A 70,867-nucleotide genomic window follows, 5' to 3' on the forward strand; every position below is an offset into this window, starting at 1 on the left:
GTGCGATGACGACATTCCACTGCAGCATAAGGTGGACAATTTCCTCTTAGCCTACAGAAATGCGACACATGCAGTCACCAACCAGACCCCGGCCATGATGTTCTTTAACCGAAGGTTGAGATCTCGTCTGGATTTGCTCAGACCAAATGTACGAAGAGATGTTGAGAATACGCAATTCCAGCACATCAATGAGAAGCCGACAAGGAACTTCAATGTAGGGCAACCAGTCTTGGCCCGTGACTACCGAACAGAGAAATTGCAGCCAGGAACGATATGCACACGGCAGGGGCCACTAATGTACACTCTGGATGTTGGGGAGAACATTGTGAGATGCCATGTCGACCAGATCCTGGAGTCACAGGAACAAGTCAACCCCATGTCTCGCGCACCTGGTGATGAACCCGACATAAAGGTAGCATCTACCCCAGAAACAGTAGCATCGGAAGCTGATGAACCAACTGACGACAAGGGGCCTCCACACCAAGAACAAGACACTCAGGAAAGGCGCTATCCATAAAGGATCAGGAAGCCGCCCCAAAGACTGAATTTATAAATGGACTATTTTCAGTTAATGTGCATGTTAAAAGTGTTAATTGTTAAATGAATGTTATGGTACTGTCAATCTAAAAGGGGAGGAATTGTAGTGTATGTACCTTTAAGGGGAGAACTACTTTTTACAGCTCTTGTATACTGTAGTACCGGCAGTGACCACACCTGTATATAAACCCTGAGTAGGGATCTGTACGTTTAGCTTTAGAGTAACCCTCATCCATTAAATACCTTTTGATTGTTCCTGCAGTCTACTGTCTAGTTATTGAAGGACACACAACATCAAAAATACACGGATCTAACAGTATTGTAGACAAATTTGGCAAGAACTTATGGTGGTAGTTTACCAGATCGAGGAACGACCTCAGTTGTGACACATTTTCTGGTGCTGGAGCCTTGACTACTGCCTCAATCTTTTCTGGGGACTTATGTAACCCCTCTTTATCGATAACGTGGCCACAATACGAGATCTGTTTTTTAAAAAACTCGCATTTGGGGCGGTTAGCTCGGAGCCCATATTCCTTCAATCTAGTGAGCACCTGCTCCAGGTTGGCGAGGTGATCACTGTCATTTTCGCCCGTGACCAGGATGTCGTCCAAATAACACTGGGTCCCTGGGATCCCTTGCAGGACTTGTTCCATTGCCCTTTGCCAAATAGCCGGAGCTGATGCTGCCCCGAATACCAGCCGGTTGTATTGGTAGAGACCTTTGTGGGTGTTGATTGTGAGGTATTTTTTTGATGCTTCTTCTACCTCCATTTGCAGATACGCCTGGGCCAGACCAATCTTAGTGAAGCGTTTCCCTCCAGATAGCGAGGCGAAAATATCTTCAATCCGCGGAAGTGGATATTGTATGGTGTGAAGGACTGGGTTCACTGTTACCTTAAAGTCCCCACAGATGCGAACCTTCCTTGGTTCCCCAGGCGTGCTGCTCAATGACTTTTTCATCACAGGGATGATGGGTGTAGCCCACTCGCTCCAGTCTACCTTGGACAGTACTCCTGAATGTTCCAAACTCTCCAGCTCTGCTTCGACGGCTGGGCGGATCGCATAAGGTACCGGTCTGGCCTTAAAAAATTTTGGGCTTGCGTTTTCTTCAATTTTATTTGTTGCTGTCATGCCTTTTAGTGTTCCGAGTCCTTGCTGGAACACTTCTTGCACGTCGGTTAGTTTCTTTGACAGTCACCCAGGTGTGACGTCATCATCATTTTTGGCAGCCACAGTCAGTGCTTGTATGGAATGCCAATCCAGCTGTATTTTCCGGATCCATTCACATCCCAGTGATGGTGGTCCTCCATCTTGCAATACATACAGGTCTAGTTTTGGTGTTCCCTTACCGTTATATATAACGGTCACCCTTATTTTTCCTTTGGGTTAGACTTTTTGCCCCGTGTACATCTTCAAAATAATTTTTGTGTCTCTCAAGGGTATATGTGAGAATAGCCGCTCGTAGTCCCATCAGTTTATGACTGTTAGGGCTGATCCTGTGTCCAATTCCATTTTACCTGGACTCCTGCTATTTGAGAGTGACCCAAATGGTTCGGTGACCCTCCGTTTTGATCACATTATGTAGTTTCAGACAACTCAGCTCCCTGTTTTCAGAGTCGGTATCACTCTTTTGTTTGTCTGAACTATTCTCCGTCACCTTATGTACCTTCTTGTCCTTTTCTTTTGGAGATTTCTTATTGCTGGTTTTCTTTCCCGACCTGCAGACTCGTGCTATGTGTCTTACTTTTCCACACTGTCTGCACACTTTGTCTTTGAACCAGCAATCATTGTGGTCGTGTGTTGTTCTGCCGCAGTGATAGCACTTCTCTGTTCTGTATGACATTTCTTTTGTGCCATATTCTTGCGGTCTCTGTTGTATCTCTGCAGCGCCCCGTGCTGCTGCTTCATATGATACCGCAATGCTGAACGCCTTGTCCAGCGTAAGGTCCTTTTCAGATAAAAGCCATTTCTGGGTTCCTTCACTTTGAAGCCCACACACAAACTTGTCCCTTAAGGTATCTGCCAGTCCCGTTCCAAACTGTCAGTGTTTCGATAGTTTGCGCAGTTCTGTTAAATATTCAGCATTGCTTTCATCCTTATGCTGGTTCCGTTTGTGAAACTTGAATCTTTCTGCTATCAGCAGTGATGCGGCATTTAAATGTTCCTGTAGTATCGTCACCATGTCTCCAAAACTCTTTTCCACTGGCTTCGCTGGGGTTACTAGGTTTCGTAATAAGCCATACGTCTTTGCACCCATTAAATTTAACAATACCGGTGCTTTCTTGTCACCTGACACCTCATTTGCCTTGCAGTATACCTCTATTCGTTCGACGTATGTAGTCCAATCTTTGACTTCATTGTCAAATGCGGTGATACTGCCACTCTTCGGCATTTTGGGTGTGGTTTAAAATTGCTTAAAATGGCATCTCCCGTGCTTTCCTTCCTCCCCTGCTGCTGCCAAAGCCACTCTCGGTGGTCCTCGTGGCAATGGTGGCACCCTGTAGGTTTCGCGCGCTTCTCCTGCGCTGCTGCCAATGCCGCTCTCGGCGGTCCTCATGGCAGTGGCGGCACCTCGTGGGTTTCTGCGCCTCTCTCTCCCTCTCCTCGACGCTGCTCAGCCCCTGAACACTGGCTGCGCCCTGTGCACTCTGCCCTCTCTCTCTCTCCCCCGTCGACGCTGCTTGGCCCTTTGCTGTGCCGCTCGGTCAGGCTCTAGCCCGTCGCTGTCCGGGAAGGGCCTGCGCATTTCCTGTTGCCAGCCTGTTTCGCTGGACCACCGCGACTGGAAAGCCAAGCCTGGCTCTCAACAGCCTCCCCTGCAATTCTCGAGTCTCTGCTGGATGACTGGGCGGTTGCCGGTGGTCGACGCCCGTGTCTCTGGCCTTGACCTCCAATCTACTGGTCTCCAGGAATGAATCCCTGGGAGGTGATGCAGAGTTGCAGGTAGGATTGAATTTGTCTCGTCGCCAATGTTGTGTCCGAGAGTAATAAGACACCAGACTGCAGGGGAATGTTACAACAGGAGTTTACTCAACGTGGCTCACTCTGGAACTGAACTGTACAGGTTACTACTCAGTGCTATATACAGGTGTGGTTACTGCCGGTACTGAAGTATACATGAGCTGTAAAAAGTAGTGCCTCCCTTAAAGGTATATATATTTAAGTTGTATGGCTGGAGGAGGTTAAAGCAATCTCGGAGGGTTGCGGGGCTGGAGGAGACTACAGAGATCTCGGAGTGTTGTAGGGCTGGAGGAGGTTACAGTGTTCTTGGACGGTTGTGGGGCTGGACGAGGTTACAGAGATCTCGCAGGGTTGTAGGGCTGGAGAAGGTTACAGAAATTTTGGATGGTTGTAGGGCTGGAGGTGATTACAGAGCTCTCGGAGGGTTGTAGGGCTGGAGGAGGTTACAGAGATCTCAGAGCGTTGTAGTGCTGGAGGAGATTACAGAGATCTTGGAGGGTTGTAGGGCTGGAGGAGGTTACAGAGATTTTGGACGGTTGTTGGGCTGGAGGAGGTTACAGAGATCTCGGAGCATTGTAGGGCTGCAAGAGATTACAGGGATCTTGGACGGTTGTAGAGCGGGAGGAGGTTACAGAGATCTCAGAGGGTTGTAGAGCTGGAGAAGTTTACAGAAATCTCGGATGGTTGTAGGGCTGGAGGAGATTACAGAGCTCTCGGGGGGCTGTAGGGCTGGAGGAGGTTACAGAGCTCTCGAAGGGTTGTAGGGCTGGAGGGGGTTACAGAGATCTCGGAGAGTTGTAGGGCTGGAGGATGTTACAGAGATGTCGGAGGTTTGTGAGGCTGGAGGAGGTTACTGAGATCTCAGAGTGTTTTAGGGCTGGAGGATGTTAAAGAGATCTCGGAGGCTTGTTGGGCTGGAGGAGCTTATACTGATCTCAGAGGGTTGTATGGCTGGAGGAGGTTAAAGAGATCTCGGAGGGTTGTGGGGCTGGAGGAGACTACAGAGATCTCGGAGTGTTGTAGGGCTGGAGGAGGTTAAAGTGTTCTTGGACAGTTATAGGGCTGGACGAGGTTACAGAGCTCTTGAAGGGTTGTAGGGCTGGAGAAGTTTACAGAAATCTTGGATGGTTGTGGGGCTGGAGGAGATTACAGAGCTCTCGGAGGGTTGTAGGGCTGGAGGAGGTTAAAGAGCTCTCGAAGGATTGTAGGGCTGGAGGAGGTTACAGAGATCTCGGAGAGTTGTAGGGCTGGAGGAAGTTACAGAGATGTTGGAGGGTTGTGGGGCTGGAGGAGTTTACTGAGATCTCGGAGTGTTTTAGGGCAGGAGGATGTTACAGAGATCTCGGAGGTTTGTAGTGCTGGAGGAGGTTACAGAGATCTTGGAGGGTTGTAGGGCTGGAGGAGGTTATAGAGATCTCAGTGGGTTGTAGGGCTGGAGGATTTTACCAAGATCTCAGAGGGTTATACAGCTGGAGCAGGTATCAGAGTTCTCGAAGGGTTGTAGGGCTGGAGGAGGTTACAGAGATCTCGGAGAATGTAGGGCTGGAGGAGATTATAGAGATCTCGGAGTTTGTTGGGCTGGAGTGTGTTACAGAGATCTCGGAAAGTGTAGGGCTGGAGGAGGTTACAGAGATCTCGGAGGGTTGTAGAGCTGGAGCACGTTACAGAAATCTCGGATGGTTGTAGGGCTGGAGGAGGTTACAGAGCTCTCGGAGGGTTGTAGGGCTGGAGGAGGTTACAGAGAACTCGGTGGGTTGTAGGGCTGGAGGTGGTTACTGAGATCTCGGATAGTTGTAGGTCTGGAGGAGGTTACAGAGATCTCGGAGGGTTGTAGGGCTGTAGGACGTTACAGAGATCTCAGAAGTTGTAGGGATGGAGCTGGTTAAAGAGATCTCGGAGGGTTGTAGGGCTGGAGGAGGTTACAGAGATCTCGTGGACATTAGGGCTGGAGGAAGTTACAGAGATCTCGGAGGGTTATGGGGCTGGAGGAGGTTACAGATATCTCGGGGTGCTGTAGGGCTGGAAGTTTTTAAAGAGATCTCGGAGGCTTGTAGGGCTGGAGGAGGTTACACTGATCTCAAAGGTTTGTATGGCTGGAGGAGGTTAAAGAGATCTCAGAGAGTTGTGGGGCTGGAGGAGATTACAGAGATCTCGGAGTGTTGTAGGGCTGGAGGAGGTTACAGAGATCTTGGACGGTTGTAGGGCTGGAGTAGGTTACAGAGATCTCGGAGGGTTGTAGGGCTGGAGGTGGTTACAGAGCTTTCGGAGGGTTGTAGGGCTGGAGGAGGTTACAGAGTTCTCAGAGCATTGTAGGGCTGGAGGAGATTTCAGAGGTCTTGGAGGCTTGTAGGGCTGGAGGAGGTTGCAGAGATCTTGAACGGTTGTAGGGCTGTAGGAGTTTACAGAGCTCTCGGAAGGTTGTAGGGCTGGAGGACTATCCAGAGATCTCAGACGGTTTTAGGGCTGGAGGAGGTATCAGAGATCTCGGAGGGTTGTAGGGCTGGAGGAGGCTACAGAGCTCTCGGAGGGTTGTAGGGCTGGAGGAGGTTACAGAGATCTCGGATTGTTTTAAGGCTGGCGGATTTGACAGAAATCTCGGATGGTTGTAGGGCTGGAGGTGTTTACAGAGCTCTTGGAGGGTTGTAGGGCTGGAGGAGGTTCCAGAGATCTCGGAAGTTTGTAGGGCTGGAGGAGGTTACAGAGATCTCGGAGGGCTGTAGGGCTGGAGGAGGTTACAGTGATCTCGGAGTGATGTAGGACTGTAGGAGGTTAAAGTGATCTCAGAGAGAGTAGGGCTGGAGGAGTTTACCGTGTTCTCGGAGATTGTTGGGCTGGAGGGTGTTACAGAGATCTCGGAGTGTGTAGGGCTGGAGGAGGCTGCAGAGATCTCGAAGGGTTGTAGGGCTGGAGGAGGTTACAGAGATCTCAGCGGTTTGTAGGGCTGGAGGAAGATACTGAGTTCTTGGTGGGTTGTAGGGCTGGAAAGCTTACAGAGGTCTCAGATGGTTGTCGCACTGGAGAATGTTACAGAAATCTCGAATGGTTGTAGGGCTGGAGGAAGTTACAGAGATCTCGGAGGGTTGTAGGGCTGGTTGAGATTACAGACATCTAAGAGGTTTTTAGGGCTGGTGGTGGTTACAGAGATCTTGGAGGGCTGTAGAGCTGGAGGAGATTACAGACATCTCGGAGGGTTTTACGGCTGCAGGTGGTTACAGAGATCTCATAGGGCTGTAGGGCTGGAGGATGTTACAGAGATCTCGGAGGGTTGTAGGGCTGGCGTTGTTTACAGAGATCTTGGATGGCTGTAGGGCTGGAGGAGCTTACAGAGATCTCAGAGGGTTGTAGGGCTGGAGGAGGTTACAGAGAACTCGGAGGGTTTTAGGGATGGAGGATTTTAAACAGATCTCGGATGGTTGTAGGGCTGGAGGAGGTTACAGAGATCTCGGAGGGTTGTAGGGCTGGAGGTGGTTTCAGAGAACTTGGAGGTTTGTAGGGCTGGAGGAGGTTACAGAGATGTCAGAGAGTGTAGGGCTGGAGGAGGATACAGAGATCTCGGAGAGTGTAGGGCTGGAGGAGATTACAGAGATCTCGGATATTGTTGGGTTGGAGGAGGTTACAGAAATCTCGGAGGGTTTTAGGGCTGGAGGATTTTACAGAGATCTCGGAGGGCTGTAGGGCTGGAGGATGTTACAGAGATCTCGGAGGGTGTAGGGCTGGCGGAGTTTACAGATATCTCGGAGGGCTGTAGGGCTGGAGGAGGTTACAGAGCTCTCAGAGGGTTGTAGGGCTGGAGGAGGTTACAGATATCTCAGAGTATTTTAGAGCTGGAGGATTTTACAGGCATCTTGTAAGGTTGTAGGGCTGGAGGAGGTTACAGAGATCTTGGAGGTATGTAGGGCTGGAGGAGGTTACAGAGATCTCGGAGAGTGTAGGGCTGGAGGAGGCTACAGATATCTCGGAGGGTTGTATGTCTGGAGGAGGTTCAGAGTTCTTCGAGGGTTGTAGGGCTGGAGGAGGTTACAGAGATCTCGGAGATTTTTGGGCTGGAGGAGGCTTCAGATATCTTGGAGTTATGTAGGGCTGCAGGAGGTTACAGAGATCTCGGAGAGTGTAGTGCTGGAGGAGGTTACAGAGATCTCAGAGGGTTGCAGGTCTGGAGGAGGTTTCAGAGTGCTTGGAGGTTTGTAGGGCTGGACGAGTTTACAGAGATCTCGGAGAGTGTAGGGCTGGAGGAGATTACAGAAATCTCGGAGATTGTTGGGCTGGAGGAGGTTACAGAAATCTCGGAGGGTTTTAGGGCTGGAGGATTTTACAGAGATCTCGGAGGGCTGTAGGGCTGGAGGATGTTACAGAGATCTCGGAGGGTTGTAGGGCTGGTGGAGTTTACAGAGATCTCGGAGGGCTGTAGGGCTGGAGGAGGTTACAGAGCTCTCAGAGGGTTGTAGGGCTGGAGGAGGTTACAGGGATCTTGGAGGTATGTAGGGCTGGAGGAGGTTACAGAGATCTCAGAAAGTGTAGGGCTGGAGAAGATTACAGAGATCTCGGAGGGCTGTAGGGCTGGAGGAGGTTACAGTGATCTCGGAGTGATGTAGGGCTGTAGGAGGTTAAAGTGATCTCAGAGAGAGCAGGGCTGGAGGAGTTTACCGTGATCTCGGAGATTGTTGGGCTGGAGGGTGTTACAGAGATCTCGGAGTGTGTAGGGCTGGAGGAGTGTGCAGAGATCTCGAAGGGTTGTAGGGCTGCAGGAGGTTACAGAGATCTCAGCGGTTTGTAGGGCTGGAGGAAGATACTGAGTTCTTGGTGGGTTGTAGGGCTGGAAAGGTTAAAGAGATCTCGGATGGTTGTCGTACTGGAGAATGTTACAGAAATCTAGAATGGTTGTAGGGCTGGAGGAGGTTACAGAGATCTCGGAGGGTTGTAGGGCTGGTTGAGATTACAGACATCTCAGAGGTTTTTAGGGCTGGTGGTGGTTGCAGAGATCTTGGAGGGCTGTAGAGCTGGAGGAGATTACAGACATCTCGGAGGGTTTTACGGCTGCAGGTGGTTACAGAGATCTCATAGGGCTGTAGGGCTGGAGGATGTTACAGAGATCTCGGAGGGTTGTAGGGCTGGCGGTGTTTACAGAGATCTTGGATGGCTGTAGGGCTGGAGGAGCTTACAGAGCTCTCAGAGGGTTGTAGGGCTGGAGGAGGTTACAGAGAACTCAGAGGGTTTTAGGGATGGAGGATTTTAAAAAGATCTCGGATAGTTATAGGGCTGGAGGAGGTTACAGAAATCTCGGAGGGTTGTAGTGCTGGAGGTGGTTTCAGGGAACTTGGAGGTTTGTAGCGCTGGAGGAGGTTACAGAGATCTCAGAGAGTGTAGGGCTGGAGGAGGTTACAGAGATCTCGGAGTGTGTAGGGTTGGAGGAGATTACAGAGATCTCAGAGATTGTTGGGTTGGAGGAGGTTACAGAAATCTCAGAGGGTTTTAGGGCTGGAGGATTTTACAGAGATCTCGGAGGGCTGTAGGGCTGGAGGATGTTACAGAGATCTCGGAGGGTGTAGGGCTGGCGGAGTTTACAGATATCTCGGAGGGCTGTAGGGCTGGAGGAGGTTACAGAGCTCTCAGAGGGTTGTAGGGCTGGAGGAGGTTACAGATATCTCAGAGTATTTTAGAGCTGGAGGATTTTACAGACATCTTGTAAGGATGTAGGGCTGGAGGAGGTTACAGAGATCTCGGAGGTAGGTAGGGCTGGAGGAGGTTACAGAGATCTCGGAGGGTTGTAGGGCTGGTTGAGATTACAGACATCTCAGAGGTTTTTAGGGCTGGTGGTGGTTGCAGAGATCTTGGAGGGCTGTAGAGCTGGAGGAGATTACAGACATCTCGGAGGGTTTTACGGCTGCAGGTGGTTACAGAGATCTCATAGGGCTGTAGGGCTGGAGGATGTTACAGAGATCTCGGAGGGTTGTAGGGCTGGCGGTGTTTACAGAGATCTTGGATGGCTGTAGGGCTGGAGGAGCTTACAGAGCTCTCAGAGGGTTGTAGGGCTGGAGGAGGTTACAGAGAACTCGGAGGGTTTTAGGGATGGAGGATTTTAAAAAGATCTCGGATAGTTATAGGGCTGGAGGAGGTTACAGAAATCTCGGAGGGTTGTAGTGCTGGAGGTGGTTTCAGGGAACTTGGAGGTTTGTAGCGCTGGAGGAGGTTACAGAGATCTCAGAGAGTGTAGGGCTGGAGGAGGTTACAGAGATCTCGGAGTGTGTAGGGTTGGAGGAGATTACAGAGATCTCAGAGATTGTTGGGTTGGAGGAGGTTACAGAAATCTCAGAGGGTTTTAGGGCTGGAGGATTTTACAGAGATCTCGGAGGGCTGTAGGGCTGGAGGATGTTACAGAGATCTCGGAGGGTGTAGGGCTGGCGGAGTTTACAGATATCTCGGAGGGCTGTAGGGCTGGAGGAGGTTACAGAGCTCTCAGAGGGTTGTAGGGCTGGAGGAGGTTACAGATATCTCAGAGTATTTTAGAGCTGGAGGATTTTACAGACATCTTGTAAGGATGTAGGGCTGGAGGAGGTTACAGAGATCTCGGAGGTAGGTAGGGCTGGAGGAGGTTACAGAGATCTCAGAGAGTGTAGGGCTGGAGGAGGCTACAGATATCTCGGAGGGTTGTATGTCTGGAGGAGGTTCAGAGTTCTTCGAGGGTTGTAGGGCTGGAGGAGGTTACAGAGATCTCGGAGACTGGATGGCTGGAGGAGGTTACAGAGATCTCAGAGGGTTGTAGGTCTGGAGGAGGTTTCAGAGATCTTGGAGGGTTGTAGGGCTGGAGGAGGTTACAGAGATCTCGGAGAGTGTAGGGCTGGAGGAGATTACAGAAATCCCGGAGATTGTTGGGCTGGAGGAGGTTACAGAAATCTCGGAGGGTTTTAGGGCTGGAGGATTTTACAGGGATCTCGGAGGGCTGTAGGGCTGGAGGATGTTACAGAGATCTCGGAGGGTTGTAGGGCTGGTGGAGTTTACAGAGATCTCGGAGGGCTGTAGGGCTGGAGGGGGTTACAGAGCTCTCAGAGGGTTGTAGGGCTGGAGGAGGTTACAGATATCTCGGGGTATTTTATGGCTGGAGGATTTTACAGAGATCTCGGAAGGTTGTAGGGCTGGAGGAGGTTACAGAGATCTTGGAGGTATGTAGGGCTGGAGCAGGTTACAGAGATCTTAGTGTGTTGTAGGGCTGGAGGAGGTGTCAGACATCTTGGAGGGTTGCAGGGCTGGAGGAGGTTACATAGATCTTGGAGAGTGTAGGTCTGGAGGTGATTACAGAGATCTCGGAGATTGTTGGGCTGGAGGAGGTTATAGAAATCTCGGAGGGTTTTAGTACTGGGGGCTGTAACAGAGATCTCGGAGGTTTATAGTGCTGGTTGGGATTACAGATATCTCAGAGGTTTTTAGGGCTGGTGGTGGTTACAGAGATCTTGGAGGGCTGTCGAGCTGGAGGAGATTACAGATATCTCAGAGGGTTTTACGGCTGCAGGTGGTTACAGAGATCTCATAGGGCTGTAGGGCTGGAGGATGTTACAGAGATCTCGGAGGGTTGTAGGGCTGGAGGAGGTTACAGAGATCTCGGAGGATTTTAAGGCTGGAGGATTATGCAAAGATCTCGGAAGGTTGTAGGGCTGGAGGAAGTTACAGCGATCTCGGAGGGTTGTAGGGCTGGAGGATGTTACAGAGCTCTCAGAGGCTTGTAAGGCTGGAGGAGATTACAGATATCTCAGATTATTTTAGGGCTGGAGGATTTTACAGAGATCTGGGAAGGTTGTAGTGCTGGTGAGGTTGCAGATACCTTGGAGGTATGTAGGGCTGGAGGAGGTTACAGAGATCTCGGAGAGTGTAGTGCTGGAGGAGGTTACATAGATCTCGGAGGGTTGTATGTCTGGAGGTGGCTTCAGAGTTCTTGGAGGGTTGTTGGGCTGGAGGAGATTACAGAGATCTCGGAGATTTTTGGGCTGGAGGAGGTTTCCGAGATCTTGGAGGTATGTAGGGCTGGAGGTGGTTACAGAGACCTCAGAGAGTGTAGTGCTGGAGGAGGTCACAGTGTTCTTGGAGGGTTGTAGCGCTGGAGGAGTTTACAGAGAGCTCGGAGACTGTAGGGCTGGAGGAGGTTACAGAGATCTTGAAGGGTTGTAGGGCTGGAGGAGGTTACAGAGATCTCGGAGAGTGTAGGGCTGGAGGTGCTTACAGAGATCTCGGAGATTGTTGGGCTGGAGGAGGTTACAGAAATCTCGGAGGATTTTAGGGCTGGAGGATTTTACAGAGATCTCGGAGGGCTGTAGGGCTGGAGGATGTTACAGAGATCTCGGAGGGTTGTAGGGCTGGCGGAGTTTACAGAGATCTCGAAGGGCTGTAGGGCTGGAGGAGGTTACAGAGCTCTCAGAGGATTGTAGGGCTGGAGGAGGTTACAGAGCTCTCAGAGGATTGTAGGGCTGGAGGAGGTTACAGATATTTCAGAGAATTTTAGGGCTGGAGGATTTTACAGAGATCTCGGAAGGTTGTAGGGCTGGAGGAGGTTACAGAGATCTTGGAGGTATGTAGGACTGGAGGAGGTTACAGAGATCTCGGAGAGTGTAGGGCTGGATGAGGTTACAGAGATCTCGGAGGGTTGTAGGTCTGGAGGAGGTTTCAGAGTTCTTGGAGGTATGTAGGACTGGAGGAGGTTACAGATATCTCGGAGAGTGTAGGGCTGGAGGAGATAACAGAGATCTCAGAGACTGTTGGGCTGGAGGATGTTACAGAAATCTCAGAGGGTTTTAGGACTGGAGGAATTTACAGAGATCTCGGAAGGTTGCAGGGCTTGAGGAGGTTACAGAGATCTCGGAGGATTGTATGGCTGGAGCAGGTTTCAGAGATCATGGAGGATTGTAGGGCTGGAGGAGGTTACAGAGATCTCCGAGAGTGTAGGGCTGGAGGAGGTTACAGAGATCTCAGTGTGTTGTAGGGCTGGAGGAGGTGTCAGAGATCTTGGAGAGTTGAAGGGCTGGCGGAGGTTACATAGATCTTGGAGAGTGTATGTCTGGAGGTGATTACAGGGATCTCGGATATTGTTGGGCTGGAGGAGGTTATAGAATTCTCGGAGGCTATTAGTGCTGGAGGCTGTAACAGAGATCTCGGAGGTTTGTAGGGCTGGTTGGGATTACAGATATCTCAGAGGTTTTTAGGGCTGGTGGTGGTTACAGAGATCTTGGAGGGCTGTACAGCTGGAGGAGATTACAGATATCTCGGAGGGTTTTACGGCTGCAGGTGGTTACAGAGATCTCATAGGGCTGTAGGGCTGGACGATGTTACAGAGATCTCAGAGGGTTGTAGGGCTGGCGGTGTTTACAGAGACCTTGGAGGGCTGTAGGGCTGGAGGAGGTTGCAGAGCTCTCAGAGGGTTGTAGGGCTGGAGGAGGTTACAGAGATCTCGGAGGGTTTTAGGGCTGGAGGATTTTACAGAGATCTCGGAAGGTTGTAGGGCTGGAGGAGGTTCCAGAGATCTCGGAGGGTTGTAGGGCTCGAGGAGGTTCCAGAGCTCTCAGAGTGTTGTAGGGCTGGAGGAGGTTACAGATATCTCGGAGTATTATAGGGCTGGAGGATTTTACAGAGATCTCGGAAGGTTGTAGATCTGGAGAGGTTACAGAGATCTTGGAGGTATATAGGGCTGGAGGAGGTTACAGAGATCTCGGAGAGTGTAGGGCTGGAGGAGGTTACAGAGATCTCAGAGTGTTGTATGTCTGGAGGAGGTTTCAGAGTTCTTGGAGGAGGTTACAGAGATCTCAGAGAGTGTAGGGCTGGAGGAGATTACAGAGATCTCGGAGATTTTTGGGCTGGAGGAGGTTACAGAGATCTTGGAGGTATGTAGGGCTGGAGGAAGTTACAGAGATCTCGGAGAGTGTAGTGCTGGAGGAGGTTACAGAGATCTCGGAGAGTGTAGGACTGGAGGAGGTTACATAGATCTCGGAGGGTTGTATGTCTGGAGGTGGTTTCAGAGTTCTTGGAAGGTTGTAGGGCTGGAGGAGATTACACAGATCTCGGAGATTTTTGGGCTGGAGGAGGTTTCAGAGATCTTGGAGGTATGTAGGGCTGGAGGAGGTTACAGAGATCTCGGAGAGTGTAGTGCTGGAGGAGGTCACAGAGATCTCGGAGGGCTGTAGGTCTGGAGGAGGTTTCAGCGTTCTTGGAGGGTTGTAGCGCTGGAGGAGTTTACAGAGATCTCGGAGAATGTAGGGCAAGAGGAGGTTACAGAGATCTCGGAGGGTTGTAGGTCTGGAGGAGGTTTCAGAGATCTTGGAGGGTTGTAGGGCTGGAGGAGGTTACAGAGATCTCGGAGAGTGTAGGGCTGGAGGTGATTACAGAGATCTCGGAGATTGTTGGGCTGGAGGAGGTTACAGAAATCTCGGAGGATTTTAGGGCTGGAGGATTTTACAGAGATCTCAGAGGGCTGTAGGGCTGGAGGATGTTACAGAGATCTCGGAGGGTTGTAAGGCTGGCAGAGTGTACAGAGATCTCGGAGGGCTGTAGGGCTGGAGGAGGTTACAGAGCTCTCAGAGAATTGTAGGGCTGGAGGAGGTTAGTGATTTTTCAGAGAATTTTAGGACTGGAGGATTTTACAGAGATCTCGGAAGGTTGTAGGACTGGAGGAGGTTACAGAGATCTCGGAGAGTGTAGGGCTGGATGAGGTTACAGAGATCTCGGAGGGTTGTAGGTCTGGAGGAGGTTTCAGAGTTCTTGGAGAATTGTAGGGCTGGAGGAGGTTACTGAGATCTCGGAGAGTGTAGGGCTGGAGGAGATTACAGAGATCTCGGAGATTGTTGGGCTGGAGGATGTTACAGAAATCTCAGAGGGTTTTAAGGCTTGAGGAATTTACAGAGATCTCGGAAGTTTGCAGGCCTTGAGGAGGTTACAGAGATCTCCGAGGATTGTATGGCTGGAGCAGGTTTCAGAAATCATGGAGGATTGTAGGGCTGGAGGAGGTTACAGAGATCTCAGTGTGTTGTAGGGCTGGAGGAGGTGTCAGAGATCTTGGAGGGTTGTAGGGCTGGTGGAGGTTACATCGATCTTGGAGAGTGTATGTATGGAGGTGATTACATAGATCTCGGATATTGTTGGACTGGAGGAGGTTATAGAAATCTTGAAGGGTTTTAGTGCTGGAGTCTGTAAGAGAGATCTCGGTGGTTTGTAGGGCTGGTTGGGATTACAGATATCTCAGAGGTTTTTAGGGCTCGTGGTGGTTACAGAGATCTTGGAGGGCTGTCGAGCTGGAGGAGATTACAGGGATCTCGGAGGGATTTACGGCTGCAGGTGTTTACAGAGATCTCATAGGGCTGTAGGGCTGGAGGATGTTACAGAGATCTCAGAGGTTTGTGGGGCTGGCGGTGTTTACAGAGATCTTGGAGGGCTGTAGGGCTGGAGGAGGTTACAGAGCTCTAAGAGGGATGTAGGGCTGGAGGAGGTTACAGAGATCTCGGAGAGTGTAGTGCTGGAGCAGGTTACAGAGATCTCAGACGGTTGTAGGTCTGGAGTAGGTTTCAGAGTACTTGGAGGGTTGTAGGGCTGGAGGAGTTTACAGAGTTCTCGGAGACTGTAGGGCTGGAGGAGGTTACGGAGATCTCGGAGGGTTGTAGGTCTGGAGGAGGTTTCAGAGATCTTGGAGGATTGTAGGGCTGGAGGAGGTTGCAGAGCACTCGGAGACTGTAGGGCTGGAGGAGATTACAGAGATCTCGGAAATTGTTGGGCTGGAGGAGGTTATAGAAATCTCGGAGGGTTTTAGTGCTGGAGTCTGTAACAGAGATCTCGGAGGTTTGTAGGGCTGGTTGGGATTACAGATATCTCAGAGGTTTTTAGGGCTGGTGGCGGTTACAGAGATCTTGGAGGGCTGTACAGCTGGAGGAGATTACAGATATCTCGGAGGGTTTTACGGCTGCAGGTGGTTACCGAGATCTCATAGGGCTGTAGGGCTGGAGGATGTTACAGAGATCTCAGAGGGTTGTAGGGCTGGCGGTGTTTACAGAGATCTTGGATGGCTGTAGGGCTGGAGGAGCTTACAGAGCTCTCAGAGGGTTGTAGGGCTGGAGGAGGTTACAGAGATCTCGGAGGGTTTTACGGCTGCAGGTGGTTACAGAGATCTCATAGGGCTGTAGGGCTGGAGGATGTTACAGAGATCTCGGAGGGTTGTAGGGCTGGCGGTGTTTACAGAGATCTTGGATGGCTGTAGGGCTGGAGGAGCTTACAGAGCTCTCAGAGGGTTGTAGGGCTGGAGGAGGTTACAGAGAACTCGGAGGGTTTTAGGGATGGAGGATTTTAAAAAGATCTCGGATAGTTATAGGGCTGGAGGAGGTTACAGAAATCTCGGAGGGTTGTAGTGCTGGAGGTGGTTTCAGGGAACTTGGAGGTTTGTAGCGCTGGAGGAGGTTACAGAGATCTCAGAGAGTGTAGGGCTGGAGGAGCTTACAGAGATCTCGGAGTGTGTAGGGTTGGAGGAGATTACAGAGATCTCGGAGATTGTTGGGTTGGAGGAGGTTACAGAAATCTCGGAGGGTTTTAGGGCTGGAGGATTTTACAGAGATCTCGGAGGGCTGTAGGGCTGGAGGATGTTACAGAGATCTCGGAGGGTGTAGGGCTGGCGGAGTTTACAGATATCTCGGAGGGCTGTAGGGCTGGAGGAGGTTACAGAGCTCTCAGAGGGTTGTAGGGCTGGAGGAGGTTACAGATATCTCAGAGTATTTTAGAGCTGGAGGATTTTACAGACATCTTGTAAGGATGTAGGGCTGGAGGAGGTTACAGAGATCTCGGAGGTAGGTAGGGCTGGAGGAGGTTACAGAGATCTCGGAGGGTTGTAGGGCTGGTTGAGATTACAGACATCTCAGAGGTTTTTAGGGCTGGTGGTGGTTGCAGAGATCTTGGAGGGCTGTAGAGCTGGAGGAGATTACAGACATCTCGGAGGGTTTTACGGCTGCAGGTGGTTACAGAGATCTCATAGGGCTGTAGGGCTGGAGGATGTTACAGAGATCTCGGAGGGTTGTAGGGCTGGCGGTGTTTACAGAGATCTTGGATGGCTGTAGGGCTGGAGGAGCTTACAGAGCTCTCAGAGGGTTGTAGGGTTGGAGGAGGTTACAGAGAACTCGGAGGGTTTTAGGGATGGAGGATTTTAAAAAGATCTCGGATAGTTATAGGGCTGGAGGAGGTTACAGAAATCTCGGAGGGTTGTAGTGCTGGAGGTGGTTTCAGGGAACTTGGAGGTTTGTAGCGCTGGAGGAGGTTACAGAGATCTCAGAGAGTGTAGGGCTGGAGGAGGTTACAGAGATCTCGGAGTGTGTAGGGTTGGAGGAGATTACAGAGATCTCGGAGATTGTTGGGTTGGAGGAGGTTACAGAAATCTCGGAGGGTTTTAGGGCTGGAGGATTTTACAGAGATCTCGGAGGGCTGTAGGGCTGGAGGATGTTACAGAGATCTCGGAGGGTGTAGGGCTGGCGGAGTTTACAGATATCTCGGAGGGCTGTACAGCTGGAGGAGGTTACAGAGCTCTCAGAGTGTTGTAGGGCTGGAGGAGGTTACAGATATCTCAGAGTATTTTAGAGCTGGAGGATTTTACAGACATCTTGTAAGGATGTAGGGCTGGAGGAGGTTACAGAGATCTCGGAGGTAGGTAGGGCTGGAGGAGGTTACAGAGATCTCAGAGAGTGTAGGGCTGGAGGAGGCTACAGATATCTCGGAGGGTTGTATGTCTGGAGGAGGTTCAGAGTTCTTCGAGGGTTGTAGGGCTGGAGGAGGTTACAGAGATCTCGGAGATTTTTGGGCTGGAGGAGGCTTCAGAGATCTTGGAGTTATGTAGGGCTGCAGGAGGTTACAGAGATCTCGGAGACTGGACGGCTGGAGGAGGTTACAGAGATCTCAGAGGGTTGTAGGTCTGGAGGAGGTTTCAGAGATCTTGGAGGGTTGTAGGGCTGGAGGAGGTTACAGAGATCTCGGAGAGTGTAGGGCTGGAGGAGATTACAGAAATCCCGGAGATTGTTGGGCTGGAGGAGGTTACAGAAATCTCGGAGGGTTTTAGGGCTGGAGGATTTTACAGGGATCTCGGAGGGCTGTAGGGCTGGAGGATGTTACAGAGATCTCGGAGGGTTGTAGGGCTGGTGGAGTTTACAGAGATCTCGGAGGGCTGTAGGGCTGGAGGGGGTTACAGAGCTCTCAGAGGGTTGTAGGGCTGGAGGAGGTTACAGATATCTCGGGGTATTTTATGGCTGGAGGATTTTACAGAGATCTCGGAAGGTTGTAGGGCTGGAGGAGGTTACAGAGATCTTGGAGGTATGTAGGGCTGGAGCAGGTTACAAAGATCTTAGTGTGTTGTAGGGCTGGAGGAGGTGTCAGACATCTTGGAGGGTTGCAGGGCTGGAGGAGGTTACATAGATCTTGGAGAGTGTAGGTCTGGAGGTGATTACAGAGATCTCGGAGATTGTTGGGCTGGAGGAGGTTATAGAAATCTCGGAGGGTTTTAGTACTGGAGGCTGTAACAGAGATCTCGGAGGTTTATAGTGCTGGTTGGGATTACAGATATCTCAGAGGTTTTTAGGGCTGGTGGTGGTTACAGAGATCTTGGAGGGCTGTCGAGCTGGAGGAGATTACAGATATCTCAGAGGGTTTTACGGCTGCAGGTGGTTACAGAGATCTCATAGGGCTGTAGGGCTGGAGGATGTTACAGAGATCTCGGAGGGTTGTAGGGCTGGAGGAGGTTACAGAGATCTCGGAGGATTTTAAGGCTGGAGGATTATGCAAAGATCTCGGAAGGTTGTAGGGCTGGAGGAAGTTACAGCGATCTCGGAGGGTTGTAGGGCTGAAGGATGTTACAGAGCTCTCAGAGGCTTGTAAGGCTGGAGGAGATTACAGATATCTCAGATTATTTTAGGGCTGGAGGATTTTACAGAGATCTGGGAAGGTTGTAGTGCTGGTGAGGTTGCAGATACCTTGGAGGTATGTAGGGCTGGAGGAGGTTACAGAGATCTCGGAGAGTGTAGTGCTGGAGGAGGTTACATAGATCTCGGAGGGTTGTATGTCTGGAGGTGGCTTCAGAGTTCTTGGAGGGTTGTTGGGCTGGAGGAGATTACAGAGATCTCGGAGATTTTTGGGCTGGAGGAGGTTTCCGAGATCTTGGAGGTATGTAGGGCTGGAGGTGGTTACAGAGACCTCGGAGAGTGTAGTGCTGGAGGAGGTCACAGTGTTCTTGGAGGGTTGTAGCGCTGGAGGAGTTTACAGAGAGCTCGGAGACTGTAGGGCTGGAGGAGGTTACAGAGATCTTGGAGGGTTGTAGGGCTGGAGGAGGTTACAGAGATCTCGGAGAGTGTAGGGCTGGAGGTGCTTACAGAGATCTCGGAGATTGTTGGGCTGGAGGAGGTTACAGAAATCTCGGAGGATTTTAGGGCTGGAGGATTTTACAGAGATCTCGGAGGGCTGTAGGGCTGGAGGATGTTACAGAGATCTCGGAGGGTTGTAGGGCTGGCGGAGTTTACAGAGATCTCGGAGGGCTGTAGGGCTGGAGGAGGTTACAGGGCTCTCAGAGGATTGTAGGGCTGGAGGAGGTTACAGAGCTCTCAGAGGATTGTAGGGCTGGAGGAGGTTACAGATATTTCAGAGAATTTTAGGGCTGGAGGATTTTACAGAGATCTCGGAAGGTTGTAGGGCTGGAGGAGGTTACAGAGATCTTGGAGGTATGTAGGACTGGAGGAGGTTACAGAGATCTCGGAGAGTGTAGGGCTGGATGAGGTTACAGAGATCTCGGAGGGTTGTAGGTCTGGAGGAGGTTTCAGAGTTCTTGGAGAATTGGGGGGCTGGAGGAGGTTACAGATATCTCGGAGAGTGTAGGGCTGGAGGAGATAACAGAGATCTCAGAGACTGTTGGGCTGGAGGATGTTACAGAAATCTCAGAGGGTTTTAGGACTGGAGGAATTTACAGAGATCTCGGAAGGTTGCAGGGCTTGAGGAGGTTACAGAGATCTCGGAGGATTGTATGGCTGGAGCAGGTTTCAGAGATCATGGAGGATTGTAGGGCTGGAGGAGGTTACAGAGATCTCCGAGAGTGTAGGGCTGGAGGAGGTTACAGAGATCTCAGTGTGTTGTAGGGCTGGAGGAGGTGTCAGAGATCTTGGAGAGTTGAAGGGCTGGCGGAGGTTACATAGATCTTGGAGAGTGTATGTCTGGAGGTGATTACAGGGATCTCGGATATTGTTGGGCTGGAGGAGGTTATAGAATTCTCGGAGGCTATTAGTGCTGGAGGCTGTAACAGAGATCTCGGAGGTTTGTAGGGCTGGTTGGGATTACAGATATCTCAGAGGTTTTTAGGGCTGGTGGTGGTTACAGAGATCTTGGAGGGCTGTACAGCTGGAGGAGATTACAGATATCTCGGAGGGTTTTACGGCTGCAGGTGGTTACAGAGATCTCATAGGGCTGTAGGGCTGGACGATGTTACAGAGATCTCAGAGGGTTGTAGGGCTGGCGGTGTTTACAGAGACCTTGGAGGGCTGTAGGGCTGGAGGAGGTTGCAGAGCTCTCAGAGGGTTGTAGGGCTGGAGGAGGTTACAGAGATCTCGGAGGGTTTTAGGGCTGGAGGATTTTACAGAGATCTCGGAAGGTTGTAGGGCTGGAGGAGGTTCCAGAGATCTCGGAGGGTTGTAGGGCTCGAGGAGGTTCCAGAGCTCTCAGAGTGTTGTAGGGCTGGAGGAGGTTACAGATATCTCGGAGTATTATAGGGCTGGAGGATTTTACAGAGATCTCGGAAGGTTGTAGATCTGGAGAGGTTACAGAGATCTTGGAGGTATATAGGGCTGGAGGAGGTTACAGAGATCTCGGAGAGTGTAGGGCTGGAGGAGGTTACAGAGATCTCAGAGTGTTGTATGTCTGGAGGAGGTCTCAGAGTTCTTGGAGGAGGTTACAGAGATCTCAGAGAGTGTAGGGCTGGAGGAGATTACAGAGATCTCGGAGATTTTTGGGCTGGAGGAGGTTACAGAGATCTTGGAGGTATGTAGGGCTGGAGGAAGTTACAGAGATCTCGGAGAGTGTAGTGCTGGAGGAGGTTACAGAGATCTCGGAGAGTGTAGGACTGGAGGAGGTTACATAGATCTCGGAGGGTTGTATGTCTGGAGGTGGTTTCAGAGTTCTTGGAAGGTTGTAGGGCTGGAGGAGATTACACAGATCTCGGAGATTTTTGGGCTGGAGGAGGTTTCAGAGATCTTGGAGGTATGTAGGGCTGGAGGAGGTTACAGAGATCTCGGAGAGTGTAGTGCTGGAGGAGGTCACAGAGATCTCGGAGGGCTGTAGGTCTGGAGGAGGTTTCAGCGTTCTTGGAGGGTTGTAGCGCTGGAGGAGTTTACAGAGATCTCGGAGAATGTAGGGCAAGAGGAGGTTACAGAGATCTCGGAGGGTTGTAGGTCTGCAGGAGGTTTCAGAGATCTTGGAGGGTTGTAGGGCTGGAGGAGGTTACAGAGATCTCGGAGAGTGTAGGGCTGGAGGTGATTACAGAGATCTCGGAGATTGTTGGGCTGGAGGAGGTTACAGAAATTTCGGAGGATTTTAGGGCTGGAGGATTTTACAGAGATCTCAGAGGGCTGTAGGGCTGGAGGATGTTACAGAGATCTCGGAGGGTTGTAAGGCTGGCAGAGTGTACAGAGATCTCGGAGGGCTGTAGGGCTGGAGGAGGTTACAGAGCTCTCAGAGAATTGTAGGGCTGGAGGAGGTTAGTGATTTTTCAGAGAATTTTAGGACTGGAGGATTTTACAGAGATCTCGGAAGGTTGTAGGACTGGAGGAGGTTACAGAGATCTCGGAGAGTGTAGGGCTGGATGAGGTTACAGAGATCTCGGAGGGTTGTAGGTCTGGAGGAGGTTTCAGAGTTCTTGGAGAATTGTAGGGCTGGAGGAGGTTACTGAGATCTCGGAGAGTGTAGGGCTGGAGGAGATTACAGAGATCTCGGAGATTGTTGGGCTGGAGGATGTTACAGAAATCTCAGAGGGTTTTAAGGCTTGAGGAATTTACAGAGATCTCGGAAGTTTGCAGGCCTTGAGGAGGTTACAGAGATCTCCGAGGATTGTATGGCTGGAGCAGGTTTCAGAAATCATGGAGGATTGTAGGGCTGGAGGAGGTTACAGAGATCTCAGTGTGTTGTAGGGCTGGAGGAGGTGTCAGAGATCTTGGAGGGTTGTAGGGCTGGTGGAGGTTACATCGATCTTGGAGAGTGTATGTATGGAGGTGATTACATAGATCTCGGATATTGTTGGACTGGAGGAGGTTATAGAAATCTTGAAGGGTTTTAGTGCTGGAGTCTGTAAGAGAGATCTCGGTGGTTTGTAGGGCTGGTTGGGATTACAGATATCTCAGAGGTTTTTAGGGCTCGTGGTGGTTACAGAGATCTTGGAGGGCTGTCGAGCTGGAGGAGATTACAGGGATCTCGGAGGGATTTACGGCTGCAGGTGTTTACAGAGATCTCATAGGGCTGTAGGGCTGGAGGATGTTACAGAGATCTCAGAGGTTTGTGGGGCTGGCGGTGTTTACAGAGATCTTGGAGGGCTGTAGGGCTGGAGGAGGTTACAGAGCTCTAAGAGGGATGTAGGGCTGGAGGAGGTTACAGAGATCTCGGAGAGTGTAGTGCTGGAGCAGGTTACAGAGATCTCAGACGGTTGTAGGTCTGGAGTAGGTTTCAGAGTACTTGGAGGGTTGTAGGGCTGGAGGAGTTTACAGAGTTCTCGGAGACTGTAGGGCTGGAGGAGGTTACGGAGATCTCGGAGGGTTGTAGGTCTGGAGGAGGTTTCAGAGATCTTGGAGGATTGTAGGGCTGGAGGAGGTTGCAGAGCACTCGGAGACTGTAGGGCTGGAGGAGATTACAGAGATCTCGGAAATTGTTGGGCTGGAGGAGGTTATAGAAATCTCGGAGGGTTTTAGTGCTGGAGTCTGTAACAGAGATCTCGGAGGTTTGTAGGGCTGGTTGGGATTACAGATATCTCAGAGGTTTTTAGGGCTGGTGGCGGTTACAGAGATCTTGGAGGGCTGTACAGCTGGAGGAGATTACAGATATCTCGGAGGGTTTTACGGCTGCAGGTGGTTACCGAGATCTCATAGGGCTGTAGGGCTGGAGGATGTTACAGAGATCTCGGAGGTTTGTAGGGCTGGCGGTGTTTACAGAGATCTTGGAGGACTGTGGGGCTGGAGGAGGTTACAGAGCTCTCAGAGGGTTGTAGGGCTGGAGGAGGTTACAGAGATCTCGGAGAGTGTAGTGCTGGAGGAGGTTACAGAGATCTCAGAGGGTTGTAGGTCTGGAGGAGGTTTCAGAGTACTTGGAGTGTTGTAGGGCTGGAGGAGTTTACAGAGTTCTCGGAGACTGTAGGGCTGGAGGAGGTTACAGAGATCTCGGAGGGTTGTAGGTCTGGAGGAGGTTTCAGAGATCTTGGAGGATTGTAGGGCTGGAGGAGGTTACAGAGCTCTCGGAGAATGTAGGGCTGGAGGAGATTACAGAGATCACGGAAATTGTTGGGCTGGAGGATGTTACAGAAATCTTGGAGGGTTTTAGGGCTGGAGAATTTTACAGAGATCTCGGAGGGCTCTAGGGCTGGCGCAGTTTACAGAGATCTCGGAGGGCTGTAGGGCTGGAGGAGGTTACAGATATCTCGGAGTATTTTAGGGCTGGAGGATTTTACAGAGATCTCGGAAGGTTGTAGGCCTGGAGGAGGTTACAGAGATCTTGGAGGTATGTAGGGCTGGAGGAGGATACAGAGATCTCGGAGAGTGTAGGGCTGGAGGAGGTTACAGAGATCTCGGAGGGTTATAGGTCTGGAGGAGGTTTCAGAGTTCTTGGAGTGTTGTAGGGCTGGAGGAGGTTACAGAGATCTCGGAGAGTGTAGGTCTGGAGGAGATTACAGAGATCTCGGAGATTGTTGGGCATTAGAAGGTTACAGAAATCTCGGTGGGTTTTAGGGCTGGAGGAATTTACAGAGATCTTGGAAGGTTGTAGGGCTTGAGGAGGTTACAGAGATCTCGGAGAATTGTATGGCTGCAGCAGGTTTCAGAGATCTTGGAAGGTTGTAGGGCTGGAGGAGGTTACAGAGATCTCGGAGAGTGTAGGGCTGGAGCAGGTTACAGAGATCTCAGTGTGTTGTAGGTCTGGAAGAGGTGTCAGAGATCTTGGAGGGTTGCAGGGCTGGAGGAGGTTACATAGATCTTGGAGAGTGTAAGTCTGGATGTGATTACAGAGATCTCGGAGATTGTTGGGCTGGAGGAGTTTATAGAAATCTTGGAGGGTTTGAGTGCTGGAGGCTGTAACAGAGACCTCGGAGGTTTGTAGGGCTGGTTGGGATTACAGATATCTCAGAGGTTTTTAGGGCTGGTTGTGGTTACAGAGATCTTGGAGGGCTGTAGAGCTGGAGGAGATTACAGATATCTCAGAGGGTTTTACGGCTGCAGGTGGTTACAGAAATCTCATAGGGCTGTAGGGCTGGAGGATGATACAGAGATCTCGGAGGGTTGTAGGGCTGGCGGTGTTTACAGAGATCTTGGAGGGCTGTAGGGCTGGAGGAGGTTACTGCGAACCCGGAGGGTTTTAAGGCTGGAGGATTTTACAGAGATCTCGGAAGTTTGTAGGGCTGGAGGAGGTTACAGAGATCTCCGAGTGCTGCAGGGCTGGAGGAGTATACAGAGCTCTCAGAGGGTTGTAGGGCTGGAGCAGGTTACAGATATCTCGGAGTATTTTAGGGCTGGAGGATTTTACAGAGATCTCGGAAGGTTGTAGGGCTGGAGAGGTTACAGAGATCTTGAAGGTATGTAGGGCTGGAGGAGGTTACAGAGATCTCGGAGAGTGTAGGGCTGGAGGAGGTTCCATAGATCTCGGAGGGTTGTATGTCTGGAGGTGGTTTCAGAGTTCTTGGAGGGTTGTAGGTCTGGAGGAGATTACAGAGATCGCGGAGATTTTTGGGCTGGAGGAGGTTTCAGAGATCTTGGAGGTATGTAGGGCTGGAGGAGGTTACAGAGATCTCGGAGAGTCTAGTGCTGGAGGAGGTCACAGAGATCTCGGAGGGCTGTAGGTCTGGAGGAGGTCTCAGTGTTCTTGGAAGGTTGTAGCGCTGGAGGAGTTTATAGAGATCTCGGAGACTGTAGGGCTGGAGGAGGTTACAGAGATCTCGGAGAGTGTAGGGCTGGAGGAGATTACAGAGATCTCGGAGATTGTTGGGCTGGAGGATGTTACAGAAATCTCAGATGGTTTTAGGGCTGGAGGAATTTACAGAGATCTCGGAAGGTTGCAGGGCTTGAGGAGGTTACAGAGATCTCGAAGGATTGTATGGCTGGAGCAGGTTTCAGAGATCATGGACGATTGTAGGGCTGCAGGAGGTTACAGAGATCTCCGAGAGTGTAGGGCTGGAGGAGGTTACAGAGATCTCAGTGTGTTGTAGGGCTGGAGGAGGTGTCAGAGATCTTTGAGGGTTGTAGGGCTGGCGGAGGTTACATAGATCTTGGAGAGTGAATGTCTGGAGGTGATTACAGAGATCTTGGATATTGTTGGGCTGGAGGAGGTTATAGAAATCTCGGAGGGTTTTAGTGCTGGAGGCTGTAACAGAGATCTCGGAGGTTTGTAGGGCTGGTTGGGATTACAGATATCTCAGAGGTTTTTAGGGCTGGTGGTGGTTATAGAGATCTTGGAGGGCTGTAGAGCTGGAGGAGATTACAGAGCTCTGAGAGGGTTGTAGGGCTGGAGGAGGTTACAGAGATCTTGGAGAGTGTAGTGCTGGAGGAGGTTACAGAGATCTCAGAGGGTTGTAGGTCTGGAGGAGGTTTCAGAGTACTTGGAGGGTTGTAGGGCTGGAGGAGTTTACAGAGATCTCGGAGACTGTAGGGCTGGAGGAGGTTACAAAGATCTCGGAGGGTTGCAGGTCTGGAGGAGGTTTCAGAGACCTCGGAGAGTGTAGGGCTGGAGGAGATTACAGAGATCTCGGAAATTGTTGGGCTGGAGGATGTTACAGAAATCTTGGAGGGTTTTAGGGCTGGAGAATTTTACAGAGATCTCAGAGGGCTGTAGGACTGGAGGAAGTTACAGAGATCTCGGAGGGTTGTAGGGCTGGCGGAGGTTACATAGATCTTGGAGAGTGATTGTCTGGAGGTGATTACAGAGATCTCGGATATTGTTGGGCTGGAGGAGGTTATGGAAACCTCGGAGAGCTTTAGTGCAGGAGGCTGTAACAGAGATCTCGGAGGTTTGTAGGGCTGGTTGGGATTACAGATATCTCAGAGGTTTTTAGGGCTGGTGGTGGTTTCAGAGATCTTGGAGGGCTGTAGAGCTGGGGAGATTACAGATATCTCGGAGGGTTTTACGGCTGCAGGTGGTTACAGAGATCTCATAGGGCTGTAGGGCTGGAGGATGTTACAGAGATCTCGGAGGGTTGTAGGGCTGGCGGTGTTTACAGAGAACTTGGAGGGCTGTAGTGCTGGAGGAGGTTACAGAGCTCTCAGAGGGTTGTAGGGCTGGAGGAGGTTACAGAGATCTTGTAGAGTGTAGTGCTGGAGGATGTTACAGAGATCTCAGAGGGTTGTAGGTCTGGAGGAGGTTTCAGAATACTTGGAGGGTTGTAGGGCTGGAGGAGTTTACAGAGATCTCGGAGACTGTAGAGCTGGAGGAGGTTACAGAGATCTCGGAGGGTGTTAGGTCTGGAGGAGGTTTCAGAGATCTTGGAGGATTGTAGGGCTGGAGGAGGTTACAGAGATCTCGGAGAGTGTAGGGCTGCAGGAGATTACAGAGATCTCGGAGATTGTTGGGCTGGAGGAGGTTACAGAAATCTCGGAGGGTTTTAGGGCTGGAGGAATTTACAGAGACCTTGGAAGCTTGTAGGGCTTGAGGAGGTTACAGAGATCTCGGAGAATTGTGTGGCTGGAGCAGGTTTCAGAGAACTTGGAAGGTTATAAGGCTGGAGGAGGTTACAGAGATCTCGGAGAGTGTAGGGCTGGAGCAGGTTACAGAGATCTCAGTGTGTTGTAGGGCTGGAGGAGGTGTCAGAGATCTTGGAGGGTTGCAGGGCTGGAGGAGGTTACGTAGATCTTGGAGGGTGTAGGTCTGGATGTGATTACAGAGATCTCGGAGATTGTTGGGCTGGAGGAGATTATAGAAATCTTGCAGGGTTTTAGTGCTGGAGGCTGTAACACAGACCGCGGAGGTTTGTAGGGCTGGTTGGGATTACAGATATCTCAGAGGTTTTTAGGGCTGGTTGTTGTTACAGAGATCTTGGAGGGCTGTAGAGCTGGAGGAGATTACAGATATCTCAGAGGGTTTTACGGCTGCAGGTGGTTACAGAGATCTCATGGGGCTGTAGGGCTGGAGGATTTTACAGAGATCTCGGAGGGTTGTAGGGCTGGCAGTGTTTACAGAGATCTTGGAGCGCTGGACGGCTGGAGGAGGTTACAGAGATCTCGGAGGATTGTGGGGCTGGAGGAGGTTACAGAGATCTCGGAGAGTGTCGGGCTGGAGGAGATTACAGAGATCTCGGAAATTGTTGGGCTGGAGGATGTTACAGAAATCTTGGAGGGTTTTAGGGCTGGAGAATTTTACAGAGATCTCGGAGGGCTGTAGGTCTGGAGGATGTTACAGAGATCTCGGAGGGTTGTAGGGCTGGTGCTGTTTACAGAGATCTCGGAGGGCTGTAGGGCTGGAGGAGGTTACAGAGCTCTCAGAGGGTTGTAGGGCTGGAGCAGGTTTCAGAGATCTGGGAAGGTTGTAGGGCTGGAGGAGGTTATAGACATCTCGGAGAGTGTAGGGCTGGAGCAGGTTACGGAGATCTCAGTGTGTTGTAGGGCTGGAGGAGGTGTCAGAGATCTTGGAGGGTTGCAGGGCTGGAGGAGGTTACATAGACCTTGGAGAGTGTCGGTCTGGAGGTGATTACAGAGATCTCGGAGATTTTTGGGCTGGAGGAGGTTATAGAAATCTCGGAGGGTTTTAGTGCTGGAGGCTGTAACAGAGATCTCGGAGGTTTGTAGGGCTGGTTGGGATTACAGATATCTCAAAGGTTTTTAGGGCTGGTTCTGGTTACAGAGATCTTGGAGGGCTGTAGAGCTGGAGGAGATTACAGATATCTCAGAGGGTTTTACGGGTGCAGGTGGTTACAGAGATCTCATAGGGCTGTAGGGCTGGAGGATTTTACAGAGTTCTCGGAGGGTTGTAGGGCTGGCGGTGTTTACAGAGATCTTGGAGGGCTGGACGGCTGGAGGAGGTTACAGAGATCTCGGAGGGTTTTAAGGCTGGAGGATTTTACAGAGATCTCGGAGGGTTGTAGGGCTGGAGGAGGTTACAGAGCTCTCAGAGGGTTGTAGGGCTGGAGGAGTTTACAGATATCTCGGAGTATTTTAGGGCTGGAGGATTTTACAGAGATCTTGGAAGGTTGTAGGGCTGGAGAGGTTACAGAGATCTTGGAGGTATGTAGTGCTGGAGGAGGTTACAGAGATCTCGGAGAGTGTAGGGCTGGAGGAGGTTACATAGATCTCGGAGGGTTGTATGTCTGGAGGTGGCTTCAGAGTTCTTGGAGGGTTGTAGGGCTGGAGTAGATTACAGAGATCTGGGAGATTTTTGGGCTGGAGGAGGTCTCAGAGATCTTGGATGTATGTAGGGCTGGAGGAGGTTACATAGATACATAGAAGATAGGAGCAGGAGTAGGCCATTCGGCCCTTCGTGCCTGCTCCGCCATTTAATGAGATCATGGCTGATCCTTTAATTCAGTATCCCGTCCCCGCCTTCTCTCCGTAACCCTTAACCCCTTTTGCCCGTAGAAATATATCTAATTCCCTCTTAAATATATTTAATGAGCTGGCGTACACTGCCCTCTGTGGCAATGAGTTCCACAGGTTCACCACTCTCTGAGTGAAGAAATTCCCCCTCATCTCTGTCCTAAATGGTTTAGCCCTTATCCTTAAATTATGTCCTCTAGTTCTGTTCTCACCCGCCAAGGGAAACATTCCTTCTGCATCCAGTCTGTCTAGACCTGTCAGAATTTTATACACTTCTATGAGGTCCCCTCTCAATCTTCTAAACTCCAGTGTGTACATCCCTAAACTACATAGTCTCTCCTCATAGGTCATTCCCGCCATTCCTGGTATCAGCCTGGTGAATCGCCGCTGCACCCCCTCCATGGCAAGAACATCCTTCCTCAGATGAGGCGACCAAAACTGTACACAGTACTCGAGGTGTGGTCTCACCAGTGCCCTGTACAGCTGCAGCAAGGTATCCCTGTTCCTGTATTCTAACCCTTTTGCTATGAAGGCCAGCATACCGTTTGCCTTCTTGACCGCCTGTTGCACCTGCATGCTCGCCTTCAGTGACTGGTGTACAAGAACACCCAGGTCTCTCTGTACTTCCCCCTCTCCCAATCTATTGCCATTTAAATAATAATTTGCCCTCCCGTTCCTGCACCCAAGGTGGATAACTTCGCACTTGTCCACATTATAGTGCATCTGCCATTTATCCGCCCAATCGCCCAGTCTGTCCAAATCGCTCTGGAGCTTCCTGGTCTCTTCTTCTGAGCCCACCCCACCTCCTAGTTTAGTGTCGTCTGCAAATTTGGAAATGCTGCATCCGACTCCCTGATCCAGGTCATTAATGTAAATTGTGAACAGCTGGGGGCCCAGGACAGATCCCTGTGGTACCCCACTTGTTACTGCCTGCCATTCAGAAAATGAGCCGTTTATTCCAACTCTCTGTTTTCTATCTGACAGCCAGTTCCCTATCCACGCCAAAACTTTCCCCTTTATCCCATGAGCCTCAATTTTCCATGCTAATCTTTTATGTGGGACCTTATCGAAGGCCTTTTGGAAGTCCAGGTACACCACATCTACTGGCTCTCCCCCATCTATTCTACCAGTTACTCCCTCAAAAAATTCCAATAGATTAGTCAAGCACGATTTACCCTTTGTAAATCCATGTTGACTCTGTCCTATCCTGTCCCCATTTGCTAAGTGCTCCGCTATTTCATCCTTAATGATGGACTCCAGCATTTTGCCCACAACTGATGTAAGGCTTACAGGTCTGTAATTACCTGCTTTTTCCCTACCCCCCTTTTTGAATAGTGGGGTAACGTTAGCTACCCTCCAATCCATCGGCACTGTTCCCGAGTCTAATGAATTCTGAAAAATCATCCTTAGTGCATCCGCTATCTCTAGGGCCACCTCCTTCAGTACCCTAGGATGCATGTTATCAGGCCCTGGGGATTTGTCCACCTTCAATCCCTTTAGCTTCCTTAACACCATATCCTTAGAGATATTGATTTGCGTCAGTTCCTCCTTTGCCAATGTCCCTATTTTTCCCGATATCCCAGGGAGGTTTTTTGTGTCTTCCTTCGTAAAGACTGACCCAAAGTATGCATTTAGTTGATCTGCCATTTCCTTATTTCCCATTATATATTCCCCCGTATCTGACTGCAATGGACCAACTTTGGTTTTCACCAGTCTTTTCCTTTTGATATATTTATAAAAGCTTTTGGAGTTAGTTTTTATATTTTCCGCCAGCTTGTTTTCGTAAGCTATTTTGCCCCTCTTGATCATGCCCTTTGCCCTCCTTTGCTCTATCTTAAACTGTTCCCAATCTTCCGCTCTGGCGCTTTTTTTGGCTATTTTATACGCCCTATCTTTGGATTTTATGCTGTCTCTAATTTCCCCTGTTATCCACGGTTGAGTCACCTTTTTAGATTTCCTTTTATGCCAGATTGGTATAAACAATTTTTGCAATTTTGTCATTCTATCTTTAAATGTTTGCCATTGTTTATCTACCTCCAGTCCTCTCAGGAACGTTGTCCAATCAGACCTACTCAGTTCCCGTCTCATGGCATCATAATTCCCCTTGTTTAAATTCAGGACCTTAGTCTCTGAGTCAATTTCTTCGCTCTCCATTTCGAGTGAGAAATCGATCATGTTATGATCGCTCTGACCCAAGGGTCCCCGTACAACAAGATTACTGATTAGTCCCTTCTCATTGCACAGTACCCAGTCCAATATAGCCTGTTCCCGAGTTGGTTCCTCGACATATTGATCCAGATAACCATCCCTTAAACACTCAAGGAATTCCTCCTCCTCATTATTTTTACTGATTAGGCTAGTCCAATCTATATGTAAGTTAAAGTCACCTATGATGACAGCTGTGCTCTTATTGCACGCTTCTCTAATTTCCCTCGTGATGCCCTCCCTAACCTCTATTTTACTATTTGGAGGCCTATATACCACTCCTATTAATGTTTTTCGCCCCTCGCTATTTCTTAGCTCCACCCATATAGATTCTGTATTAACTGAGATCTCGGAGAGCGTAGTGCTGGAGGAGGTCACAGAGATCTCGGAGGGCTGTAGGTCTGGAGGAGGTCTCAGTGTTCTTGGAGGGTTGTAGCGCTGGAGGAGTTTACAGAGATCTCGGAGGGTTTTACGGCTGCAGGTGGTTACAGAGATCTCATAAGGCTGTAGGGCTGGAGGAGCTTACAGAGTTCTCAGAGGGTTGTAGGGCTGGAGGAGGTTACAGAGATCTCGGAGAGTGTAGTGCTGGAGGAGGTTACAGAGATCTCAGAGGATTGTAGGTCTGGAGGAGGTTTCAGAGTACTTGGAGGGTTGTAGGGCTGGAGGAGTTTACAGAGATCTTGGAGACTGTAGGGCTGGAGGAGGTTACAGAGATCTCGGAGGGTTGTAGGTCTGGAGGAGGTTTCAGAGATCTTGGAGGATTGTAGGGCTGGAGGAGGTTACAGAGATCTCGGAGAGTGTAGGGCTGGAGGAGATTACAGAGATCTCAGAAATTGTTGGGCTGGAGGATGTTACAGAAATCTCGGAGGGTTTTAGGGCTGGAGAATTTTACAGAGATTTCGGAGGGCTGTAGGGCTGGAGGATGTTACAGATATCTCGGAGTATTTTAGGGCTGGAGGATTTTACAGAGATCTCGGAAGGTTGTATGGCTGGAGGAGGGTACAGAAATCTCGGAGGGTTTTAGGGCTGGAGGAATTTACAGAGATCTCGGAAGGTTGTAGGGCTTGAGTAGGTTCCAGAGATCTCGGAGAGTGTAGGGCTGGAGCAGGTTACGGAGATCTCAGTGTGTTGTAGGGCTGGAGGAGGTGTCAGAGATCTTGGAGGGTTGCAGGACTGGAGGAGGTTACATAGATCTTGGAGAGTGTAGGTCTGGAGGTGATTACAGAGATCTCGGAGATTGTTGGGCTGGAGGAGGTTATAGAAATCTCGGAGGGTTTTAGTGCTGGAGGCTGTAATAGAGATCTCGGAGGTTTGTAGGGCTGGTTGTAATTACAGATATCTCAGAGATTTTTAGGGCTGGTTCTGGTTACAGAGATCTTGGAGGGCTGTAGAGCTGGAGGATATTACTGATATCTCAGAGGGTTTTACGGCTGCAGGTGGTTACAGAGATCTCATAGGGCTGTAGGGCTGGAGGATGTTACAGAGATCTCGGAGGGTTGGAGGGCTGGCGGTGTTTAGAGAGATCTTGGAGGGCTGTAGGGCTGGAGGAGATTACAGAGATCTCGGAGGGTTTTAAGGCTGGAGGATTTTACAGAGACCTCGGAGGGTTGTAGAGCTGGAGGATGTTACAGAGCTCTCAGAGGGTTGTAGGGCTGGAGGAGTTTACAGATATCTCGGAGTATTTTAGGGCTGGAGGATTTTACAGAGATCTCGGAAGGTTGTAGGGCTGGAGAGGTTACAGAGATCTTGGAGGTATGTAGTGCTGGAGGAGGTTACAGAGATCACGGAGAGTGTAGGGCTGGCGGAGGTTACATAGATCTCGGAGGGTTGTATGTCTGGAGGTGGTTTCAGAGTTCTTGGAGGGTTGTAGGGCTGGAGGAGATTACAGAGATCTCGGAGATTTTTGGGCTGGAGGAGGTTTCAGAGATCTTGGAGGTATGTAGGGCTGGAGGAGTTTACAGAGATCTCGGAAAGTGTAGTGCTGGAGGAGGTCACAGAGATCTCGGAGGGCTGTAGGTCTGGAGGAGGTCTCAGTGTTCTTGGTGGGTTGTAGCGCTGGAGGAGTTTACAGAGATCTCGGAGACTGAAGGGCTGGAGGAAGTTACAGAGATCTCGGAGGTTTGTAGGTCTGGAGGAGGTTTCAGAGATCTTGGAGGTATGTAGTGCTGGAGGAGGTTACAGAGATCTCGGAGAGTGTAGGGCTGGAGGAGGTTACATAGATCTCGGAGGGTTGTATGTCTGGAGGTGGCTTCAGAGTTCTTGGAGGGTTGTAGGGCTGGAGGAGATTACAGAGATCTGGGAGATTTTTGGGCTGGAGGAGGTTACAGAGATCTTGGATGTATGTAGGGCTGGAGGAGGTTACAGAGATCTCGGAGAGTGTAGTGCTGGAGGAGGTCACAGAGATCTCGGAGGGCTGTAGGTCTGGAGGAGGTCTCAGTGTTCTTGGAGGGTTGTAGCGCTGGAGGAGTTTACAGAGATCTCGGAGGATTTTACGGCTGCAGGTGGTTACAGAGATCTCATAAGGCTGTAGGGCTGGAGGAGCTTACAGAGCTCTCAGAGGGTTGTAGGGCTGGAGGAGGTTACAGAGATCTCGGAGAGTGTAGTGCTGGAGGAGGTTACAGAGATCTCAGAGGATTGTAGGTCTGGAGGAGGTTTCAGAGTACTTGGAGGGTTGTAGGGCTGGAGGAGTTTACAGAGATCTTGGAGACTGTAGGGCTGGAGGAGGTTACAGAGATCTCGGAGGGTTGTAGGTCTGGAGGAGGTTTCAGAGATCTTGGAGGATTGTAGGGCTGGAGGAGGTTACAGAGATCTCGGAGAGTGTAGGGCTGGAGGAGATTACAGAGATCTCAGAAATTGTTGGGCTGGAGGATGTTACAGAAATCTCAGAGGGTTTTAGGGCTGGAGAATTTTACAGAGATTTCGGAGGGCTGTAGGGCTGGAGGATGTTACAGATATCTCGGAGTATTTTAGGGCTGGAGGATTTTACACAGATCTCGGAAGGTTGTAGGGCTGGAGGAGGGTACAGAAATCTCGGAGGGTTTTAGGGCTGGAGGAATTTACAGAGATCTCGGAAGGTTGTAGGGCTTGAGTAGGTTACAGAGATCTCGGAGAGTGTAGGGCTGGAGCAGGTTACGGAGATCTCAGTGTGTTGTAGGGCTGGAGGAGGTGTCAGAGATCTTGGAGGGTTGCAGGACTGGAGGAGGTTACATAGATCTTGGAGAGTGTAGGTCTGGAGGAGATTACAGAGATCTCGGAGATTTTTGGGCTGGAGGAGGTTTCAGAGATCTTGGAGGTATGTAGGGCTGGAGGAGGTTACAGAGATCTCGGAGAGTGTAGTGCTGGAGGAGGTCACAGAGATCTCGGAGGGCTGTAGGTCTGGAGGAGGTCTCAGTGTTCTTGGTGGGTTGTAGCGCTGGAGGAGTTTACAGAGATCTCGGAGACTGAAGGGCTGGAGGAAGTTACAGAGATCTCGGAGGTTTGTAGGTCTGGAGGAGGTTTCAGAGATCTTGGAGGGTTGTAGGGCTGGAGGAGGTTACTGAGATCTCGGAGAGTGTAGGGCTGGAGGTGATTACAGAGATCTCGGAGATTGTTGGGCTGGAGGAGTTTACAGAAATCTCGGAGGGTTTTAGGGCTGGAGGATTTTACACAGAGCTCGGCGGGCTGTAGGGCTGGAGGATGTTACAGAGATCTCGGAGGGTTGTAGGGCTGGCGGAGTTAACAGAGATCTCGGAGGGCTGTAGGGCTGGAGGAGGTTACAGAGCTCTCAGAGGATTGTAGGGCTGGAGGAGGTTACAGATATTTCAGAGAATTTTAGGGCTGGAGGATTTTACAGAGATCTCGGAAGGTTGTAGGGCTGGAGGAGATTACAGAGATCTTGGAGGTATGTAGGACTGGAGGAGGTTACAGAGATCTTGGAGAGTGTAGGGCTGGAGGAGATTACAGAGATCTCGGAGATTGTTGGGCTGGAGGATGTTACAGAAATCGCAGAGGGTTTTAGGGCTGGAGGAATTTACAGAGATCTCAGATGGTTGCCGGGCTTGAGGAGGTTACAGAGATCTCGGAGGATTGTATGGCTGGAGCAGGTTTCAGAGATCATGGAGGATTGTAGGGCGGCAGGGGGTTACAGAGATCTCCGAGAGTGTAGGGCTGGAGGAGTTTACAGAGATCTCAGTGTGTTGTAGGGCTGGAGGAGGTGTCAGAGATCTTGGAGGGTTGTAGGGCTGGTGGAGGTTACATAGATCTTGGACAGTGTATGTCTGGAGGTGATTACAGAGATCTCGGATATTGTTGGGCTGGAGGAGGTTATTGAAATCCTGGAGGGTTTTATTGCTGGAGGCTGTAACAGAGATCTCGGAGGTTTGTAGGGCTGGATGGGATTACAGATATCTCAGAGGTTTTTAGGGCTGGTGGTGGTTACAGAGATCTTGGAGGGCTGTAGAGCTGGACGATATTACAGATATCTCAGAGGGTTTTACGGCTGCCGGTGGTTACAGAGATCTCATAGGGCTTTAGGGCTGGAGGATGCTACAGAGATCTCGGTGGGTTTTAGGGCTGGAGGATTTTACAGAGATCTCGGAAGGTTGTAGGGCTGGAGGAGGTTACAGAGATCTCAGAGGGTTGTAGGGCTGGAGGAGGTTACAGAGCTCTCAGAGGGTTGTAGGGCTGGAGGAGGTTACAGACATCTCGGAGTATTTTAGGGCTGGAGGATTTTGCAGAGATCTCGGAAGGTTGTAGTGCTGGAGAGGTTACAGAGATCTTGGAGGCATATAGGGCTGGAGGAGGTTACAGAGATCTCGGAGAGAGTAGACCTGGAGGAGGTTACAGAGATCACAGAAGGTTGTATGTCTGGAGGAGGTTTCAGAGTTCCTGGAGGGTTGTAGGGCTGGAGGAGGTTACAGAGATCTCGGAGAGTGTAGGGCTGGAGGAGATTACAGAGATCTCGGAGATTTTTGGGCTGGAGGAGGTTTCAGAGATCTTGGAGGTATGTAGGGCTGGAGGAGGTTACAGAGATCTCGGAGAGTGTCGTGCTGGAGGAGGTTACAGAGATCTCGGAGAGTGTAGGGCTGGAGGAGGTTACATAGATCTCGGAGGGTTGTATGTCTGGAGGTGGTTTCAGAGTTCTTGGAGGGTTGTAGGGCTGCAGGAGATTACAGAGATCTCGGAGATTTTTGGGTTGGAGGAGGTTTCAGAGATCTTGGAGGTATGTAGGGCTGGAGGATGTTACAGAGATCTCAGAGAGTGTAGTGCAGGAGGAGCTCACAGAGATCTCAGAGGGCTGTAGTTCTGGAGGAGGTTTCAGTTTTCTTGGAGGGTTGTAGCGCTGGAGGAGTTTACAGAGATCTCGGAGACTGTAGGGCTGGAGGAGCTTACAGAGATCTCGGAGAGTGTAGGGCTGGAGGTGATTACAGAGATCTCGGAGATTGTTGGGCTGGAGGATGTTACAGAAATCTCAGAGGATTTTAGGGCTGGAGGATTTTACAGAGATCTCGGAGGGCTGTAGGGCTGGAGGATGTTACAGAGATCTCGGAGGGTTGTAGGGCTGGCGGAGTTTACAGAGATCTCGGAGGGCTGTAGGGCTGGAGGAGGTTACAGAGCTCTCAGAGGATTGTAGGGCTGGAGGAGGTTACAGATATTTCAGAGAATTTTAGGGCTGGAGGATTTTACAGAAATCTCCGAAGGTTGTAGGGCTGGAGGAGGTTACAGAGATCTTGGAGGTATGTAGGACTGGAGGAGGTTACAGAGATCTCGGAGAGTGTAGGGCTGGATGAGGTTACAGAGATCTCGGAGGGTTGTAGGTCTGGAGGAGTTTTCAGATTTCTTGGAGAATTGTAGGGCTGGAGGAGGTTCCAGAGATCTCGGAGAGTGTAGGGCTGGAGGAGATTACAGAGATCTCGGAGATTGTTGGGTTGGAGGATGTTACAGATATCTCAGAGGGTTTTAGGGCTGGAGGAATTTACAGAGATCTCGGAAGGTTGCAGGGCTTGAGGAGGTTACAGAGATCTCGGAGGATTGTATGGCTGGAGCAGGTTTCAGAGATCATGGAGGATTGTAGGGCTGGAGGAGGTTGCAGAGATCTCCGAGAGTGTAGGGCTGGAGGAGGTTACAGAGATCTCAGTGTGTTGTAGGGCTGGAGGAGGTGTCAGAGATCTTGGAGGTTTGTAGGGCTGGTGGAGGTTACATAGATCTTGGAGAGTGTATGTCTGGAGGTGATTACAGAGATCTTGGATATTTAAGGGCTGGAGGAGGTTATAGAAATCTCGGAGGGTTTTAGTGCTGGAGGATGTAACAGAGATCTCGGAGGTTTGTAGGGCTGGTTGGGATTACAGATATCTCAGAGGTTTTTAGGGCTGGTGGTGGTTACAGAGATCTTGGAGGGCTGTAGAGCTGGACGAGATTACAGATATCTCGAGGGTTTTATGGCTGCAGGTGGTTGCAGAGATCTCATAGGGCTGTAGGGCAGGAGGATGTTACAGAGATCTCGGAGAGTTGTAGGGCTGGTGGTGTTTACAGAGATCCTGGAGGGCTGTAGGGCTGGAGGAGGTTACAGAGCTCTCAGAGTGTTGTAGGGCTGGAGGAGGTTACAGATATCTCAGAATATTTTAGGGCTGGAAGATTTTACAGAGATCTCTGAAGGTTGTAGGGCTGGAGAGTTTACAGAGATCTTGGAGGTGTATAGGGCTGTAGGATGTTACAGAGATCTCGGAGAGTGTAGGGCTGGAGGATGTTACAGAGATCTCAGAGGGTTGTATGTCTGGAGGAGGTTTCAGAGTTCTTGGAGGGTTGTAGGGCTGGAGGAGGTTACAGAGATCTCGGAGAGTGTGGGGCTGGAGGAGATTACAGAGATCTCGGAGATTTTTGGGCTGGAGGAGGTTTCAGAGATCTTGGAGGTATGTAGGGCTGGAGGAGGTTACAGAGATCTCGGAGAGTGTAGTGCTGGAGGAGGTCACAGAGATCTCGGAGGGCTGAAAGTCTGGAGGAGATTTCAGTGTTCTTGGAGGGTTGTAGGGCTGGAGGAGTTTACAGAGATCTCGGAGACTGTAGGGCTGGAGGAGGTTACAGAGATCTCGGAGGGTTGTAGGTCTCGAGGAGGTTTTAGAGATCTTGGAGGGTTGTAAGGCTGGAGGAGGTATCAGAGATCTCGAAGGGTTGTAGGGCTGGAGGAGATTACAGAGATCTCGGCGGTTTGTACTGCTGGAGGAAGTTACTGAGAACTCAGTGGTTTGTACGGCTGGAATGGTTACAGAGATCTCGGAGGGTTGTAGGGCTGGAGAAGGTTACAGAAATCTCGGATGGTTGTTGGGCTGGAGGAGGTTACAGAGCTCTCGGTGGGTTGTAGGGCTGGAGGAGGTTACAGAGATCTCGCATTGTTTTAAGGCTGGTGGATTTGACAGAAATCTCGGATGGTTGTAGGGCTGGAGGTGTTTACAGAGCTCTCGGAGGGTTGTAGGGCTGGAGGAGGTTCCAGAGATCTCGGAAGTTTGTAGGGCTGGAGGAGGTTACAGAGATCTCGGAGGGCTGTAGGGCTGGAGGAGGTTACAGTGATCTCGGAGTGATGTAGGGCTGTAGGAGGTTCCAGTGATCTCGGAGTGTTGTAGGGCTGGAGGAGGTTAAAGAGATCTCGGAGAGAGTAGGGCTGGAGGAGTTTCCCGTGATCTCGGAGATTGTTGGGTTGGAGGATGTTACAGATATCTCAGAGGGTTTTAGGGCTGGAGGAATTTACAGAGATCTCGGAAGGTTGCAGGGCTTGAGGAGGTTGCAGAGATCTTGGAGGTTTGTATGGCTGGAGCAGGTTTCAGAGATCATGGAGGATTGTAGGGCTGGAGGAGGTTACAGAGATCTCCGAGAGTGTAGGGCTGGAGGAGGTTACAGAGATCTCAGTGTGTTGTCGGGCTGGAGGAGGTGTCAGAGATCTTGGAGGGTTGTAGGGCTGGTGGAGGTTACATAGATCTTGGAGAGTGTATGTCTGGAGGTGATTACAGAGATCTCGGATATTTAAGGGCTGGTGGAGGTTATAGAAATCTCGGTGGGTTTTAGTGCTGGAGGATGTAACAGAGATCTCGGAGGTTTGTAGGGCTGGTTGGGATTACAGATACCTCAGAGGTTTTTAGGGCTGGTGGTGGTTACAGAGATCTTGGAGGGCTGTAGAGCTGGACGAGATTACAGATATCTCGAGTGTTTTATGGCTGCAGGTGGTTGCAGAGATCTCATAGGGCTGTAGGGCAGGAGGATGTTACAGAGATCTCGGAGAGTTGTAGGGCTGGTGGTGTTTACAGAGATCTGGGAGGGCTGTAGGGCTGGAGGAGGTTACAGAGCTCTCAGAGGGTTGTAGGGCTGGAGGAGGTTACAGAGATCTCGGAGGGTTTTTGGGGCTGGAGGATTTTACAGAGATCTCGGAAGGTTGTAGGGCTGGAGGAGGTTACAGAGATCTCGGAGGGTTGCAGGGCTTGAGGAGGTTACAGAGCTCTGAGAGTGTTGTAGGGCTGGAGGAGGTTACAGATATCTCAGAGTATTTTAGGGCTGGAAGATTTTACAGAGATCTCGGAAGGTTGTAGGGCTGGAGAGTTTACAGAGATCTTGGAGGTATATAGGGCTGTAGGATGTTACAGAGATCTCGGAGAGTGTAGGGCTGGAGGATGTTACAGAGATCTCAGAGGGTTGTATGTCTGGAGGAGGTTTCAGAGTTCTTGGAGGGTTGTAGGGCTGGAGGAGGTTACAGAGATCTCGGAGAGTGTAGGGCTGGAGGAGATTACAGAGATCTCGGAGATTTTTGGGCTGGAGGAGGTTTCAGAGATCTTGGAGGTATGTAGGGCTGGAGGAGGTTACAGAGATCTCGGAGAGTGTCGTGCTGGAGGAGGTCACAGAGATCTCGGAGGGCTGAAAGTCTGGAGGAGATTTCAGTGTTCTTGGAGGGTTGTAGGGCTGGAGGAGTTTACAGAGATCTCGGAGACTGTAGGGCTGGAGGAGGTTACAGAGATCTCGGAGGGTTGTAGGTCTCGAGGAGGTTTTAGAGATCTTGGAGGGTTGTAGGGCTGGAGGAGGTATCAGAGATCTCGAAGGGTTGTAGGGCTGGAGGAGATTACAGAGATCTCGGCGGTTTGTACTGCTGGAGGAAGTTACTGAGAACTCAGTGGTTTGTACGGCTGGAATGGTTACAGAGATCTCGGAGGGTTGTAGGGCTGGAGATGGTTACAGAAATCTCGGATGGTTGTTGGGCTGGAGGAGGTTACAGAGCTCTCGGTGGGTTGTAGGGCTGGAGGAGGTTACAGAGATCTCGCATTGTTTTAAGGCTGGTGGATTTGACAGAAATCTCGGATGGTTGTAGGGCTGGAGGTGTTTACAGAGCTCTCGGAGGGTTGTAGGGCTGGAGGAGGTTCCAGAGATCTCGGAAGTTTGTAGGGCTGGAGGAGGTTACAGAGATCTCGGAGGGCTGTAGGGCTGGAGGAGGTTACAGTGATCTCGGAGTGATGTAGGGCTGTAGGAGGTTAAAGAGATCTCGGAGAGAGTAGGGCTGGAGGAGTTTCCCGTGATCTCGGAGATTGTTGGGTTGGAGGATGTTACAGATATCTCAGAGGGTTTTAGGGCTGGAGGAATTTACAGAGATCTCGGAAGGTTGCAGGGCTTGAGGAGGTTGCAGAGATCTCGGAGGTTTGTATGGCTGGAGCAGGTTTCAGAGATCATGGAGGATTGTAGGGCTGGAGGAGGTTACAGAGATCTCCGAGAGTGTAGGGCTGGAGGAGGTTACAGAGATCTCAGTGTGTTGTAGGGCTGGAGGAGGTGTCAGAGATCTTGGAGGGTTGTAGGGCTGGTGGAGGTTACATAGATCTTGGAGAGTGTATGTCTGGAGGTGATTACAGAGATCTCGGATATTTAAGGGCTGGTGGAGGTTATAGAAATCTCGGAGGGTTTTAGTGCTGGAGGATGTAACAGAGATCTCGGAGGTTTGTAGGGCTGGTTGGGATTACAGATACCTCAGAGGTTTTTAGGGCTGGTGGTGGTTACAGAGATCTTGGAGGGCTGTAGAGCTGGACGAGATTACAGATATCTCGAGGGTTTTATGGCTGCAGGTGGTTACAGAGATCTCATAGGGCTGTAGGGCAGGAGGATGTTACAGAGATCTTGGAGAGTTGTAGGTCTGGTGGTGTTTACAGAGATCTTGGAGGGCTGTAGGGCTGGAGGAGGTTACAGAGCTCTCAGAGGGTTGTAGGGCTGGAGGAGGTTACAGAGATCTCGGAGGGTTTTAGGGCTGGAGGAATTTACAGAGATCTCGGAAGGTTGTAGGGCTGGAGGAGGTTACAGAGATCTCGGAGGGTTACAGGGCTGGAGGAGGTTACAGAGCTCTGAGAGTGTTGTAGGGCTGGAGGAGGTTACAGATATCTCAGTGTACTTTAGGGCTGGAAGATTTTACAGAGATCTCGGAAGTTTGTAGGGCTGGAGAGTTTACAGAGATCTTGGAGGTATATAGGGCTGTAGGATGTTACAGAGATCTCGGAGAGTGTAGGGCTGGAGAAGGTTACAGAGATCTCAGAGAGTGTAGGGCTGGAGGAGATTACAGAGATCTCGGAGATTTTTGGGCTGGAGGAGGTTTCAGAGATCTTGGAGGTATGTAGGGCTGGAGGAGGTTACAGAGATCTCGGAGAGTGTAGTGCTGGAGGCGGTCACAGAGATCTCGGAGGGCTGTAGGTCTGGAGGAGGTTTCAGTGTTCTTGGAGGGTTGTTGGGCTGAAGGAGTTTACAGAGATCTCGGAGACTGTAGGGCTGGAGGAGGTTACAGAGATCTCGGAGGGTTGTAGGTCTCGAGGAGGTTTCAGAGATCTTGGAGGGTTGTAGGGCTGGAGGAGGTATCAGAGATCTCGAAGGGTTGTAGGGCTGGAGGAGATTACAGAGATCTCGGCGGTTTGTAGGGCTGGAGGAAGTTACTGAGAACTCGGTGGTTTGTATGGTTGGAATGGTTACAGAGATCTCGGAGGGTTGTAGGGCTGGAGAAGGTTACAGAAATCTCGGATGGTTGTTGGGCTGGAGGAGGTTACAGAGCTCTCGGTGGGTTGTAGGGCTGGAGGAGGCTACAGAGATCTTGGATTGTTTTAAGGCTGGTGGATTTGACAGAAATCTCGGATGGTTGTCGGGCTGGAGGAGTTTACAGAGCTCTTGGAGGGTTGTAGGGCTGGAGGAGGTTCCAGAGATCTCGGAAGTTTGTAGGGCTGGAGGAGGTTACAGAGATCTCGGAGGGCTGTAGGGCTGGAGGAGGTTACAGTGATCTCGGAGTGATGTAAGGCTGTAGGAGGTTCCAGTGATCTCGGAATGTTGTAGGGCTGGAGGAGGTTAAAGAGATCTCGGAGAGAGTAGGGCTGGAGGAGTTTCCCGTGATCTCGGAGATTGTTGGGCTGGAGGGTGTTACAGAAATCTTGGAGTGTGTAGGGCTGGAGGAGGTTACACAGATCTCGGAGGGTTGTATGGCTGGAGGAGTTTGCAGAGATCTCGAAGGTTGTAGGGCTGGAGGATGTTACAGAGATCTCAGCGGTTTGTAGGGCTGGAGGAAGTTAGTGAGTTCTTGGTGGGTTGTAGGGCTGGAAAGGTTACAGAGATCTCGGAGGGTTGTCGTACTGGAGAATGTTACACAAATCTCGAATGGTCGTAGGGCTGGAGGAGGTTACAGAGATCGCGGAGCTTTGTAGGGTTGGTTGGGATTACAGACATCTCAGAGGTTTTTCGGGCTGGTGGTCGTTACAGAGATCTAGGAAGGCTGTAGAGCTGGAGGAGTTTACAGACATCTCGGAGGGTTTTACGGCTGCAGGTGGTTACAGAGATCTCATAGGGCTGTAGGGCTGGAGGATGTTACAGAGATCTCGGAGGGTTGTAGGGCTGGCGGTGTTTACAGAGATCATGGAGGGCTGTCGGGCTGGAGGAGTTTACAGAGCTCTCAGAGGGTTGTAGGGCTGGAGGTGGTTACAGAGAACTCAGAGGGTTGTAGGGCTGGAGGTGGTTTCAGAGAACTTGGAGGTTTGTAGGGCTGGAGGAGGTTACAGAGATCTCGGAGAGTGTAGGGCTGGAGGAGGTTACAGAGATCTCGGAGTGTGTAGGGCTGGAGGAGATTGCAGAGATCTCGGAGATTGTTGGGTTGGAGGAGGTTACAGAAATCTCGGAGGGTTTTAGGCCTGGAGGATTTTACAGAGATCGCGGAGGGCTGTAGGGCTGGAGGATTTTACAGAGATCTCAGAGGGTGTAGGCCTGGCGGAGTTTACAGAAATCTCGGAGGGCTGTAGGACTGGAGGATGTTACAGAGATCTCGGAGGGTGTAGGGCTGGCGGAGTTTACAGATATCTCGGAGGGCTGTAGGGCTGGAGGAGGTTACAGAGCTCTCAGAGGGTTGTAGGGCTGGAGGAGGTTACAGAGAACTCAGAGGGTTGTAGGGCTGGAGGTGGTTTCAGAGAACTTGGAGGTTTGTAGGGCTGGAGGAGGTTACAGAGATCTCGGAGAGTGTAGGGCTGGAGGAGGTTACAGAGATCTCGGAGTGTGTAGGGCTGGAGGAGATTGCAGAAATCTCGGAGATTGTTGGGTTGGAGGAGGTTACAGAAATCTCGGAGGGTTTTAGGCCTGGAGGATTTTACAGAGATCGCGGAGGGCTGTCGGGCTGGAGGATTTTACAGAGATCTCAGAGGGTGTAGGCCTGGCGGAGTTTACAGAAATCTCGGAGGGCTGTAGGACTGGAGGATGTTACAGAGATCTCGGAGGGTGTAGGGCTGGCGGAGTTTACAGATATCTCGGAGGGCTGTAGGGCTGGAGGAGGTTACAGAGCTCTCAGAGGGTTGTAGGGCTGGAGGAGGTTACAGATATCTCGGAGTGTTTTAGAGCTGGAGGATTTTACAGAGATCTTGGAAGGTTGTAGGGCTGGAGGAGGTTACAGAGATCTCGGAGAGTGTAGGGCTGGAGGAGTTTACAGAGACCTCGGAGGGTTGCATGTCTGCAGGAGGTTTCAGAGTTCTTGGAGGGTTGAAGGGCTGGAGGAGGTTACAGAGATCTCGGATAGTGTAGAGCTGGAGGAGATTACAGAGATCTCAGAGATTTTTGGGCTGACGGAGGTTTCAGAGATCTTGGAGCTATGTAGAGCTGGAGGTGGTTACTGAGATCTTGGAGAGTGTAGTGCTGGAGGAGGTTACAGAGATCTCAGAGGGTTGTAGGTCTGGAGGAGATTTCAGAGTTCTTGGCGGGTTGTAGGGCTGGAGGAGTTTACAGAGATCTCGGAGACTGTAGAGCTGGAGGTGGTTACAGAAATCTCAGAGGGTTTTAGGTCTGGAGGAATTTACAGAGATCTCAGAAGGTTGTAGGGCTTGAGGAGGTTACAGAGATCTCGGAGGATTGTATGGCTGGAGCAGGTTTCAGAGATCTTGGAGGGTTGTAGGGCTGGAGCAGGTTACATAGATCTTGGAGAGTGTAGGTCTGGAGGTGATTACAGAGATCTCGGAGATTGTTGGGCTGGAGGAGGTTACAGTGATCTCGGAGGGTATTAGTGCTGGAGGATTTCACAGAGATCTCGGAAGGTTGTCGGGCTGGAGGGGGTTACAGGCATCTCAGAGAGTTTTAGGGCTGGTGGTGGTTACTGAGATCTCGGATGCTTGTCGGGCTGGAGAAGGTTACAGAGGTCTCGGAGAACCACTGCCCCCATTTTTTGGACAGCAGATGATTTTAATGATTCTGCTGTTGCCATTTTCACCTCTTCTGGACCCATCTATTGTTTCTTTGTCCCATTGTACTTGCTTATAAACTGTTACATCTCTAACTTATTCCAGCTCTAATGAAAGGTCATTGAACTGAAACGTTAACTCTGTTTCTCTCTCCACGAATGCTGCCTGACCGGCTGAGTGTTTTCAGCATTTTCTGTCTTTATTTCAGATTTCCAGCATCTGCAGTATTTTGTTTGTGTGTGTGTGTATGTGTGCTGGTGTGCGCAGGTATGTGTGTGTATGTGAGTGTGTGGATGTGTGTGTGTAGGTTTGTGCATGTGTGTGTGTGAGCATGCAGGGGTGTGTGTAGGTGTGTGTAAGTGTGTATGTGTGCAGGTCTGTGCAGGTGTGTGTGTATGTGTGAGTATGTAGATGTGTGTGTGTGAAGGGGTGTGTGTGTGTGTCTGTGAGTGTGTAGATGTGTGTTTGTGTAGATGTGTGCAGGCGTGTTTAGGTGTGTGTGTGTGCGGGTGTGTGTGTATGTGTGTAGGTGTGTGAGGATGTGTGGGTGTGTGAGTGTGTGAGTGTCTGTGTACAGGTGTGTACATGTGTGTGTAAGTGTGTGTGTGTGTAGGTGTGTGAGTGTGCAGGTGTGTGTAGGTGTGTGTGTAATGTGTGTGAGTGTGCAGGTGTGTGTGTATGTGTGTGCGGGTGTGTGTGTGTGTCGGTGTGTGCGGGTGTGTGTAGATGTGTGTGTAGGCATGTGAGTGTGCATGTGCGTGTAGGTATGTGTGTGTGTGTGGGTGTGTGAGTGTGCGAGTGCCTGTGTACAGGTGTGTGTAGGTGTGTGTGAGTATGTGTGTAGGTGTATGCGGGTGTGTGTAGATGTGTCTGTGTGTAGGTTTGCGTGTAGGTGTGTGTAGATGTGTGTAGGTGTGTAGGTGTGTGAGTGTGCAGGTGTGTGTAGGTGTGCATGTGTGTGAGTGTGTAGGTGTGTGTGCGCGTGTGAGTTTGCAGGTGTGTGTTTGTGTGTGTGTGTGTAGATGTGTGTGTAGGTTTATAAGAACATATAAGAACATAAGAAATAGGAGCAGGAGTAGGCCATACGGCCCCTCGGGCCTGCTCCGCCATTCAATAGGATCATGGCTGATCTGAATCTCGACTCACGTCCACTACCCTGCCCTCTCCCCGTAACCCCTAATTCCCTTATCTGCTAGGAAAATGTCTATCTCCATTTTAAATTTATTTAATGTTGCAGCTTCCACAGCTCTCTGGGGTAGCAAATTCCATAGATTTACGACCCTCTGAGTGAAGAAATTTCTCCTCATCTCAGTTTTGAAAGGGCAGCCCCTTATTCTAAGATTATGCCCCCTAGTTCTACTCTCACCCATCAGTGGAAATATCCTCACCGCATCCACCCGATCAAGCCCCCTCACAATCTTATATGTTTCGATAAGATCGCCTCTCATTCTTCTGAACTCCAATGAGTAGAGTCCCAACCTACTCAACCTTTCCTCATACGTCAACCCCCTCATCTCTGGAATCAACCGAGTGAACCTTCTCTGAACCGCCTCGAGCGCAAGTATATCTTTTCTTAAATATGGAAACCAAAACTGCATGCAGTATTCCAGGTGTGGCCTCACCAATACCCTGTATAACTGCAGCAAGACTTCCCTGTTTTTATACTCCATCCCCCTTGCAATAAAAGCCAAGATTCCATTGGCCTTCCTGATCACCTGCTGCAGCTGCATACTAACTTTTTGTGTTTCATGCACCAGGACCCCCAGATCCCTTTGTACTGTAGCACTTTGCAGTTTCTCTCCATTTAGATAATAACTTGCTCTTTGATTTTTTCTGCCAAAGTGCATAACCACACACTTTCCAACATTATATTGCATCTGCCAAATCTCTGCCCACTCACTTAGCCTGTCCATGTCCTTTTGCAGGTTTTTTATGTTCTCCTCACTCATTGCTTTCCCTCCCATCTTTGTATCGTCGGCAAACTTGGATATGTTGCACTCGGTCCCTTCCTCCAAATCGTTAATATAGATTGTAAAGCGTTGGGGTCCCAGCACTGACCTCTGCGGAACACCACTAGTTACTGATTGCCAGCCTGAGAACGAACCATTTATCCCAACTCTTTGTTTTCTGTTAGATAGCCAATCTTCCACCCATGCCAGTATATTACCCCCAATCCCGTGATTTTTTATCTTGATCAGTAATCTTTTGTGTGGAACCTTGTCAAATGCCTTTTGGAAGTCCAAATACACTACATCCACTGGTTCCCCTTTATCCACCCTGTATGTTACATCCTCAAAGAATTCGAGCAAATTTGTCAAACATGACTTCCCCTTTGTAAAACCATGCTGACTCTGTCCTATTAAATTATGTTTATCCAAATGCTCTGTTACTGTTTCCTTAATAATGGACTCCAACATTTTGCCAACCACAGATGTTAGGCTAACTGGTCTATAGATTCCAGCTTTTTGTCCACTTCCTTTCTTAAATAAGGGTGTTACATTAGCAGTTTTCCAATCTGCCGGGACCTTTGCTGAGTCCAGGGAGTTCTGGAAAATGATCACCAATGCATCCACAATCCCTACCGCCACTTCTCTCAAGTCCCTAGGATGTAGGCCATCAGGTCCGGGGGATTTATCCGCCTTAAGTCCCATTATGTTACTGAGTACCATCTCCTTAGTGACTTTAATCGTGTTTAGCTCCTCCCCCCCATTGCCCCCTGTTTGTCCAGTGTTGGGATATTTTTAGTGTCCTCTACTGTAAAGACTGATACAAAATATTTGTTCAGCGTCTTTGCCATCTCCATGTTCCCCACCACTAGTTTCCCGGTCCCATCCTCTAAGGGAGTGTGCAGGTGTGTGTGTGTGTGTTGGTGTGTGTGTGTGTAGGTATGTGTGTGTGTGTGCAGGTGTGTCTGTAGGTGTGTGAGTGTGCAGGTGTATGTGTAGGTGTGTGTGTAGGTGTGTGTGTGTAGGTGTGTGAGTGTGCAGGTGTGTTTGTAGGTGTGTGTAGGTGTGTGTGTGTAGGTGTGTGAGTGTGCAGGTGTGTGAGTGTGCAGGTGTATGTGTAGGTGTGTGTGTAGGTGTGTGAGTGTGCAGGTGTGTATGTAGGTGTGTGTAGGTGTGTGAGTGTGCAGCTGTGTGTGTAGGTGTGTGCAGGTGTGTGTGTAGGTGTGTGTGTGTAGGTGTGTGAGTGTGCAGGTGTGTGTGTAGGTGTGTGTGTAGGTGTGTGAGTGTGCAGGTGTGTGTGCAGGTGTGTGTAGGTGTGTGTGTGTAGGTGTGTGAGTGTGCAGGTGTATGTGCAGGTGTGTGTGTAGGTGTGTGAGTGTGCAGCTGTGTATGTAGGTGTGTGTAGGTGTGTGTAGGTGTGTGAGTGTGCAGGTGTGTGTGTAGGTGTGTGTAGGTGTGTGTGTAAGTGTGTGTAGGTGTGTGAGTGTATAGGTGTGTGAGTGTGCAGATGTGTGTGTAGGTGTGTGTAGGTGTGTGTGTGTAGGTGTGTGAGTGTGCAGGTGTGTGTAGGTGTGTGTGTGTGTAGGTGTGTGTGTAGGTGTGTGTGTAGGTGTGTGAGTGTGCAGGTGTGTGTGTAGGCGTGTGTAGGTGTGTGTTTGTAGGTGTGTGAGTGTGCAGGTGTGTGTGTAGGTGTGTGTAGGTGTGTGAGTGTGCCGGTGTGTGTGTAGGTGTGTGTGTGTAGGTATGTGAGTGTGCAGGTGTGTGTGTAGGTGTGTGTAGGTGTGTAGGTTGTAAACAATCCTATGCTTCATGCACATTGAGTTAGTTTTTCTGAAAACCAGTAACTTATGTTGGAATTTCAGGCTGTGGAAACAGTCAAAATAAAACGTCTAAACAGTGACTACTTTGCCAGCTATTCTGACCTCATACATGTATCAGCCAAAACAAATCCAGAAGAAGTAGCTTTTAAGTAGCTTAACAAATATATTAAGGGGAACCAAATGCCAGCGGTGAGGTTATTGCTCTGACTGCACTTCGCTCCCTTTAGTTGTGTGACTTTTTCTGTAGCTGAGTATTTTATGGCTCTGATTGCTCTATTCTGAATTGGCCCGCCTCAGATGCAGCAGTATTTATCTTGTTCAGTATTATGGAGATGATTTAAATGATGCAACAGTTGCGATCTGATAGCTCCTCTTTAAGGTTCCCCATCCCCTTTATTAAAAAATATTCAGGTTCCAGGGGATCCAAGGAAAGGTTTTTTTAAAAATCAAACTAGGCTGTTAGCAGCATCCCTCATTCACATTCACATCGGAACAGGAGGAGGCCATTCAGCCCCTCCACCCTGTTCCGTCAATTAATTAGATCACGTCTGATCTGTATCCTAACTATTGGGGCAGTAATTCCTCCCCAAACGCGTGAGTATGGAAGGGGTACTCACGCGTCTGGCCGGAGGAAATGCCGGTTTTCAGCATGCACAGCGCATGTGCTGAAAACCGGCATTTCCTCTCCTCCAGCCCAAGAGTTGAAGAGGCTAGCACGTGCGCTGTAGGGGGCAGCACGTGCGTCTTGGATTTCCTCTGTTTTGGGGGATTTGCGCATGTCTAAAGGCCTCTGGTCTTTACGCTTGTAAAAAGCAAACGTAAGTATTTATTTTTACAGGTAAGTGGTGTTTTAGTGTAATTTAGATTTTTTTTTCCACAGGTTTATTATTTTAAAGAATCTACAATCAGGTAAGTTTAGTTTTAGACCCTTTTTATTAAAAATTTATTTTTTTCAAAAAAAAACATTATTGTTTAAATTATTTTTTAAACTTATTTATACTTAATTTAATGATGGGGATGTTTTTTAAATTTTTATTTAAAGTTTAAATAGTGTTTTGGGCCCCCGTAGTTTTCATGAGTTTGACAGTTCTTACTCTCAAACACATGAATGAACCTTCCCCTCCCCTGATTGGTTGTACAGTGCTCACCTGATCCCAGCCGGCACATCGCACTAACTACGCCGCTGGATCAGGTAAGCACAGCGCGCTGACATCTGAACCGGGCCTGTGACAGGAAATGCAAGCAGGCCCGGGCTTCAGATGTCAGTGCGCAGGGTGAGTGCAGATCGGGGGCTTGCATGCGCGGCAAGCCCCCGACACCAAGTTCTGGGCCAATATGTCCGTGTGTAATTGAGACACGGACTGCAGGAGTTGGTTATAACAGGTCTTTACTGAGTGGAGACAACCTGGAACTACTATGCAAAAGTTACTACACAGGCTTATATACAGGGGTGGTCACTACTGGTACTGCAGTATACAGGGGCTGCAGAATATAGTTCCTTCTGCAAAGTACATACACTACAATTCCTCCCCTTTTAGCTAAACAGTACATAACATTCGATTAATAATTAAATAACATATTTACAATTACAGTTGCTAGATACATTAGTTGAAGTTAAGCAATTATAAGTTCAGTCTTTGAGGAGGCTTCCTGATTCTGTCCGGATAACGCCTCTTTAGGGTATCAAGTTCTCCTGGCAAAGTTGATTCGGGATCAACGTCGTTGTTTGGTTCGTCTGCTTCCAATGTCACCGATTCTGAGGTAGATGCAATTGGTACTTCGGTTTCATCACCAGGTGTATCGGATCATGGTGTGGAATTGACATTTTCCAGTGACTCTAGAATCTGGTCAGCATGGCGTCTTACAATGCTCTCTCCAACGTCCACGGTATACATTAGAGGTCCTTGCCGTGTACAGATCGTTCCTGGCTGCCATTTCTCTGTGTGGTAGTCCCGGGCCAAAACTGGTTGACTTATCTTAAAACTCCTGGTCGACCTTTCATTCATATTCTGAAACTGCCTGTTCTCCACATCTCTTCTGATGTTTGGCTTAACCAAATCCAAGCGGCATCTTAGTCTTCGATTGAAGAACATCATGGCTGGAGTTTGGTTGGTAACCGCATGTGTCGCATTCCGGTAGGCAAACAAGAAGTTGTCCACCTTGTGTTGTAGGGGTATGTCTTCATTGCACATTGCCTTGATAGCCTTCTTGAATGTTTGAACGAACCTCTCAGCCAATCCATTGGTGGCTGGATGATATGGGGCGGATGTGTAATGCTTAACACCATTGTTCTTTAAGAACCTCCGGAACTCTTCAGACACAAACTGTGGTCCATTGTCGGAGCAAATCTGTTCAGGCAGCCCATTTCTGGCGAATATGGTTCGTAAGACTGTGATTGTTTTTTCTGTGGTGGTTGAGGACATTTTTATTACCTCTGGCCACTTTGAATGTGCATCCACCGCAATTAAAAACATCGAGTCCATAAATGGACCAGCAAAATCAATGTGCACCCTTTGCCATGGAGATGAGGGCCACTCCCAAGGATGTAGAGGGGCTTGTGGTGGGGCGTTTTGGACCTTCTGGCATCCTGGACAGCTCTTGGTCATCTCTTCGATTTCTCTATCGATTCCCGGCCACCACACAAACGCTCTGGCTAAGTTCTTCATTTTTACCCCTCCCAGATGACCCTCATGAAGCTCATTGAGCACTCTATCCTTCAATTTGGGTGGAATTACTACTTTGGATCCACACATCAAGGTTCCTCTGCACACTGACAGCTGTTCTCTTCTCGGCGAGAATGCTGGCAGCAGTGGTTCGCCATCTGTTTCTTAAAAAACTCGCACTTGGGGCGATTGGCTCGTAGCCCATGTTCTCTTAGTCTAGTGAGCACCTGCTCTAGGTTGGCAAGGTGTTCACTGTTATTTTCACCTGTCGCTAGGATGTCGTCCAAGTAACACTGAGTCCCCGGAATCCCTTGCAGGATTTATTCCATCGCTCTTTGCCATATCGCCGGAGCTGATGCTACTCCGAATACCAGTTGATTATACTGGTAAAGACCTTTGTGAGTGTTTATTGTGAGATACTTCCTAGAGGATTCTTCAACCTCCATCTGCAAATATGCTTGTGCTAGGTCAATTTTTGTAAAACGCTTCCCTCCAGATAGTGAGGCAAAAATATCTTCTATCCTCGGAAGAGGATATTGTACTGTGTGAAGGACTGGGTTCACCGTCACCTTGAAGTCGCCACAGATGCGAACCTTCCCTGGCTCCTCAGACTTATTGTTCAATGTTTTCTTCATGACAGGAATGATGGGTGTCGCCCACTCGCTCCAGTCTACCTTAGATAACACGCCTGCATTCTTCAGATTCTCCAGCTCTGCCTCGACGGCTGGGCGAATTGCATATGGTTTCGGTCTTGCTTTAAAAAACTTGGGAATTGCATTCTCTTCTACTTTTATCGAGGCGGTTACGCCTTTAAGAGTTCCCAGTTCTTGTTGAAATACCTCTTTGGCGTTATCTAAGATTGTTGACAATCGTCCAGGAGTGACGTCGTCATCCTTTTTACCAGCCATCGTCAGTGCCTGAATGGAGTGCCAGTCTAAACTTATCTTTCTGATCCATTCACATCCCAATAACGGTGGTCCACCATCTTGCAGTATGTACAGATACAATTTCTGAGTTTCCTTGCCGTTGTATTCGAAAGGCACACTTATTTTTCCTCTGTGGTATACTTTTTGCCCCGTATACGTCTTCAAGACAATGGATGTCTCTTTCAAGGGTATGTGTGAGAATAGCCGCTTGTAGCCTCGTCGATTCATGACGGTCAGAGTTGATCCTGTATCCAATTCCATTTTGACTTGGGACCCTGCTATCATGAGGGTGACCCAAATGGTTCGGTGATCCTCTTTTGCGATTACGTTGTGAAGTTTGAGATAGCTTAGTCTCTTGTTCCCGGATTCACCATCGCTCATCTGGTCTTCGGAACTACTGTCCGTCATCTTTTGTACTTTCCTGTACTGTTCCTTAGTAGCCTTTTTGTTGTTGTTACTCTCCTTCCCAGACCTGCAAACTCGTGCAATGTGTCCCATCTTTCCGCATTGCCTGCATATTTTGTCCTTGGACCAGCAGTCCTTCTGGTCATGGGTTGTTCTGCCACAGCGATAACATTTTTCAAATCCCCGTGTCATTTCGTGGGTGCCGTATTCCTGTGGCTTTTGCTGTATTTCCGCAGCTCCCCTTGCTGCTGCTTCGTACGATACTGCCATGCTGAAAGCCTTATCTAGCATAAGCTCTTTCTCTGAGAGTAACCTCTTCTGGGTTCCTTCACTCAGGAGTCCACAGACAAATTTGTCCCATAGGGTATCTGCCAGTCCTGCTCCGAACTGGCAGTGCTTTGATAGCTTGCGTAGTTCCGTAAGGTAATCAGCATTTCTCTCATCTTTATGCTGATTTCTCCTGTGGAATTTAAATCTTTCTGCTATCAGCAGCGGTGTAGGATTTAGGTGTTCCTGTAGGATATCAACAATTTCGTTAAAACTCTTCACCTTCGGTTTGGCTGGAGTAATCAGGTTCCGCAATAGGCCGTACGTTCTTGCGCCCATTAAGTTTAGTAGTACCGATGCCTTTTTCTCATCAGCTACTTCGTTTGCCTCGCAATATACCTCGACTCTTTCCACATACGTGGTCCAGTCTTCTATTGCATTATCGAAGGCAGTAATATTGCCAGTCTTCGGCATCTTGGAAATCTAAGATGGCGCCTCCCGCGCTTTGCCTTCTTCCCCGATTTACAAAATGGCGCCTCCAGCGCTTTGCCTTCTTCCCCGCTGGATTAAGATGGTGCCTCCCACGCTTTCTGCCTTCTCTGCTGCTGCTAGCGCTGTTGCTGGCATTTTATGCCTTGATGGCGACACCCTATAGTCTTCACGCACTTCCCCCCGCGCTGCTGCTAATGCCGCTCTCCACGGTTCCCGTAGCAAACTGCAGCTCCTCGCGGCTTTCTGTGCTTCTAATTTTTTTTTATTATTTCCCCGTTGTCGGACCAACCCTGCGGAACACTTGCCTCCCTCTTCTCGGGTCTGTACGCTGCCCGGCTTCGTAGCACCGGCCGTGCCCTGTGTGCTCCACCCTCTCTCTCTCTCCTCTTCCCGACAACGCTGCTCGGCCCCGTTGAAAAGCCACCCGATCGAGCTCTAGACCGCCGCAGCCCAGGAAGGATCAGTGTACTACCTGCCACCAGCCCGATTAGCTGAAACACCATCGACAGGATAACCAAGTCCCGCTCTCGACAGCCTCTCCTGCAAATCTTCAACTCCGATGAATCAAAGGCGGATGCCCACGGTCGACGCCCGTTTCTTCTGTTCGTTTGATTTTTTTTTTTTTCTTTCTTCTGGCCTCGACCTCTGATAACTTCGCTTCAGGGATGGATCCCCATGAGGAGGTGCAGACTGTAGGTAAGTTCGGATCTGCTCGTCGCCAGTATTATGTCCGTGTGTAATTGAGACATGGACTGCAGGAGTTGGTTATAACAGGTCTTTACTGAGTGGAGACAACCTGGAACTACTATGCAAAAGTTACTACACAGGCTTATATACAGGGGTGGTCACTACTGGTACTGCAGTATACAGGGGCTGCAGAATATAGTTCCTTCTGCAAAGTACATACACTGCACTAACTCCATCCACCCGCCTTGGTTCCGTAACCCTTCATACCCTTACCAAATAAACATGTCAGTCTTGACATTTTCAATTGACCCCCAGCATCCACGGTTTTTCAGGGAGAGAGAGCATTCTAGGTTTCCACTACCCTTTGTGTGAAGAAGTGCTAAATGATTTTAAGATTATGCTGCCTTGTTCTGGATTTCCTCGCCAGAGGAAGTAGAGTGTAATGGTAGTGTAGTGGGTTATCTTACTGGACTAATAATCCAGTGAATGTCAGTTAAAACCCCACCATGGCAGTTTGAGAATTTAAATTTAGTTCCAAAAACAATCTGTTAGTATAAAGCTGGTCTCAATAAAAGTGACCATGAAGCTGTCAGATTGTCATAAAAACCCAGCTGGTTCACTAAGGAAACCTGCCGTACTTACCCGGTCTGGCCTAGGTGTAACTCCAGACCCACACCAATGTGGTTGACTTAGCCTCTGAGGTGGCCCAGCCACTTTGATTGCTGCATGCTAAGGGGGAAAAGTTTGGTTGCATTGTGCCTCCCGTTAGCGCCCTAAGAGGGCGCTAACGGGGCGCAAAGCAACTAGCATCCGGGCGCGGCGCCGCCAATGCCTCCCGCAAAATTTAGCAGGTGGTTAGCGTTGGCGGTAACCGTTAGCGCCCCGTGTTGCTGCACCGCCGGTGAAGTAGTCATCACTGTGCGCAGCGCCCCAGCTGCGATCTTCGGTAGCGCCCCCCTGACTTACCGCCAGACGCTATGTCCGACGGGGTCAGGGGGGGCCTACCCGCGGCCATGGCGGCGCTAATTAAAGGCAAGGTGCCAGGCGGCCATTTTTGTTGCTGGCCGCCTGCCAGTATCTGCGTCCTCTGCCGTCCCCGGCCTCCTGACCACTCCCCCACCCCCCCCCCGCGGAGTGCCGGCTGCGCTCTGTGAGCCCTCACTTCTCTTGAGTTCCGGGCTCTTTTGCCGGCACTCTGATCCCTGGTGGCCCAGCTGGGCCCCAGGTTGCGCTGCACAAGGCCCCTCCCCTTTAAGAAGGTGAGGAAGGCCTGCAGTACCGTGGCGCAATGTATGCGCTGCGGCAGGTAAGGCCGTGATTTTCCTTCACAGCGCCCCAAGAGGAGGGCGTGGCGCTTCTAATAGCACCCCGCTTCCCTCTTGGGTCACTACTGATGCATTTCGGTCGTAGGGGCAGTCATTTTTTCGGGGCGCTAAAAGTAGCGCCCCAGCGAAGTTAGCACCCCAAAGGGGGCGCGACTCAATTTTCCCCCCTAAGTCTCTTAGCTGTCTTTTGTTCTCCCTGTTGGAAAGGGTATTATGAGGTGTCATTGTATGGCATGCATTTCAAACTTAGATGATCCCTGCAGTTGAGAGAGATGAATTAATGACACCCTCGTCAATTCCTACATCTATGACTGAGCTTTTGGTCATCTGTGCTAATGTCTTCTTCTTTGGCGCAGTGACTATTTGTGTCTCCTATGAAGTGCCCTAGGGTGTTTTACGATGGCAAAGGTGCTAGATAACTGTAAGTTGCTGCTGGCTAGTTACCAATTTCACATTGGTGGCAGAATCATTCAGTATTGTTTCCCCGGAGACAGGAGACATGACTAAACCAGCTGTGAGTGTTTGTCACTTCAGGGATCCCACTCGAAGACTCTCACAGCTTGGCTTCATTATTGAAGATGAAAGAGTTGAGACAGGCTCCTGGGGAGATGGTGCTGTTTATTTGAAGTCCACTCAATTCAATTCAATTTCAATTCAAATCGCTTGGGCTACTGTTTCCATTTATAAAAGGGACAGTCTTCTCCCAGTTCTTCTGAGCAAATTGAGATAGAGGCTGGAGGCGGGTGATAGATGAAACCTCAAATATAAGTTTTAGTTTCCAGACACTGGTCCAGATTTAGCATTACAGATTCACCTCCCTCTCCCTCTTACATTCTCTCCCTCCCTCTCCCTCCCTCTCTCTCCCAGTCTCTCCCAGTCTCTCCCTCCCTCTCCCTCCCTCTCTCTCCCAGTCTCTCCCTCCCTCTCCCTCCCTCTCCCTCCCTCCCTCTCTCTCCCAGTCTCTCCCTCCCTCTCTCTCTCTCCCAGTCTCTCCCTCTCTCTCCCAGTCTCTCCCAGTCTCTCCCTCCTCTCCCAGTCTCTCTCAGTCTCTCCTCCCTCTCCCAGTCTCTCCCAGTCTCTCCCTCCTCTCCCAGTCTCTCCCAGTCTCTCCCTCCTCTCCCAGTCTCTCCCAGTCTCTCCCTCCCTCTCCCAGTCTCTCCCTCCTCTCCCAGTCTCTCCCCCCTCTCCTAGTCTCTCCCTCCTCTCCCAGTCTTTCCCTCCCTCTCCCAGTCTCTCCCTCCCTCTCCCAGTCTCTCCCTCCTCTCCCAGTCTCTCCCTCCCCTCCCAGTCTCTCCCTCCTCTCCCAGTCTCTCCCTCCCTCTCCCAGTCTCTCCCTGCTCTCCCAGTCTCTCCCTCCCTCTCCCAGTCTCTCCCTCCTCTCCCAGTCTCTCCCTCCTCTCCCCGTCTCACCCTCCCTCTCCCAGTCTCTCCCTCCTCTCCCAGTCTCTCCCTCCTCTCCCAGCCTCTCCCAGTCTCTCCCTCCCTCAGCCTGAAATTCAAATAGCTGCCTGGGGACGATCAACAGGCATCTGCAGCTTGCCAGCCTGATGTAAATGAGGTCTGAGGCCCAATATCGGGAGGTCCTCAGGCCTCAGGCCTCGCTGTCCTGGTGCAGGGGTCAAACCGCGAGGCTAGCTCCTGCCGGCTAGGCTGTCGTTACTTGACAATCTATCTATACACAGGTTGGATGTCCTTAAATGTGAGCGATGCTGCAGGCCACGCTGCTAGAAGTGCAGTAATACTCCAGGTAAGAGAAAGCTGTGTGACATTATACACTGTCAGAAAGTTCCACAATAGTTACAGTCCAAGTATAGCTTGGAATCAATATGCTTGTTTCAATCAGAAAACGTACAACGTGTTATAAACTTGCTGTCAAATATAGAGTTAATATTTTTAATATTGGAACTGTGCTACACTGGGTCATTGGAACCAGGTTGGCACCTTCCAGGATTGCCCTGGAGTCTCCAGGAATTAAAGATTCATCTCCAGGACACTGCTGAAAATCATCGGCGCAAAAAAAAGTCAGAGAAGGGAAAAATGGCTGATTGACTGAGAGGGAAGAATCATCCAATCGGGTAATGAAGAGGATGTTTGCTTTCCGATTGGTGGCTTAAAGATGGACGTGTCAGATGACCAATGGTGGGTCGCTATGGGGAGATGTGATTGGAGGCGAGAGGTCACGTGATGAATTATCCTGGAACATGTCCAACCAGAGTTGGAAACCCTACCATGGGATGAAACTGGCCACAATTGGCATCAAATCAGCTGTGTCACTCAGAAAAGTCTGAAGAGTTTCTGGCATGGGAAGTGACAATGTCAAACGCGCACACTAGAGGTGCTTGATTGAGTTTGGGATGAAAGCATCTTGAGGGTTTCATTCCATCTGGGAAAGCTTGATGCTAAAATGGAACAAGTCCATTATCTTCAGCTCTAGGGTAAGATATAAAAAGGTAATCTCAGATGGTGTTTCTCAGCTCCACCCTTCATGTTTTCTCCCCTTCTTCTCCCCCACCCTCATCAGCCCCAAGTAGCAAGTGGGTCTTCAGTTGGCTTATTATGGACTGTCCAGCTCTGCCACACCACCTCTACAGGATTCTTATGGATGGAAGTGCCTATAGAGAGAAAAGATGTAAGCTAAAGGTCTTGTTGCTGATGTCACAAGGAGGGCAGGAGATGGAGCAGGTGAAATGACTGTGGTAACAATTTGGAACAGCTAAAGCTGTTGCTATAGCAACAGCATTCCAGTGGTGAGAGAATTATGAGCAATCTACAGACAGGCCTGTGTTTTAATTCAAATGTACATGTTCTCTAGACAGATAGTAATGTTTCTTAATTGCCTACTTCAGACAAAACTATTATAATGCAATAAAAATGTTAATTCAACAAAGACTACATGTGTTCAAAAATCTGGGCCCAGGTGCATCCAGATTCCTAAGTGATACACTTCAGACCTTCCCACTGTCTGGTGCACAGGTGAGGGGTATAGTGTAAGATTCGCAAAATTTCTACATTTCCCCAAAGGTTATTATTAATAAAAGGGACACTGTGTGGACATTTTGAAAGGGGTACCCAAGATGGCGTCCGCGCCTCGTGGCTAAAAGCCTGCAAGATTTTTAAAAGCTTGGACTCTGTGGCACAAGCAGTTTTTGGGAAATCAAAACCCAAGCTGCAGTTTCTGTGAAGAGAGACTTTTGTATTTTGAAAGCAGACAGGACTTGAATTATGCATTAAGTCAAATCGGAGACAGATCAGAACCCATGAGGCCTATACTTGGGGCCATCAAGTTGTTTGCATAAATAATCGGAAACAGCTTAGGGAAGCCATCGAAGCTGGGCAGACCGATTAAGATGTATTAATAACAAAAGCAACTCAGGAATCGGGCCAGTAGGTGCGATTACCGGCCATCTAAAAACAGTTAGCTTAGATTGCTACAATTATTTAAACTAGACCGCCAAGGTTGGGACAAAGAACTAACCTGATTTGGCGCGCAGATAAGGGCCATCCGAAACAGTATAATTGTAGGCCCACTGGCAACCTTCTCTCTCTGCTCTCTGCCCTTGCTCCTGGCTCCTGCTCCGGCCCCTCACCCTCGTGGCTGCTGCTCTTTCCCCGTCCTGCGCTTACCGTCCGGCCACTGCCCGTGCCTTTCCCATTCCATCAGGGACGCCCGGCATTGCACCAGGCGGACATGGACAAACCAGGCCAGGTGAGGCGGGACGCGACGAGGCGAGGAGGCAAGACGAATTGGGAAGACGAATGGGAAGACGATTGAAGAAAAGCTTCGAATAATCGGGCCTTCAATCCAGCTAACCTGCGACTATCTTCATGAAAACATCAACTGCCGACCGAGGAAGAGGAACCATCATCCCTGCAAGGTAAAGCACCCAAGCAGAGACTTTAACTTTGGGGTACTTGTACCTGGACAATGCCCTTGCAGCACCCCGAGACCACGTGATGACGGCAGGCTCCAGAGAGCACAAAGAGCGAACTGCAAACACCACCACTGTTTCGAATTCAGCAGATCCTTTTGATTGGTGAGCATGAATTCTGGCCCCTCATAGCTTAATCTAGTTAGGTATAAGGGGTGGGATAAGGATAAGGGGATTGATAAGATACTCCTTTTCCCTCGATGTGCAGTGTGTTCCCCATTCCCTGTATAAGTATAGTTATTTTGTATTTGCCTGTAAATTTTATACGAGTAACTTTTCATAAGATTGTGTAATTTCTCTTTCAATAAAATCTTGGTTTTCTCACATCCGAACCATCTGTCTACTCGAGTCTTTTCTGTATTGCCGCCTGTACCTAGGTCCGTGTCTAGAACCCAGGGGCGTGGGAGCGTTTCGAACCGCTCACAAACAGTCAGGGACATAACTGACTGGGCGCACGCGCCAACCCCACACCACCCCCTACAGAAATGGCAACCGCGGCAGGACACCGGCAACAGGGTTGCGATACAGTAGACAATGGTTCAGATGAGCAAACCATGATGGAGGAAAGGATTTCTGATTATGTGTTTAGCAAGGTGAATATCACTAAGAAGTGGATCACCACTCTGTTAAAGGCTGGGCGTCCGGTAGATGCAGCAGCTAAGTGGACAGAGGGAAAGGAACACAAGAAGTCCTTAGAGAAGGCAGTTTGGCTGATGTGTTTTAAAAAGCAGTTCCAGCTTTTGGACAGGCTCGTTGTAGCACAGGCAGTCGAGTTAAGGGAGTCAGCCCTGGAGATCCAGGAAAAGGCTCTTGCAGGGGAGAAGTTATTAGTAGCTTTGCAGGCTTTGAATCAGGAGAGAGTACATCTAGTGGGTGAACACAAGGCCCAGTTGGAATACCTATGGTGCCAAGTCACCGAGGCCAAGGGAAATGAGTTAAGGTTGTGGGAGAAGAACGCCCGCTTGGCAAGGCAGATTAGGGAACAGGAAGAGAATGTACAGGAGGTAAAGGCAGCGTGTAAGCTAGCGAGCGAACAGGGGTTTGAGGAAGCAGACCACGGCCCCTGTAAAGAGAGGATAGAAAAGCTGAGCCGGGCCCTCCAGAAGGCAAAAGGCATGGTATGCCTCATAAGCTCAAAGGCAGGTCAGGCAGATTTCATGGGGAATGAGGGGAGGACCGTTCCAACATCACCGGTAGTGTCTAGGGACGACCTGGTTGAGAGAGAGGAGACCTCACGACCACCACCCGTAGCACCAAGTTTCAGCGAGGTTTGGCAGCAAGGGGGGGTGGAGCCCGGAGTGGAGCCAGAGGTGGAGGCAGAGGTATTGCAACCCCCACCAGAGAGGTCGGAGCCGGGACCGATGTGCCCACCTGTCAATGGCGACATTGAGGGACCCCTCCAAAACCAGTTTGTGTTACCCTTTAACACCCAACAGCTTAGGGCCATGGTCAACCATATCCCGAGGCTCTCCGAAAAGGGAGATCCCTCAATCCACTTCAGGGAAGTAGAGCAGACAGCCAGCGTCAACGACTGCGATGACGCTGGGAAGGGCAAAATGCTGCTATTCTCCCTGGAGAGTAGTCTCCTCCAATCCCTCTCTGATGAGTGTAAAAGGAGGCAGTGCGGGTATGAGGAGCTTAGAGATGCGGTTCTGGAGGCCATGGGGATGGATGAGGGAAGTCCTTTCTCCCGTGTGGTGAAGACGATCCAGCTCCCAGAGGACACCCCGCAGGCTTTTGCGGACCGGCTGTGGCCGGTGTACCGGAGGGCCTGTCCGGGGACGCCGGATCGGGCGTTCCTGAACGGGGATTCCCTGGCCCATTGGCTCCGTTGCCTGGTGGCGAACAGCTTGCCACAGGTCCGGGCCAAAGCAGAAGCCTGGTTCGACCCCAAAAATCCCCAGACCACCGAACTTACGGTAATTAGGCAGCTCACTCTGTCTTACAAAAACAGTAGGGGAGCCGATGCACACCCACCCAAGGGAAAGGTGCATAAGGTAGAACCCGGACCGGGTAGGAAAAAGTGGCACCAGGAAGGGCGTAACCCCCAACACAAAGACCAATTGTTACGGGTGTGGGAAGGATGGTCACTGGCGGAAGGAGTGCAAAAACCCTTGGAAAGATAACAAGGGAAAGCATCCCACAGCCCCAGCCCAAAAGGGATCCCTTCTGTTATGTTCGTGTATCTTAATGTTGTGTCCTTCAATAATCAGACAACAGACTACAGGGAACGTTTCAACAGGTGTTTACTGAATGAGGGTTACTCTAGAACTAACTTTACAGATCACTACTCAGGGTTTATATACAGGTGTGGTCACTGCCGGTACTACAGTATACAGGAGCTGTAAAAAGTAGTTCTCTCCCTTAAGGTATATATACATTACATACATTACAATTCTTCCCCTTTTAGATTAACAGTACCATAATACTCATTTAACAATTAACATTTTTAATATACAATGTTATATGAAAATAGTCCATTCATATATTCAGTCTCTGGGGAGGCTTCCTGATTCTTTCTGGATAACGCCTTTCCCGAGTGTCTTGCTCTTGGTGCGGAGGCGATTCTAGCACCCTGTCGTCAGTTGATTCATCAGCTTCCAATGCTATTGTTTCTGAGGTAGATGCGACCTGTACATCGGGTTCCTCACCAGGTACGTATGGCCGAGACATGGGGTTGACTCGTTTCTGTGACTCTAGGATCTGGTCAGCATGGCGTCTCACAATGTTCTCCCCAACATCCACTGTGTACATTAGTGGCCCCTGCCATGCGCATATCATTCCTGGTTGCCATTTTTCTGTTCGGTAGTCGCGGACCAAGACTGGTTGCCCTACATTGAAGCTCCTTGTCGGCTTCTCATTGATGTGCTGGAATTGCTTACTCTCAACATCTCTTCGTACATTTGGTCTGAGCAATTCCAGACAAGATCTCAACCTTCGGTTAAAGAACATCATGGCCGGGGCCTGGTTGGTGACTGCATGTGTCGCATTTCTGTAGGCTAACAGGAAATTGTCCACCTTATGCTGCAGTGGAATGTCGTCATCGCACATGGCCTTTACTGCTTTTTTAAAGGTTTGTACGAACCTCTCAGCCAATCCATTTGTGGCTGGATGATACGGGGCGGATGTGTAATGCCTTACCCCATTCCTTCTCATAAATCTTCGAAACTCTTCGGACACAAACTGTGGTCCGTTATCAGAGCAAATCTGCTCTGGCAAGCTGTTCCTGGCAAAAATGGTCCGTAGGACTGCAATAGTTTTCTCCGTGGTGGTGGAGGACATTTTGATCACCTCAGGCCATTTCGAGTGCGCATCCACGGCCATTAAAAACATTGAGTCCATGAATGGACCAGCAAAATCAATATGCACCCATTGCCATGGAGATGAGGGCCACTCCCATGGGTGTAGAGGGGCATGTGGTGGTGCATTTTGGGCCTTCTGGCATCCTGAGCAGCTCTTTGTCAGGTCCTCGATTTGCTGATCGATCACTGGCCACCACACGTAAGCCCTAGCAAGGCTTTTCATTTTCACCCCTCCCAGATGACCCTCATGAAGCTCATTGAGCACTCTCTCCCTTAACTGGGTGGAATTACCACTCGGGATCCACACATCAAGGTCCCCTGGCATACTGACAGCTGTTCTCTCCTGGATGAGAATGCTGGCAACAGTGAGTCGCCATGTGTTGGCCATCCCTTCACCGTCAAATCATATACCCGAGACAGTGTCAGGTCATTTCGGGTCTCCTTCTCTATACCAGCGTTAGTTACTGGCAAGCATTCAATTATAGTCGAATGAAATATTTCGACCGGATCCACTGCTGGTGCTTCCTCCACAGTAGGCAGTGGCAGGCGTGATAGCCCATCAGCGTTTCCATGCTGTTTCGTGCTCTTATACTCGATTTCATATTGGTGCGCCCCTAGAGAAAGGGACCATCTTTGTAGCCATTGCGCAGTCATCACCGGAACGCCCTTCTTTGGATTAAAGATGGAGACAAGTGGCTGGTGGTCAGTCAGCAAGGTGAACTTCTGCCCGTGCAGATAGTGATTGAACATTTCACTCCCCACACTAGGCTGAGGGCCTCCCTGTCATTCTGGGCGTAGTTACGCTCGGCTGAGGTTAGTGACCGAGACGCAAAGGCTACTGGCCTCTCCGAGCCATCCGGGAATTTGTGCGACAGCACCGCTCCAATGCCATAGGGTGATGCATCACACGCCAACCGAATTGGTAGTGCTGGGTTGAAATGAGCCAACACCTCTTTTGATGTGATCAATGCTTTGCTCTTCTGGAAAGCTCATTTACATTCGTCACTCAACTTCCATGGTACCCCCATTTGCAGTAGGGTGTTCAGTGGATGTAGAACGGTAGACAAATTCGGCAAGAACTTATCGTAGTAGTTCACCAGCCCGAGGAACAACCTCAGTTGTGACACATTTTCCGGTGCTGGAGCCTTGACTACTGCCTCAATCTTTTCAGGGGACTTATGTAACCCCTCTGTGATAAAAATGCTAACTTCCGGGAAGTTATGTCATCACTTCCTGTGAACTATGAACTATGAACTATGAACTGTGTACATACCTCACTTCCTGTAAATGTCACTTCCTGTTGGACTGGTATAAATACTGGTCTGTTCAGTATTGTAAGAGGCTTCTACCAGAGGCATGGTAAAGACCTCTCTTGTATATAGTGTGTTTATAAGTTACTTAAAGCTTACTTTAAAGTTACTTGATGGTCAGTCTCCTTTTCTTACATCAATTTAAGTAACTTAGTATTTACACTGACAAATACTAGACCTTCAGACAAACTCGGAAGTTAAGGATCCAGGGAACCACCCATCATGGATAAAATCCTTAGACCTATTCGTCTGGACTTGGACCCGAATACACCAGCAGCTGGCAGGGTATGGAAGCATTGGTATCGTACTTTTGAGAATTTTCTGGATGAATGTAAAGTGGATGCTCCTGCTAAATTGAAGATACTTGTCAATTATGTGACCCCAAAAGTGTTCGAATATGTTGATGAATGGGATAATTACGAAGAGGTGATTCAGGCACTTAAGAAACTGTATGCGAAGACCCCAAATGAGGTCTATGCTAGACATCTACTGGCCACAGCCCGACAAGGGCCAGGGGAATCAATTGACGAATTCCTGCAAGAACTTCGCAGGCTCAGCGTAGATTGTAACTTTCAGGCAGCCTCAGCTGAGCTGTACCGCCAAGAAATGATTCGTGATGCTTTCATCTGCGGGATTGCCTCTCCATTTATACGCCAGCGTCTACTAGAAAGTAAAACACTTGAGCTACAAAAAGCTTTTGACCTAGCTTGTTCACTGGATTTGGCAAAGAGAAATGCAGACCTCTATCAGCTGCCCAGATCTCGATCTGCTGCTGTAGCTGCAACCAGACAATTCAAGCGGTCTCAGGTGAACCCTATCATGGGGGAATCTAATTCTGATAATTCTGATGAAGAGGAGGACGACCCCACTTTAGCAGCCTCTTGGCAATCTAGGAAGGAATGCTTCTTTTGTGGAGATGCTTTTCACCCTAGGAAAACCTGCCCTGCTCGCAATGCAATCTGCAGTTATTGCGGGAAAAAAGGACACTTTGCTAAAGTTTGCCTATCAAGGGCCTCTACGAGGGCCAATCCAGCTAAGGCCTACCGAGCTGCCCCAATTAGGGCCTATCAAGATGCTCCAGCTAGGACCTATCAAGCTTCCTCTCGAGCTCTCTCCCGAAGAAGCACACCGAGAGTTTTAGCCACTCTCTGTGCAACGACACCAATTACAGCTGCTTGCCCACAGAACCTGTCTCAGGCAGCCACAAAAATTTCAATTAAAGGGCATACCTTAGATGCCTTAATTGACTCAGGAAGTACTGATAGTTTCATTAAGGAACAGATTGTTGCGAAATTGAAACTACATGTCTTCCCATCGGACCAGGCAATTGCGATGGCCCAGTCATCACTTAATACCAGAATCTCCGGCTTTTGTGTTGTTGATATGACACTTCATGGTCGTATGTATCCCTCCACCCGACTTTCAGTGCTCAAAGACTTATGTAGTGATCTCCTCTTAGGGCTGGACTTCCAAAAACAGCATAAGAAACTCACCATTGAGTTTGGTGGATCCAAACCCGGACTTACTATTTCTAATATACCATCTAAATTACCATTTTGTGCATTATCAGCAGCTTCACTTGATGAACCCTCATTATTTGCCAGTATTCCGCCTCAATGCCAACCGATAATAACGAAATCGCGGCGCTTTAATCAGGGAGACCAATCTTTTATTGCGGCTGAAATCTCTCGACTTCTAGCAGAGGATATCATTGAACCATGTTCGTCGCCCTGGCGGGCTCAAGTCGTCATTGTCAAGAACCCTCTAAAACCTCACAAACAGCGACTATGCATCGATTATTCGCAAACCATCAATCAATATACCGACTTGGACGCCTACCCATTGCCACGCATTGATGATATGGTTAATAAACTGGCCGAATACAAAGTGTTCTCAACTTACGATTTAAAAAGTGCCTATCATCAGTTACCCTTGAAGGTCTCAGATAAGCAGTACACAGCCTTTGAGGCTAATGGACGGCTGTACCAATTTCGTCGCCTCCCATTCGGGGTTACTAATGGAGTGGCTGTCTTTCAACGGGCAATGGATGGCCTGGTTAAGCAGGAAAACCTAAGGGACACTTTTCCCTATCTTGATAACATTACCATTGCAGGTCACGATCAACAGGAACACGACTCCAACCTCCAAAAATTTCGGGATGCCCTCCATCGCCGTAATTTGACCCTGAATGAATCCAAATCTGTTGAGTCGCAACCGACCATCAACATCCTTGGCTACTGCGTAGGCAATAGTATCATTAAGCCAGACCCAGAAAGACTTCGCCCGCTCCAAGAGCTCCCGTCACCTAAGAATCCGGCTTCTTTACGTCGGGCTCTCGGTCTGTTTGCATACTACGCTAAATGGATTCCTCATTTTTCGGACAAAATCCAACCCTTGCTGCATGCTAGATCATTTCCACTGGGAACAGCGGCTGTTGCAGCCTTTAACCTTCTCAAAAAACAGTTGGAGAAAGCGGCTCTTCACTCCATCGATGAGAATCTCCCTTTCGTGGTTGAATGTGATGCCTCGGAGGTGGCGATCTCGGCTACTCTGAATCAGGAAGGTCGTCCTGTAGCATTTATGTCCAGGACCTTACAAGGTGCCGAGCTACATTATCCTCCGGTTGAGAAAGAAGCCACAGCCATCATAGAGGCAGTACGGAAGTGGAACCATTTTCTAGCTCGCCAGCACTTTACATTGATCACGGACCAACGATCAGTCGCCTTCATGCTCGATAATCGAAAACGAACCAAAATTAAGAATAATAAAATACAACTTTGGAGGATGGAACTGGCCTCTTTTGGTTATACCATTCTCTATCGGCCTGGCAAGGAGAATGTGGCCCCGGACACCCTCACACGGGCATTCTGCTCCACTATGTCATCCTCCACTCTCATGGATGTCCACAATGGTTTGTGTCATCCTGGCGTTACGCGCATGCTACATTTCGTACGATCACGGAATCTCCCTTTTTCCACTGGAGATGTAAAGAAAATATGCTCAGAATGCCGGCTTTGTGCGGAATTAAAACCTCAGTTCTTCCGCCCCTCAGATGGTATACTCATACATGCAACCCAACCGATGCAACGACTTAGCATCGATTTTAAGGGCCCAGTGCCCTCTTCAACTCGGAACACATATTTGCTCACCATGATCGACGAATATTCACGTTTTCCATTTGCCTTCCCCTGCTCCAATATGCTGGCGTCCACAGTAATCTGCTGCCTTGAGCAGGTATTTTCTCTCTGTGGCATGCCGGCTTATATTCACTCAGACCGGGGTCCATCCTTTATGTCAAGGGAACTCAAGGACTACCTCTCAGAACGGGGAATTGCTGCAAGCAAAACAACACCATACCATCCCATCGGAAATGGGCAGGTAGAGAGGTATAACGGTATCATCTGGAATTCCGTACGTCTCGCTTTAAGATCTCGGGGCCTACCAGACCAGCAATGGGAAACAGTGCTTCCGGATGCATTGCACTCTATACGGTCCCTGCTTTCTACAGCCACAAATACTACACCTCATGAGCGGTTCTTTGGATTCCAGCGTCGCTCATCTCATGGAACATCACTCCCGTCATGGCTAACTACTCCTGGACCTGTATTACTCCGAAGATACGTTCGGACGTCTAAAAATGACCCTCTTGTAGACGAGGTCGAACTAACCGATGCCAACCCCACCTATGCAAACATACGATATTCCGACGGCCGAGAATCTACCGTATCATTACGGGATCTGGCTCCCTGCCCACCAGGACCTAGTGGGACATCGGGTGATGGCATTTCACCAGGAAACTCTTGGGACCTATCGGGTACCCCTCTCCAGGATCCTGATCGGACACCAACTAGCTTGGTGCCGGCAGAACCCCGTGCTCAAGGTTGCGACCCTCCCAGTACCGTGCATGAAAGTACTGATCCGCCACAGACCAGCTCTGCACCTCCCTCTGAACAGAGGCAGTCCGACTTTGAACCTATTGGGGCTCGCACTCGAAGCCATGATCTCCCCGACCCTTCACAGGGCAATCCAGGCCACACAGACTCTGACCAATGGCCAACCGCATGTAAGCGGACCAGCGACCCTCTACGACGGGAATCCAAACGGGTACGACTCTTCCTTGTTCGGCGGCTGCGGACCAAAACGTAGACCACAGCCTCCTAATCCTGCAGGAGGGAAGAATGTGATAAAAATGCTAACTTCCGGGAAGTTATGTCATCACTTCCTGTGAACTATGAACTATGAACTATGAACTGTGTACATACCTCACTTCCTGTAAATGTCACTTCCTGTTGGACTGGTATAAATACTGGTCTGTTCAGTATTGTAAGAGGCTTCTACCAGAGGCATGGTAAAGACCTCTCTTGTATATAGTGTGTTTATAAGTTACTTAAAGCTTACTTTAAAGTTACTTGATGGTCAGTCTCCTTTTCTTACATCACCCTCTTTATCAATAACGTGGCCACAATACGAGATCTGCTTCTGGAAAAACTCGCATTTGTGGCGATTAGCTCGGAGCCCATATTCCTTCAATCTAGTGAGCACCTGCTCCAGGTTGGCGAGGTGATCACTGTCATTTTCGCCCGTGACCAGGATGTCGTCCAAATAACACTGGGTCCCTGGAATCCCTTGCAGGACTTGTTCCATTGCCCTTTGCCAAATAGCCGAAGCTGATGATACCCCGAACACCAGCCGGTTGTATTGGTAGAGACCTTTATGAGTGTTGATCGTGAGGTACTGTTTCGAGGCTTCTTCTACCTCCATTTGCGGGTACGCCTGGGCCAGATCAATCTTAATGAAGCGTTTCCCTCCAGATAGCGAGGCGAAAATATCTTCAATCCGCGGAAGCGGATATTGTACAGTGTGAAGGACTGGGTTCACTGTCACCTTAAAGTCCCCACAGAAGCGAACCTTCCTTGGTTCCCCAGGCGTATTACTCAACGACCTCTTCATTACAGGAATGATGGGTGTAGCCCACTCGCTCCAGTCCACTTTGGACTGTACTCCTGAATGTTCCAATCCTTCCAGCTCTGCTTCGACGGCTGGGCGGATCGCATAAGGTACCGGTCTGGCCGTAAAAAACTTTGGGCTTGCATGTTCCTCTATTTTGATTGTCGCTGTTATGCCTTTTAGTGTTCCGGGTCCCTGCTGGAACACTTCTTGTGCATCAGTTAGCATTTTTGACAGTCGTCCAGGTGTGACGTCGTCATCCTTTTTGGCATCTACAGTCAGTGCTTGTATGGAATGCCAATCTAGCTGTATCTTCTGGATCCATTCACGCCCTAGTAGTGGTGGTCCTCCATCTGGCAATACATATAGGTCCATTTTTGGTGTTTCCTTGCCGTTATATATAACGTTCACCCTTATTTTTCCTTTGGGGTAGACTTTTTGCCCCGTGTACGTCTTCAAGACAATCTTTGTATCTCTCAAGTGTATATTTGAGAATAGCTGCTTGTAGTCCCTTCGGTTTATGACTGTTAGGGCTGATCCTGTGTCCAATTCCATTTTCACTTGGACTCCTGCTATCTTGAGTGTGACCCAGATAGTTTGGCGATCCTCCATTTTGATCACATTATGTAGTTTCAGACAACCCAGCTCCTTGCTTCCGGAGTCTGTATCACTCTTCTGTTCGTCTGAACTACTCTCCGTCACCTTATGTACCTTCTTGTACTTCTCCTGTGGAGATTTCTTGCTGCTGGTTTTCTTTCCCGACCTGCAGACTCTTGCTATGTGTCCTACTTTTCCACACTGCACACTTTGTCCTTGAACCAGCAATCATTATGGTCGTGTGTTGTTCTGCCGCAGAGATAGCACTTCACTGTTCCGTATGACATTTCATTTGTGCCATATTCTTGCGGTCTCCGTTGTATCTCTGCAGCGCCCCATGCTGCTGCTTCATGTGATACTGCAATGCTGAAAGCCTTGTCCAGCGTAAGATCCTTTTCTGATAGAAGCCGTTTCTGGGTTCCTTCACTTTGAAGCGCACACACAAACTTGTCCCTTAAAGTATCTGCTAGTCCCGTTCCAAACTGGCAGTGTTTCGATAGCTTGCGCAGTTCCGTTAAATACTCAGCATTACTTTCATCTTTATGCTGGTTCCTTTTGTGAAACTTAAATCTTTCTGCTATCAGCAGCGGTGTGGGGTTTAAGTGGTCCTGTAGGATTGACACTATGTTTTCAAAATCCTTTTCCACTGGCTTCTCTGGGGTTACTAGGTTTCGTAGTAAGCCATACATTTTTGCACCCATTGAATTCAACAATACCAGCACTTTCTCGTCATCTGGCACTTCATTCGCCTTGCAGTATTCTTCTATGCGTTCGACATATGTCGTCCAATCTTCGACTTCATTATCGAACGCTGTGATACTGCCACTCTTCGGCATTTTTGGGTGTGGTTAGACTGGCTTAAAATGGCATCTCCCGCGCTTTCCTTTCTTCCCCACTGTGGCTTAAAATGGCGTCTCCCGCGCTGCTGCCAACGCCTCTCTCGGCGGTTCTCGTGGCGACTGGTGATGCCCTAGTTTTTGCGCACTTCTCTTGCGCTGCTGCCAACGCCGCTCTCGGCGGTCCTTGTGGCAAATGGCGACGCCCTGTGGGTTTCGCGCGCCTCTCTCCCCCGTTGACGCTGCTCGGCCCTTGAACACCGGCTGTGCTCTGCTCTCTCTCGTCTCTCTCTCCCGTTGACGCCGCTCGGTCCTGAACACCGGCTGCGCCCTGTGCGCTCTGCCCTCTCTCTCTCCCCTGTCGACGCTGCTCGGCCTTTTTCTGTGCCGCTCGGTCGGGCTCTAGCCCGCCGCTGTCCGGGAAGGGTCTGCACAGTACCTGTTGCCAGCCCATTTCGCTGGACCACCGTGACTAGAAAGCCAAGCCTGGCTATCAACAGCCTCCCCTGCGATGCTCAAATCTCCGCTGGATGACTGGGCGGTTGCCCGTGGTCGACACCCGTGCTTCTGGACTCGACCTTCTTCCACTGTTCTCCAGGAGCGAATCTCTGGGAGGTGATGCAGAGTTGCAGGTACGTTCGAATCTGCGTCGTCGCCAATGTTATGTCCGTGTATCTTAATGTTGTGTCCTTCAATAATCAGACAACAGACTGCAGGGAACGATTCAACAGGTGTTTACTGAATGAGGGTTACTCTAGAACTAAATTTACAGCTGGGTTTATATACAGGTGTGGTCACTGCCGGTACTACAGTATACAGGAGCTGTAAAAAGTAGTTCTCTCCCTTAAGGTATATATACATTACACCTTCCACAGAGGTCGAGTCACTTTTGGACACCATGAGGTCCTTGTTGACTGGCCAGGGGAGAGTAGCAGCTGCCACCAGTGCTCTCACCCCGCCAGCCCCATCCAACCCACAGCCGTGGCTAGAGTCAGCGCAGCCTGTTTATCTGTGTTCTCTCCGATATGATGAGTGGAAAAGACCCCTTTTGGAGATGGAGGTGGAGAAGGTGATGAGGACCTATCTGTTAGACACGGGGGCATCATGCACCGTGGTCTACTCAGCTAACCCCACCACTTCACCTCTCTCCAGCGGGGTCCCATACAGTCTATCGGGGTTCACGGATAGGGAACAGGCTGGCTCGTTTTCCATCCCGCTCACCATTCGGTTGGGACCGCTCCGCTCCAAGTGGACCTGTGTCCTGATGAAATGGGAAGTGGAGGGTGGAAGAGGGGTC

Source organism: Somniosus microcephalus, chromosome 6, assembly GCF_052327205.1.
Source record: "Somniosus microcephalus isolate GS21.2 chromosome 6, FLI_Smic_1.0, whole genome shotgun sequence".
Classification (NCBI taxonomy): Eukaryota; Metazoa; Chordata; class Chondrichthyes; order Squaliformes; family Somniosidae; genus Somniosus; species Somniosus microcephalus.